The sequence below is a fragment of the Lycorma delicatula genome, chromosome 12, assembly GCF_047948215.1.
Source record: "Lycorma delicatula isolate Av1 chromosome 12, ASM4794821v1, whole genome shotgun sequence".
Lineage (NCBI taxonomy): Eukaryota > Metazoa > Arthropoda > Insecta > Hemiptera > Fulgoridae > Lycorma > Lycorma delicatula.
Window position 1 is genome coordinate 28,425,630 of NC_134466.1, and position 72,089 is coordinate 28,497,718.

Sequence of the window (72,089 nt, forward strand, 5' to 3'; positions counted from 1 at the left end):
GGAGTTATTTAAATGTATAATACTCAGTTTAATGATAAATGTGATACCTTTGTATCAACTGTACTTAGGATACGAATTAAATATCCGAGCAAAAATTGTAAAAAATCAAGTTGAAGAATTCTGTTCAAGAACGAATAACAGGTGTCCGATTATTATCAGAACAAAATGTCTAGAAAAGTACCGAATAGCATACGTTCAATTGACTAAAGCTGCAGATCTAATATGTAATTGTGTAGGCACACACACATTATTTTTCGTACAACTGTTTCTGCAAGAAATATTGTATATTATGCACAAGAACTTTGCTTATATATCGCTCACTTTTATCCTGAATACGTTCAATAAACTAATCTTCATGATTATTATGTTTTTAAATTTACAAGATATCAACTGCGCTGTGAGTATTGTTTTATGATTTAGTTATATATAGATACACACACGCAATCCACACGCCATACACATATATACACACACACGAACATTCAGTCATTGATTACTGTTATGTTACATTAAGCTAGAGAAAAAACCTCTTCTTAATGGAATGAGAGGTTTAAATATTTAATTAATTTTCTTACTATATATGTATGACATTGAAAAATAGACAATAGGTTATCCATATATTTCGATCAATTAAACAAGTTTCTTATTACATCTGTTAAAAATGATTAAGAAGGGAATATTTTAATAGTAGCTAAAGAAATTTATTTCTAAATTCCATGATAAAAATGACTTTTTCTTACTGCTTCATTAAGAAGAACGTAGAATTTTATTTTCCTCTTCACTAATATAACCATTCTAATAAGTTATACATAATTAATAATGTCAGTTAAGTTCTTTGACCGTACTAATGTGTCTGAAGTTATTCCTCTTTACCAAAAAGGTGATAAAAAAAAACATAATTTTGTACATTTAAAGTTACATTAATTTTATATATTTTTGTGTTAAAAAATTTTATCATATATGTTTTTAATATAAAAAATTGTAAGAATTGTCATTAAAAAAATTTCATTAATAAAATTATTTTTTTCGGTGAAGAAAAAAAGTTTTCTCTTATGGAATAATATTAAAATATTGTTTTGGTTTTTCAATTAAATTTAAGCTAAAATTATGGACTTACAATTTATAAACGTAGGTCTTAAAAAACTAATCAATGATAGTAAGAAAAAACCCTGATGTTGCTATCCTATAAGGATGTAATGTATTTAATGGATTATAATCTACCAATCTGATTAAAAGATTTATTTTGCACATTGTTTGGGTTCATAAACTTCGTCAACATTTTAGCCGCTCAGTGCCCTATTAAACTGTGGCAATTATTCCAGGTTTTCTTTGACGTAGGTATGCACGTTGCCGTACATATTCGTTAATGTTTTATAATATAGGTGCAGGTATTAAAATTCTAAAATATTATTGTTTTACAGTTACGTTTGGAACATTGAATATTTAATTTCGGCGGTATCGATTATAATATTATACTTTCAATCTAATTCACTGAAATTAAAATTGTATTAATAAAATTATTTTGGTAAACGCAAAACGAATTTAATTAATTGGATAATATAATTTACATAAAGAAACAAAAGAACAAATTTAGGGACTCGCTCACATAAATACACACACGCGGGCGTGCGCGCACACACACTGCACACACGAACTGCTCATCTTGATAAATGTTAAGATATTGTGATACTTCCAAGAAAAGTCGCTATCTTTATTAAAAATGTATTTCTTCCGACATAGTCACCGTATTCGCTTGGAATATATTAACATAATACGAGGGAAACTACAGTACAGGGAATACAGGGAAAGTACAGAAGTACTGAATCAGAAATGTTGATATTTCACGCTATGTGCCACTTGAATTATAATAAATCTACTTCCCTGTTGCCTATACATAATTCCGTTAACCCTTTTTAGAGATGACTTCATATTCTTTATCTTATTTCATTTTATAATTGTAATAGATTTTTTAATATACATTTTACGTTATGATGTGTTATCTCAATGGGTTAAGTGTTTTTAATATTCATAGCTATGTTTCGTTACGTGCTCATCGTTTAACACTTCCGTAATCCGTAAACGCCCCGTTACATGCACGTCGTACTTTTTACTACAAGATGAGACCTTTGGTGCTTGATACCTTGTAGTTGGACCGAAAAGATAGATATCAAAGTATTCAATATATCACGTAACGAATTAAAAGATATACCTTCAACAGGATTATTACTGATGTAAAAAATTAGTTATTTAAAATCCAAAATATTGACAAATTATTTTTAAGATTAGACTACAAACTATACAGATGGTTATCACATAAAAGAGAATCAGATGATTGTTCAAGTTTGAATTACATGATGAAGATACAAGCATCAACAATAGTCATATTGACTGTTTCTTCTAAACAAATCCATAGAAAAAGCTAGCTTAGATTCAGCTACAATTTTAATAAACGTATTTGTCTGAATATTAATTTTAAATAAAAATTATATTAATTTTTAAACAATAATATGCATAGCTAGCTAATTATTCTATTTCCTATCAGCAAACTAGCATGTATTTTATAGAATAAATGATTAATACATATGAAAACAATAAACTGTGAAAAGCTGACCGATTAGTAATAAATTTTATTTAGAATTATTCTCAATCAAATTAAACATTACATCGTAAATGAGAAAATATTGTTTTTTATTAATATATAGTACAGGCACGCGCACCGATTTAGAGTATATCACCGATTTCCTATATATCTTTATGGAATGAGTGGTTTAAAAATATTTAATTAATTTTCTAACTATAAATGTAAAATGAAAATATTTTTTCGATTAAGTTGGGCTTTTATAAATAAAATAAATGATTTCAGTTTTTTACAACTACAAGGGGCGTTTGGAAAGTTCTGAGCCTAATAAGAAAACACAGTTATTTAGAAATTTTTAGCTTTCAACGTAATCACCTTAAAATTAAAAACGTTCAGACAAACGACTCAATGTAATGCGGTTTGTATAGCTATTGTTTATCATAGGATTTCTCTCTACTTTAACCTCATCATTTGAAGCGAATCTTCATCTAACGAGTTATGGTTTTAGGATTGGAAGGAAGTAATCGCTGAGAATCAAATCCAGCAAATATGGCGCATATGGAAGCGTTTTGAAGCCTCGACCGTGGACCTGTTGCAACACAAAACAAGAGATACGTATGCAGACATTATTCAAGTGAAAGAGGACTTTATTTTTGGCTAGATATGTACGGTTAGTCCAATTAGTACAGTCAGTCGGTCTAGTAGTTTAGCCTAATAAACCGGGTAATAGTCCTGCATTTTGCTGGTCAGTTTAAGAACACAACACCACGAAGATCCATGAAAAACTGTAGCCATAACTTTTCATGCAGAAGGAAAAAATACTGAAACATTTTCGGTTTCTTTGGTGCACTTTCTACTCCTACTCACAGTTTTGTCTGTGAAATATAATGGTGAATCCCAGTTTCATCTGCTCTCATCAAACGTCGAAGAAACTCAGAGGAATCGCTTTTAAATAAGCTTGTGAAGAATTTAGTCGAATTTGGTCGACTGTTAATAAACGCAACATCAATCGAGCGAAAACCTGACTCATATCCGAAATATCGTAAAAAAAATGCTAAGCAAGATGTTGAATTTTGAACCCGTTGTGTGGTGGGGGGGGGGGAGACCTCTGGGGTCGTTGTAGACCCTGCCATGCTAATTATGTTACCATTTTCTGAAGTTGCTATTATTGCTTCAGACAGAATCTCACCGTTCAATCGCTGAATCAAAATTCAACCAAACCAACTTTTTTATTCGAAAATTTGGTAAAAATGGTGAAACATTTGAAAAATCTTCGCAAAAATTTCTTTAAATACAATTAAAAGATTTTTTTTACGGAAACAATTTTAATCTTCGAATGAGGTTTTTAATAACTTTAATTAAAAAGAAAAAAATTACATATCTGCATTCCGTTCAACATGTGGCATAAATATACGCTCAAAATATTTTTCAATGGCGCCTTCTGAACAGCGAGTAATGTTTTACATTTAATACACTGGATGATAAAATGTAAGTATGGAAGCACTTTTTTATTGCATAACTGAAATGCATTTGGAAGCAGAAATAAATTGCAGTCTACATGGTTAAAAATAAACCTGCTTTATGGTGGGTTTTTAATTTCTTTCCGCCATCTTGAACGCGTCATTTTGAATCAATCCTAAATTTTTTTAAATAAATACGTTGATATATGACGCATGATTTCGATTTAAAGTTTTACAAGAAAAAATTAAACCCGTTTTTCTGTTCATGTTTTCGTTATCGAATTATAACCAATCGATGTTGCAACGACACAAAATTCGTGTTAACAATAAAATAAAGTAAAACGCACTAAATCAAGAATTGTATAGAATTTTACATTCATAACGCGTACAAAGACGGAATTTAGTCATTGCTATAATATTGATAATAATAAACCATAATTTCGAACAAAATTAAGACAGATTTTCAATCTTGAATAAATTCTAAGAAAAAAATTTAACTCAAATTTTAAGTAAATGAATTTAAAGTAATTTAGAACTTCCCGAAATGAACCGGTCTCTAGTCGAATTTTATTCGAGAAATCATCTTATCGAGATAGCAGAAAAACTGCAAAACGTATAAAAAACTGTCATTGAAAACAAATAATTTGGTTATCCATAAATTTCGATCAAATAAACAAGTTTCTTTTACATCTGTTTAAAAAGGATTAAGAAAAGAATACTTTAATAGAAGCTACAGAAATTTACTTCTAAATTCCATGAAAAAAATGGCATTTTCTTACAGCTTCATTGAGAGCAAAATAGTTTTTTTTCTTCTTCACTACTTTAACCATTCTAATAAGTTATACATTTTATTATTATAATTGTAGGTGTCTGAAGTTATTCCTATTTACAAAAAAGCGTGACAAAACCATGGCTTTATACATTTCAAATTACATTCTTTTTAAAATTAAATTTTTGTGATAAAAAAAAGAACAAAATTTTATAATATATGTTTAAATATAAAAGTCTGTACGAAGCATCGTTAAAAAAATCATATTTTATTTATTATTTCTTTCGGCGAGGAAAGAATTCTTTCTTTTTTAAATAATATTAAAATACTGTTCTGGTTTTTGTAATTAATTTTTAAGTTATAATTATGAACCTATAATTTACAAACGTATGGCCTAAAAAAACTAATCGATTACAGTAAAAAACCCCGGTTTTGTTATCCTATACAAAAGTAATGTATACTTCTATAAAGAAGTAATGTAATGCATAATGGGCTGTAAACTTAGCCAAAATTTTAGCCGTTCAGTGCCCTATTAAACTGCAGCTAATGCAGATTTTTATTTGAAGGAGGTGGAAAAGTGCTCGTTGCCGTACATATTCATTAAAGTTTTACAATATAGGTGCAGGTAATAAAATTCTTAAACGTTATTGTTTTACAGTTACTTTTTGTACATTGAATATTTATTTTCGGCGGTATCGATTTTAATATTATACTCTCAATCTAATTCACTGAAATTAAATTGTATTCATTAAATTATTTTGGTTAAATCGCAAAACGAATTTAATTAATTGGAATATATAATTTACATAAAGAAACAAAAGAACAAATATAGGGATACGCTCACATAAATTCACAAATACATAAATGCGATAAAATGATAAGAAAAGAAGTAGAAAATTACCAAGTTATTTTGAATAAAATCGAAGAGGATGGCCTTTATAATAATTTCCATAATAATTTATGAAAAAACAAGACAAATAAATTTAAAAAAATGATGTAACTTTACTAGAAATTACAAGAAGTAAAAATTACATTTAGTAGAGAGAATGCTTCTGGTGAAGGCATACGATGTTATATTTTATGTAATTTATTCATATTAATCCCAGGCGTTAAATCAGTGAAATGGATACAATTAAGAAGACTTTAACAAAATTAGACCGACTGATATACACTGAACATAAAAACTCGTTCTACGATGACGTTAAAACAAACATGCTGTTTAAATTATTAGCGGTATCACCAAACGAAAAAAAAATTACAAAATCAAAACAGATTTTATATAAAACGAGCAGCACTTCAAAAGTCATATTGATAATTTCATTGTTCGCAATCGTGTGGAATTTTTTAAAGGAACAGAACGGTATCAGCAATCTAAAACAGATTGTTGGCATTTCTTTGTCATTATTTTACAATTTATCGACTGCTATCAACGTCATTACTGCAGTAAAAAATACAGAAAAACGTTGCCGATCGATAATTGGAACGATTGAATCAACTGATAACTTGATAGATAACTTTCCTGCAGTGATTAAAAAGAATCTGAAACCGATCAAGAAATTACGAAACGAAGTATGGCAATTGATCACGTTGATCTTCTGCCCGTGCCAATTCTGGGTGATGATATTCGAGTTTCTAACCGGTGAACACAGCCTTTTGAAATACTGTTCTGGTATTCTGCAGTTATTTAAATGTATAATACTCATTTTAATGATATATGTGCTACCTTTGTATCAATTGTACTTAGGATACGAATTGAATATCCGAGCAAAAATTGTAAAAAATCAAGTTGAAGAATTCTGTTCAAGAACGAATAACAGGTGTCCAATTATTATCAGAACAAAATGTCTAGAAAAATACAGAATAGCATACGTTCAATTGACTAAAGCTGCAGATTTAATATGTAACTGTGTAGGCATACACACATTATTTTTCGTACAACTGTTACTGATAAATATAATGCATATCATGTACATCGACAATTACATATTGGCCACTTTTAACCTAAGCATGTTCAATAAACTAATCTTCATGATTATTATGTTTTCAAATCTACAAGATATCAACTGCGCTGTGAGTATTGTTTTATGATTTATTTATATATTAATTTACGTTTTATTAATTAATCCTCCAAAATAATAGGTGTTTAAAATACTTGCTCGTTGATTTATCGGCCGAAGGTACACAAAAGCTATTCAGAAATTAAGGAAATAAAATACAATTTCTGTTCTAAAGCACCGGTGGAACTACAGTACCGATCGACGGTCGAGATAGGTATTACCATAGTTTCGTAACCAGAGAGAAATTATTGCTATTTTCAAATCCAAATTGTTAAACTTTATATAAAATATCTAAGTAAATATGTCAATAAATCATTTTATTTCGATCGAAGTGTGATAGTAGAAGTATCTTCTAAATGTTTATTTCCAAAAAAGTGAAACGCATATAACCGATTAGATAGAGAATAAAATTTTGAAAACTTATTGTTATGAGAGTCCCCCTCACGCTTACATGAAAAATAATTTGCCATTTAAGGTTTGAAAAACTAATTGTAATTATAAACATAAAGCAAACCTAGTCGAACTGATTCGCCTTATTTAAAAATAGAAAGAATGAAACTCCAATTGCAAAAAGTCGATGAACAGAATATTAGGTATATAAAATACCAAATAATGATAATTTAGGAGTAAACTCCGCGGAGTATCCAGGAGCTCCATTAAAGGTAATACTTTACTAGGTAAAGGAAATGGTAACGGGTAAAAAGATTTGAAGGAAAATGACAACTCGATGATATTAACTACTGAATCTAATAATTATCTTCAGTAATTGCATTTATTTTTTTTATAACATTATTTTCTAATGATATTGAAAAAAAAAAAATTAATTCGGAATGCGAAATTTGCTTTTCAAAGTAAGTTAATTAAATTCCATGTTCCGGACTGCTCGTCGTGATAAATGTTCAGATAATGTGATAGTTCCAAGAAACATCGCTATCTTTATTAAAAATGTATTTCTTCCGACATAGTCAACGTATTCCCTTGGAATATATAAATATAAGACGAGGGAAACTTGAAAATAAAACCGTTAAATTTGTTGCAAGTAAAAAATAATCTGTAGAATTAATGATGATTATAATTTTGTATATGATAATTCAATCTAACTGAATGCAGAAGAAGTAAAATTTAAAGAAATCTATTTTACTGTACACAAAACCGGATTAAATAATTTTTCGAATGTAGAACAAATTGTTCCAATGAGTTAGTTTTTTCTGATATTTCATACGACTTTTTGTCAGTCGAAATCATTTATTAGTATTATCAAAAAAAACAAAATGAAAAAAATGTATTTTTATAGTACATAATCCACGTTAGTGGTGCAATTTCATTATTTTATATGTTTCGTTTTTTAAATCGGGGTTTGTTGATATTTTCTTTTACATTTTACTTGGTCTTCTAAGCCATTTTTCTGAATGATCCCTGATGTAAATAGTGGTAACTTTAAGGTTTGTATATGAAAATTATTTTTACTGTGCAAAGCTTTCTTCGAATGCAAAAAATGAACAAGCATCTATTTAAATTTCAAATGTGAAATTTTACCGTCAATCTTACTTCGAAGATTAAAAAGTTTAGCTGTCTGATCAACTACTGATATTTCAATATCGTTGTCGTCATGTAGTACTGAATCAGGAATATTGATTTCACGCTATGTGCTACTTGAATTATAATAAATCTACTTCCCTGTTGCCTATACATAATTCCGTTAACCCTTTTTAGCGATGACTTCATATTCTTTATCTTATTTCATCTTATAATTGTAATAGATTTTTTAATATACATTTTACGTTATGATGTGTTATCTCAATGGGTTAAGTGTTTTTAATATTCATAGCTATGTTGCGTTACGTGCTCATCGTTTAACACTTCCGTAATCCGTAAACGCCCCGTTACATGCACGTCGTACTTTTTACTACAAGATGAGACCTTTGGTGCTTGATACCTTGTAGTTGGACCGAAAAGATAGATATCAAAGTATTCAATATATCACGTAACGAATTAAAAGATATACCTTCAAAAGGATTACTACTGATATCAATAATTAATTATTTAAAATCGAAAATATTGACAAATTATTTTTAAGATTAGACTACAAACTATACAGATGGTTATCACATAAAACAGAATCAGATGATTATTCAAATTTGAATTACATGATGAAGATACAAGCATCAACAATACTCATAGTGACTGACTCTTCTAAAGAAATCCATAGAAAAAGCTAGCTTAGATTCATCTACAATTGTAATAAACGTATTTGTTTGAATAATCATTTTAAATAAAAATTAATTTAAGTTTTAAACAATAATATGCATAGCCAGCTATTTATCTTATTTTCTATGAGCAAACTAGCACGTATTTTATAGAATAAATGATTAACACATATGAAAATAATAAACTGTGAAAAGCTGACCAATTAGTAATAAATTTTATTTAGAATTATTCTCAATCAAATTAAACATTACATCGTAAATATAAGTATTTAAAAATATTGAGAAAATATTGTTTTTTATTAATATATAATACCTGCACACGTGCGCGCGCACAAAAATACATATAAAACTCACCATCCATACACACACGCGCTCGCAGATACACGCACATGCACACGTACATTCAATCATTGATTACCGTTATGTTACATCAAGCTAAGAAATCTTCTTAATGGAATGAGGGGTTTAAATATTTAATTAATTTTCTTTCTAACTATCATATTATTCAATCTTCAATAAATTCTAAAAAATTTAACTCAAATTTTAAGTAAATGAATTTAAAGTAATTTAGAACTTCCCGAAATAAACCGATCTCTAGTCGAATTTTATTCCAGAAATCATCTTATCTAGATAGCGTGCAAAACGTGTAAAAACTGTGACATTGAACAACAGACAATAGGTTATCCATAAATTTCGATCAAATAAACTAGTTTCTTATTACATCTTTATAAATGATTAAGAAGGGAATATTTTAATAGAAGCTAAAGAAATTTATTTCTAAATTCCACGATAAAAATGACTTTTTCTTACTGCTTCATTAAGAAGAACGTAGAATTTTATTTTCCTCTTCACTACTATAACCATTCTAATAAGTTATACATATTTATTAATGTCAGTTAAGTTCTTTGACCGTACTAATGTGTCTGAAGTTATTCCTCTTTACCAAAAAGGTGATAAAAAAAAAAACAATTACATGATAAAGATACAAGCATCACAAAATACTCATAGTGACTGACTCTTCTAAAGAAATCCATAGAAAAAGCTAGCTTAGATTCAGCTACAATTTTAATAAACGTATTTGTTTGAATAATAATTTTAAATAAAAATTAATTTAATTTTTAAACAATAATATTCATAGCCAGGTAGAAAATAACCTATTTTCAATGAGCAAACTAGCATGTCTTTTATAGAATGGATGATTAATACATATGAAAATAATATACTGTGAAATACTGATCGATAATAGTAATAACTTTTATTTAGCGTTATTCTTAATCAAATTAAACATTACATCGTAAATGAGAAAATTTTGTTTACATTAATATATAGTACAGGCACGCGCGCGTGCGCACAAACACACACACACACACACATATATATATATATATATATATATATATATATATATATACACATAAATACATACACCATGCACGCACGCACTCTACATGCACATGCGCACGCACGTACACATATATACATATACACGTACATATATATATATATATGTGTACGTGCGTGCGCATGTGCATGTAGAGTGCGTGCGTGTATGGTGTATGTATTTATGTGAATATATATATATATATATATACAAACACACACACACACACACACAAACACACACGAACATTCAGTCATTGATTACAGTTGTGTTATCAAGCTAGAAAAATACATCGTCTTAATGGAATGAGAGGTTGAAATATTTAATTAATTTTCTTACTATATATGTATGACATTGAAAAATAGACAATAGGTTATCCATATATTTCGATCAAACAAACAAGTTTCTTATTACATCTGTTTAAAAATGATTAAGAAGGGAATATTTTAATAGAAGCTAAAGAAATTTATTTCTAAATTCCATGATAAAAATGACTTTTTCTTACCGCTTCATTATGAAAAACGTAATTTTTTTCCCCCTCTACACTACTTTAACCATTCCAATAAGTTATAAATAATTATTATTGTCAGTTAAGTTCTTTGACCGTACTAATGTGTCTGAAGTTATTCCTCTTTACAAAAAAGGTGATAAAAAAACATAATTTTGTACATTTAAAGTTACATTAATTTTAAATATTTTTGTAATAAAAATTTTTATAATAAATGTATTTAATATAAAACTTTGTAAGAATTGTCATTAAAAAAATTTCATATTTAAATTTTTTTTTTTTTCAGTGAAGAAAGAAAGTTTTTTTTTATGGAATAATATTAAAATATTGTTTTGGTTTTTCAATTAATTTTTAAGCTAAAATTATGTACTTAAAATTTATAAACGTAGGGCTTAAAAACTAATCAATGATAGTAAGAAAAAACCCTGATGTTGCTATCCTATAAGGATATAATGTATTTAATGGATTATAATGTACCAATCTGATTAAAAGATTTATTTTGCACATTGTTTGGGTCCATAAACTTCGTCAACATTTTAGCCGTTCAGTGCCCTATTAAACTGTGGCAATTATTCCAGGTTTTCTTTGAAGTAGGTATGCACGTTGCCGTACATATTCGTTAAAGATTTATAATATAGGTGCAGGTAATAAAATTCTTAAACGTTATTGTTTGACAGTTACTTTTTGTACATTGAATATTTATTTTCGGCAGTATCGATTTTAATATTTTATGGCAATCTAATTCAGTGAAATTAAATTGTGTTTATTAAATTAGTTAAATTGCAAAAGGTCTTTAATTAATTGGATAATATAATTTACATAAAGAAACAAAAAACAAATATAGGGACGCGCTCACATAAATACACACACGCGCGCGTGCGCACACACACACAAGAGCGGTAAATGAATATGGAAAGAAGTAGAAAATTATAAAGTTATTCTGAATAAAATCGATAGAATGGCCTTTTTACTCATTATCTTAATAAATTATTAAATTACGAGACAAATAAATTAGAAAAATGATGTAACTTCACTAGAAATTACAAGAAATCATTTAGTACAGAGAATGATTCTGGTGAAGGCACACGATGTTATATTTTATGTAATTTATTCATATTGATCCCAGTCGTTCAATAAGTGAAATGGATACAATTAAGAAGACTTTAACAAAATTACACCGACTGATATACACTGAACATAAAAACATGTTCTACGATGATGTGAAAACAAACATGCTGTTTAAATTACTAGCGGTAATACCAAACGAAAAAAAAATTACAAAATCAAAAAAGATTATATATAAAACGAGCAGCACTTCAAAAGTCATATTGATAATTTCATTGTTCACAATCGTGTGGAATTTTTTAAAGGAACAGAACGCTATCTTCAATCTAAAACAGATTGTTAAGTTGTTTTTGTCACTGATGTACAACTTAACAGCTGCTATCAATATAATTATTATAGTAAAAAATACGGAAAAACGTTGCCGATCGATAACAGAATCGGTAGAATCAATCGATATTTTAATAGATAACTTTCCTCAAGTAATTACAAAGAATGTAAAACCGATCAAGAAATTAAGAAACGAAGTGTGGCAGTTGATAACATTGGTTTTCTGTCCGTATCACATCTGGGTGATGATAGTCGGGGTTCTAAGCGGTGGATACAGTCCTTTGAAATACTGTTCAGGTATTCTGGGATTATTTAAATGTATAATTTTCCATTCGCTGACATATGTGCTACCTTTGTATCAAGTGTACTTAGGATACGAACTGAACGTCAGGGCAAAGATTGTGAGAAATCAACTTGAAGAATTCTGCTCAAAAGCGAATAGTAAATGTCCGACTATTATCAGAACAAAATGTCTAGAAAAGTACCGAAAAGCATACGTTCAATTGACAAAAACTACCGATCTAATTTGTAACTGTTTAGGTTCACACACAATATTTTTCGTAGAGGTGTATATTATATACTTATTTCATATCAAGTACTACGTCGAGATTAATATATCGCCAATTTTTATTCTGAATACGTTCCATAAACTAATGTTCTTGATTATTATGTTTTTAAATCTCCAGGGAATCCTTTGCGCTGTAAGTATTTCATAAGGGTTTATTTATATATTCATTTATTTTACAAAAAGAGACAATTGCAAAGTTATAATGCAAATGGTTATGAGAATTTCATATTATTTTTTTTAATAAACCATAATTTATTAAAAAGAGCCGAAGTGTGATAGTAGAAATAGTTCCACAAACTTTTGTTCCCAAAAAAATGTGAAACGAATGTAACTGAACGGATAGAGAATGAAATCGTGAAAAACTTATGATTAAGAGAGAGTCTCCCTCATAAATTAAATCATAAATTAATTCCCACTTTAGCTTTGAATAACTAATTGTAATTAAAAAACATCCTGCATCCCTGATCGAACTGATTCGTCTTATTTAAAAATAGAAAAAATTAAACGATAATTGCAAAAACTCGATGAACAGTATATTTAAGGATATAAATTCTCAATTAGTGATTATTTAGGAGTAAACAACGCGGAATAAGCTCCTGTATATTAATTATTCTTTTGAGAGACTTTTTAAATCTCTCAAAAGAATATACATCATACATATCTTTAATAATCGTAAATCTCTTTAATATTTTCTTAAAAAATTCTTATAATTTGATTTCTTATATTACAACATAACTCAATAACTATAACTATAAATCTTTTGGAAACATTCCAATCCTTAACTATATTAACCTTTCTGTCCTTTATTCCTCGTAATTACTCTTATTCCATGTTTTCCTTTCTCTCTACCAGAATAGAGTATGGTTACTTCCCACTCTTCGTTTCACCGTGTCTTTCCCACTATACTCAGTCGTAATATATCCAATTTATTTATCAGTTCCCTCTTGTCATTCTCTAATTTTCCACTCTGTAATGAACACTGACATTCTAAGTTACTATATGCAATCGATATTTTAACTTCTTTTGTGACTTCTCTCGGAGATTCGAATGAGAATCATCTATATTTAACAGAAGAAGCCAGCATCATAGCTTAATGCAAAAAATTACCAATAGAATCACTAATTACAATAGTTTTCCGTTGCGTACTGAATTCTATTACCGTTGAACTCCGTAAGAAGTCCCTCAGTTTTTAAAGGAAGTTTCCCATCCGCAGGGTAAAAGAGTGCTCTGTACCCTACACTGCTCATCTATCCTCTGAGAAGGCCGTTGGACCTTATAATGGGGAGAACTCCTTATACCACGAATATTTCCGTATCGTTAGTCGCTTTTATATACTTGAAGTTTTTTATTGTTTACAATCATTACCCCTCTCGATCGTTGGGAGGTGAATATCAGAATTTTCCTTCCACCTAATCTGAGACTTTAAAGGCACTTCCTAGATTCTCTAACACTTTTAGACAGAGCTATTTTAATAACCGTACGTAAACGATTTTATAACATTTTAACAATAATTTTATGGAATTTTTATGGTTTTAAATATAATTTATTTTTATTACTGATTTTCTTAATGAAGAAAACACTTAATTAGCTTGATGAATTCATTTATTTACTGTTATTATAAAATTGTATTTCCTGACAATAAGACGTAAGCTTAATTACAGTAGAGCAGTTGGTTATTTCCAAAAGCTGCATGAACAAAGAGTACGTCTTTTTAATCTTAAATATCATATACTGGATTGTACCCAATAAATATACTCTATACATTCATAAAATTATTATACAGTTACTTTTGTTTCAGAATAAATCGATACTGGAAACACTGTTCGAATATTCAAGAAATGATTTGGATACTGACTTACAATATCAGGTAAATGAAATAATTTTTATGATTTTCTTTTTCAAATTACGATACTTCAAGGAAGTAAACATCTTATCAGTTCCATATTCAATAATTGTCGAGTATAGATAGACCCTGTAGTAAATATAAATAGGAGATAGTAAAATTACAAATTCTGAAAAGCTGGACCATTTTTTAAACTTTAGTATGATTTCCAAATAATTGTTCATTACTGGCATCTGTAAATCTGAGAAGTACTCTGTTTACACGTATTATTACTCCAACAGTACTCGACTGTCTTATTAGTCGGTCGATTAGGGCGGAGTTTATCAAGTTTTATCAGCAAACTTTAGTAAGATTTCTAGAATATTTACAGCGACAATTTTTTTAATTTCTATTTAGTCCATTTCTGTTTTTAGTTCCACTATTCTTTTGTTTTTCGCATGTAGAGGAAGTTTAAACCATGATGCTGTTCTATGTATTTGAATGATAGAACAAGTTTAAACATTTCTCATATCTATAAATACTCAGCCTGATACATGTAGAACCGTCAAATACTTCAATTTGTATAGAATTTTCAGCGTCCAACTTTGTTGTAATTGTTTAAGATATACATAGGCTATTTATTCTAGTTAACTTCCGGTCGGGTATTACAATCGAACCGGTTTCCATAGCAACATACCGCATACGCAGTAAACATCAGATAAGCTAAAATATTGTCATACATAATGTCGATTTTCGTTTTGTAACACTCGAGTAGTATGAGGAGAAATATGGAAGCGATTTTTGCTTTTCTCGCCGATTGAGAGGTATGTCATTTTTTGCAAGCAGAAAGAACATCTGCAGTCGAAATTCTCCATCGACTGTTCGTAGGTAATAATGTAACCAATAACGCTTTTGTAAGACAATAGTTCACGCTCACGCTAAATTTCAAGGTCCACGCTCTTTACCGAATCGTTGCAGATATATTTTGTTTTCGTAAGCACTGTGCACAAAGGGTGTCGAAGTAACTTACAGATGCTCACAAAACGAAAATAATGGAGAGGCATTGCCTTTTCGTCAGCAATACCAGAATAAAGAAAGTGAGTTACTTGAAAATCTTGTTACCGAAGACGAGATATGAATTCGGTTCATCAATAATGAGAAAATCATTGGATGGACATGCTGGCTAACAAACCCAAAAAATTGAAATAAATCAATTCGAATAAACAAAAATTATGGCTATCGAATTGAGACCTTAAAGTATTTTTTTTTTTTTTTTTGGAAGAATTTATGAAGCCGGGTACGAAAATAATTTTACACATTTATTGTGAAAACTGTTAGTTTAGGAAAGCGATATAGAATAAACGGCAAAGGATGCAAACGAAGGGAACCAATTTTTTTTTTTTTTTTTGCATGACAATGAATCGCCTTACACCGCCACTGTAACTAAGAGCGTACCAAACAAGATTAAGTGGCAGATTTCTTACCCTATTTTAGCAGCCCTATTTTACACAGTCAGATTTTCATCGATTCACAAGATTGAATAATTGACTGGTTACTAAACTGGTTAACCATTATTTTGAATAATAATGATGAACTAACGGACGGAATTAACATACGGATGGAGGCTACTTTGGGGGCCCGTTCTTTGAAGACGGAATAGTGAAGAAATATAAGTATCGTTAATTTAATTGCTTATTTTTATTATTCGACCGGTGGTTAATTTATAAATAACCCTATTAATCAGTCTTAGTACTGCCGTATAATGTTTCCCAACATCTAAGAAGTACATCATCGACACAATAACTTGAACAATTAAATTACAGCGCGTTTATTTTTTTATTTTTTTAATATTTCTTAATCTAAGTTAACCTAAATAATCGTATTACCTAAGTAATAAAATAATTAAATTATTACATGTGCATTGTTCAATTTTTAAGAATTTTGTAATTCTTTAAGTATAAATGCGCTATTTCTAAGGATGGCAGGAATATTTCTTTCATTTTACCATGATATTGTCATTCACTACAGGTTTAGTTAAATATCAAAATACAATAGTTTAGTTTATTAGCTATTATGACTATATGCGGATAAAAATTTCAGCTGAAATTTACATAAGTAGATTTTGCTTCACATTCGATGGATACATACAAAATGTGCTTTCGAAAACTGTAAGGTAACCTTATTATACTTTTCTCTTTAGTAATACGAATGTAAATGGAATAATAAGTAATTATAGCATAATTTTATCTTGTCAAACAAAACAGTCAGATATTAGACAGATTTCATAAGAAAGCTACCTATTGTAATGGGTACTGGGATTTGACTTCCGGAAAATCTTCACATTTTCGCGTTTCACATTCCCCAGATCCCAAAATCACCGTCAGTTCAAAGGTTTATATATATGTTTTACTTTCTTGTTGGCAAGATAACTGCCGTAATTTTACGCCAATCACTTTCAAATTGATACGTAAAATTTAACGACCCAAAATATCGGTCGAGTTTGTTAATGGGTACAATCGGATCATGGGGGTGTAAATGGGGGTGGGCTTTTTCGAAAAAAACGTAATATCAGTATAACTTTCTTATTAAATAAAATATCGAATTCTTTTAAAGTTCCTACTATTCTTTGGATAAGAGCCTAAAACTTATCTAAGTAAAGTTTTTTGAAATCACCAACCGTTGGCCCAGGAAGTTGGAAAAAAAATGGATTTCGAAGACAAAAAAAATCATACCTCCCTAATAGGCGCAGTATCGAATCGGTTTAAAGTGGTCGTTAGTCTTCTAAACATTACCTAAAACGTTTTTCTAAAAAAATGTTTGATATGGCCAATCCTTACGACAAGGGATGACCAAAATATTGCTGAATTGTAGGAAGATGGGGCTTCTCGTACGCTAAACATGTGAAAAGTTTTTTACATGCAACCATTGTCGTATTGAGTAAATTTGAAGTTTTTTATAACTTTAAGTTGGAAATCTTTTTTATCCTCTTCTTAGCACCGGTGAAATCTACTTCCGGCTTGCCGAAAGGGATCTTTTGTAATCTAATTTTAATAAAAAGTTTTAAAAAACCATGCGTCATTTTTACAGGAAATTTTAATCTACGGAAATCAACAAAAATAGCGTAAATAATCTACAGTAAAGTTTCTTATCCTAAGTTACTTACTCATTTGTTAATATTTGCCATTAAAGTATTTTTCAATGAATTCTCATGCTTAAAAATACCATGTAATAAGCAATTTTCAGCTGTAATAAAAAAGGTAACAAAAATAAATAACTATTTATAAGTATTATTGTTAAAAAATAATTTCTTTAAAAAATAGTAAATTAATTGTCTTGATAAAGATTTATACAATAATTTCAAATTGTTAACGCGTAAAATTATTATTCTTCCGTTAATTAATAGCATTTATTATTTGTTTTAATTTTATATTTTATTTTTGTACAGGTACATCATTTTATCCATCAGATAACTGTTAATCCGGCAGTATTTCACGCAGATGGATATTTTACGATCGGAAAAGCTATGATACCAGCTGTAAGTGAAAAGTTTTTTTTATATAGCAAAATTGTGATATTTTTTGTATGTTCTTTCATGAGTGTAGTTGTTTTTTAATTATATGAACTACTAAAAATGTATGACGTAAATAATACGATTTAAAGAAAGCGTGTAGAAGTGCGATTACGTAATGACTAGTTTTTCTAATGAATATTAAATTCCATTTTTTTTTTTTTTATAGTGAAATATAATTATATATATAAGCGCAGTATTATTATTTATAGTTATATGCGTGAAGCCGTACTTCAATTCACGGATATTTTTTAGATGACATACATATTGCTGAATGTTCACACGCGAGTTGTCTGAACGGAACGTTCGAAATTATTCGTACATGTGGATGCCGTGTATACCAACAATTAACCGTATTCGCGATTCATGAATACTGTCTTGTTTATCTTTCAAATAAAATATATCAATTTTAAATAATGTTAATACTTTATATTCACGCAACGAACAGGAAAATGATTAACCTGAATCAATGGGGGTTCAATTGTTTTGGGACAGTCTTAAATAAAAGTAGTACAGATCAAAATAACTCGTAGGTTTCGAGGTTAAGATTTAATCTACTTTTTCCTTTATGTATTAAAATTTCTTTTATTTAACATAGTATAATCCAGTGGTTCCCAAACTTTTCCGAGTCGCGGCGCACTTTTTCAATTAAAATTCTTCCATGGCGCCCTACCCTAAGTAAAAGTACGACTACTCGTAAGTAAGAAATAAAAACAACAAAACTCGAATATCTTCATTATTTTTTTTTACTTTATCAACATTAAATTAATAATTATAAATGTCTTGGTTCAATTAATTATGAAGCTTTTAAAATATTTCGCGGCGTCTCTGTGAAGAGACCGCGGCTCCCCGGGACGCCGCGGCGCACAGTTTGGGAATCACTGGTATAATCTATTAAAATTGTTCAAAAATAGCCAGAATTGATAAAATACTAAAAAATACCTGTATTAGTAAACCTTAATGATTTTATCTTACCGCAGTGCCTATATTAAGAAAATTATCTTCATTTTTGTGAATTCTATTTATTTGGTAATCAGTTTAGTGAGATATCCATCTTAACATTTTTAAAAAGCTACGTTCTGGTTCAAACGCTTTACTTATTTGAAGTAAGTACGTAAATAGTTATCGCTATAAATTAATACTAACAAGATAATAAACAAAAAAGTAAGACTGCGGATAAAACCTACCTTTCTTTTTTTTCCTGTTTAGCCTCCGGTAACTACCGTTTAGATAATTCTTCAGAGGATGAATGATGATGATATGTATGAGTGTAAATGAAGTGTGTCTTGGACATTCTCAGTTCGACCATTCCTGAGATGTGTGGTTAATTGAAACCCAACCACCAAAGAACACCGGTATCCACGCTCTAGGATAAAACCTACCTGTCCATGTTTAAGAATACGTCACTATAACCACGTCAAAACTAAGTTATATCTCTAGTCACAGTTAAATAAAGCGAGCATTGCGACGATATTATCAAGAAATTCCCTCACAGTCTGACAATCCGGCTGGTACGACAAAGTTTCAAAATTATCGGTGAGAATTCAGTTTCCCATCAAATCTCGCAGTTCCGGATAATACGGTTTCTAGCTTTTCCGAGAACAAGAGAGCTCGTTAGACAACTCCTTTTCTGATACAAAGTTTATCTTGTGCGAGAATAAATTTCTTTAATATTTCGTTAAATTTCCACCGTCGGACAAAACTTGAACGACCGATACTCTTTCATAAACTTTAATGGATCATTATCCCCACAATCCGGTATGAATTCATACGCAGAACGCCCCTTACATGAAGAGTTCCGCTTGTACAAGATGCTTCCAATGGGAGAGATTAAATCTTTTTCAGTGATATTTAAAACGGCACAGGTATCAACTATACTTTCTCTGCCAGGTTAGAAGGTTGAGTTATTCAGTAAGCGATTCTCTGTTAGTGAAATACCTGGCAGAGAATCGCTTACTGAATAACTCAACCTTCTAAACTACCCATCGTCATCGAAGCGAAAATATAATTACTTAAAGAAATTTATTTCCGAATAGTACGTAAAAATATTTATAAACTCAAGACTGTACTGATCGTAGTCCCTTTAAATTTATCGTTGGAGTCCGAGCAAAACCTAATTTTCTCCCTTTCAGAAACCTACGCTTCGTCTTAAGAATGGACATATTAAAATTGTCCTGGTATCCAGCCCTTTGTGATGACCAAACACATCTTTGTGTTCTCCATTTTGTGATATTAGTCGCCGTGCACAGAGAGTAAGTAATCATTCGCGACGGTTTAGAAGGTAGTCCCTTCTGGGAGCGAAAGCCCTTATGAAGTCACGATACATCAGGTTCCAGAATAAAGCGTTCAGAATTGAACCCTTTACTTCCCCTAGTGGCAGTCTTTTTGACAATTAGGCGTGTTTTTAATATAACCGTTCCGTTCCGTTAGTCAGATAATCACCGATTAAAGTTTGGAGAATGCAAAATTTAGGCATGGAAAGCGTGTGGTCAGAAAGATTCAAGAAAATCGAGTTCAAACTCAAGGAGAAACCGCTGCCTTGATGTCGATAAAAATTTTAGAACATATCGATAGTCGATGCTTTCAATCTCCGAGAGTAGCAATAATTTTGTACAACGTGCCAATTCAGTTACTGTGGCATCATCGAATTTAACTTTGAATATCCATGTTAATATACTCCTTGAAACTTTCATCAAGTCGTTCAAGCAAACTGTCGAATTTTTGTATCGAGTATAATTATCTATGTTTCTTAGCTTTGTCATAATTAAATCAAATGTTGACGGTTTTCGATGTACTCCATTTCCAAAACTCACGTACTGGCACTTCTTCCACTTTGTAAGGCTTTATACAGAGTTAGATCACGCCTCTTACCCCACTCAAATCATCTACATTATGTGTCTAGTCTTTTTTCCTGTTCTTATATCTACCGGTTAAAGTTTGTCTATTTATTTTATAATTATCTGTTTCCTGTTTTGAGAAAAAAGATTCCTAAATAAAAGATCCGGTCGATTATTTCTGTTTATTTACGATCGTTTATCCACTATTTTTTTAATCTAAATTTTTTTAAATTTTCTAAAATATTCAATCTTTGTCCTTTTATACAATCGTGAAACAGTTTCGTTCGAGTCCTGCATTTTCAACGGGATATGTCCTTCTTTTATTAAATGTGTTGTTTAGTTAAAATCTTGTTTTCCGTACTTAAAAGAAATCATACGTTCGTTAAATCTTAATTTTAGATTTCTTCCCGTTTTACCAATATAGCTCGAGTCCCATTTATGTTTTATTTTGTATGTACCATTACTGTTATAAATATCCTTTTCTTGTATGTTGTTATTAAATTATTCTTAACGTTATTATTCGTATGTATAGTCATTTTTATATAATACTAATTGAAAAATTCTTTCTTCGGGTATACTTCTTTTCCTATAAATGTTAATCTAGCCCACTCAGAGGTTTCTTAATTGTTTATTATTTTTAATTCCGTTTCTTTATTTTTGATCATTCTTTCTAATTCTTTGATCAATCCTTGTTCATGGCCAATCATGTATCTGAAAGCCGCTAATTTACGTTCCATCGGATTTAAGTTTATATGATTTGTACACGAGAGTAATTATATGAGATGTACATATGTAAGTATATGATTTGAGTGCGGTAAGAGGCGTGACCTAACGCTATATAAAGCCGTAAAAAGTGGACGAAATGCCAGTACAGTGAGTTTTGAAAATGGAGTATATCCGAAACGCGTCAACGTCTGATTTAATTACGACGAAGCTAACAAAAACAGATAATTAATTGTTCTCGGTACAAATATTATGGTGATCTCACCAGAAAGTATATATATATTAATTTTAATTTTAAATTGTCGAAAACTGTAAGAGTATGATCGACCGATTATTGCTAATCATACTCGCTCGGGATTACTTTCGTTTATTTGAGGTACCTTAACTAGAGCAGTCTTCTGACAATCCAAAAATAATCAATAATTCCTAAAATAGTCCTAAAAGCGGTTCCTTGATACATAGTAATGGTGATAGCGACGAAACTATGTAATCAAGGAACTGACTATCTCTAGGTTATTGGTCGACTTAGGTACGGAGTAAGTAGCCCGATCCTCAATGCCATCTTAAAACCATTACTCGGTAAAATTAATCGGGAATGTTGGTCTCTTCATCCGATAATGAAGTAAAGCCTAATGATAAAGCAGAACTCATTTCCTTTCCTTAAATAAAATATTTAGTAACATTTGATATTTTTCTGCCAACATTTTCATCTACCCTAGAACTTTGCATTGGATTCGAGTAAAACCGATTAAACAAACTCAAATAAAATTAAAATTATTATATATAAAAGTATTCTTATTTTTAAGAATCGCTGAAAAACGAATCGTTCAGTGTTTAAATCATAGTAAAGATAAACACTTTTTCCATTTCAACATATATCTGTGTGCGTATGCTAGTTGTTAAAACGAAAAAGATATTTTGGCAAACGACATACATTGCAAAGTCCATATTCAAGTTAACGACCATCTTATGGCAGATCTCATGCTTTTCATTACTGAGCCCAAACACAGGTGTTGTAGTTCAAAACACCAATCCCACCAAAACTGTAAAAAAAAAAAAAAAAAAAAAAAAAAACAATTCTATATAAATAAAAGTATGTTTGATGAAAACGGATTAATAATAGATAGATATGCAACAATAATTTTAGTATTTATTTTACAGATTTTACTGTGTTTTAGATTTTTAATCGTTCGTTATTATATTTAACGTTTTGTTACAGTGCCTGGATAATGCAGTCACGTACATTCTACTAGCGATTCAGTTAGAGGATACATTCATCTAAAGACTACGCTACCACCGATTCCAGTCTCATGAGAAGCTAATTTTAACTTAAAAATTTTGTAGTATAAATATTAAGCACGATCATGATTATTAAGCACGAACTGAAAATACAGTTCTATATTTTCTTCATAGGCCTTTTTCTTTTTCAATGTAGTCAGTCGTAATTTTATGAAATAATTGATAAGAAGTCTACGTGTTCATAAAAAAAGGTTTACAGTTCAATCGTATAGTAGTAACATGTAAATATTAAAATTATAAAAAAATCAGAATCATTTATAAACTACAGAATAAATATAAAATATTTATATATAATAAAAAGACATATACACAACGTTCCACTTAGAATTCTCAAAGCTTCCTCAGGTGACAATACACATTCATAAACACGTTATAAAAAATTCTCTTATATACTGTATGAACATATTGAATAAAAGTGCTACTAGACCTCTATATCATTTACATTTTAACAAAAACGGGATAAAACACGAAAACGTTTTGTCGGAAAATATACTTTTTAAAGTATGGAATAAAATAACTTTGTTGATCTACCAATAAACATATAGAAATTTCTAGTTAATTCGGTTGATAATTTAATTCTGAAAAATTAATGTAAATAACATCTGTTAAAATTAAAGAAAAGTTTGAGAAGTTCAACTTTAATTGGAAACAAAACGCACAAACCGGGTCGGAAAAGCGATAAGATTTTAAACAAAACAATTTACATGCAACTACTAAAAATTATAAAAATAAATTGGAAAAACATCCTTCTAAAACATATGAACAATTTTTATTTTTTCACCGGTTGGCAATAACAGCTGATCAACAATTTAGTTTAGTTTCTAGTAGTTAGATATTCATTTGAGCGATAGTTTGTGGTGTTATTGTCCGGTCAATAATTCACGACGGGCGATACCACATATTTGTTTTCAATTGAAGAGTTGACGGACATGTTGTTAATTTATGGTAAAATAAATAAAAATAGAATGGCTGCTGTGCGTGAATACCGGGAAAATTATCCAGATCGAAGAATACCGGATCGTAAAAGATTTGAGGCTTTGAAGAGGCGAGTTCGAAAAAAAGGTATGCGTAAACCACGATTCGATGTTGGTCGTGAAGGTTTTGTGAGAAATGCCAACGCCGAAGAAGCAACCTTGAATGCGGTACAATTATCTCCCACTTCAAGCACCAGAAGGTTGTCACATCGCTTTCATGTTTCGCAATCAAGCGTGAAGCGAACGTTACGAGATCAACAATTATACCCGCTTCATACAACACGAGTACAAGGGTTATTATCACCTGATTTTGATAAACATATGACATTCGGTCGATGGTTAATTACAAAATATGATCATCATCCCGAGTTCCTAAGTAATATTCTAATTACCGATGAATCCAGTTTAACAAGAAACGGCACTGTAAATTATCGAAATACTCACACTTGAGCAGAAGAAAATCCCCATGAGAACGCCACAAGTCATTTCCAATAGAAATTTCTATTTCTTTATTGGCAGATCAATAAAGTTATTTTATTCCAAACCTGAAAAAATGTATTTTCCGATCAAACGTTTTCGTGTTTTACCCCGTTTTTCTTAAAATCCATGGGATAGAGGTGTGGTAGCACTTTTATTTAAAAAACTGTACAATGTTTACTGAAATTTAAATTATTCGAAGCCAAAAGATACCAAATGAGTGATACGATAAGCTTTTATTATATCATTATCATAAAAGTAATAACAGTAATGATTGAAGAACATAAGAAAGAAGCCGTAATAAGAAAGCGAGTCCGACAAAGATGTTCCCTATTCCCGTTACTTTTTAATCATTACATACAACTAGCAGTTAATGATGTTAAAGAACAATTTAGATCCGGAGTAACAGTACAAAGTGAACACTAAAGATGATACGATTTGCTGATGATATAGTAATTCTAGCCGAGGGTAAAAAGGATTTAGAAGAAACAATGAACGGCATAGATGAAGTCCTACGCAAGAACTATCGCATAAAAATAAACAAGAACAAAACAAAAGTAATGAAATGTAGTAGAAATAACAAAGATGGACTACTCAATGTGAAAATAGGAGAAAAAAACATTATGCAGGTAGAAGAACTTTGTTATTTGGGAAATAGAATTACTAAAGATGGACGAAGCAGGAGCGATATAAAATGCCGAATAGCACAGGCGAAACGAGTCTTCAGTCAGAAATATAATTTTTTACATCAAAAATTAATTTAAACGTCAGGAAAAGATTTTTGAAAGTATATGTTTAGAGCGTCGCTTTATACGAAAGTGAAACTTGGACGATCGGAGTCCCTGAGAAGAAAAGATTAGAGGCTTTTAAATGCGGTGCTACAGGAGAATGTTAAAAATCAGACGGGTGGATCAAGTGACAAATGAAGAGGTGTTGCGGCAAATCGATGAAGAAAGAAGCATTTGGAAAAATATAGTTAAAAGAAGAGACAGACTTATAGGCCACATACTAAGGCATCCTGGAATAGTCGCATTAATATTGGAGGGACAGGTAGCAGGAAAAAATTGTGCAGGCAGGCAACGTTTGGAATATGTAAAACAAATTGTTAGGAATGTAGGATGTAGGAGTTATACCTAAATGAAACGAGTAACACTAGATAGGGAATCTTGAAGAGCTGCATCAAACCAGTCATGTGACTGAAGACAAGGAAAAAAAATAATATTAAAAATCGTATATTATTCGTAAATAGTAATAGTAATGAAATAGGTACTGCAGATTAACTTTTAGACAGGCCATTTTCAAAAAGAGATTACGAAATTATATATATGGAAGGAATAAGATTAGAAACACTAATACAGAAACTGGTCTACATTTTCTTAAAATCAACCCTAAACTTACGATCGACTATCAACAAAAAATTAACGTTATCTATAAAATGTATGAGTTCATGTATAATATAATTTAGAAACTCCACTTTAAATATTAAGAAGGTTGTGACAGCAATAGAGCAAAATAATATAGCTATTTCAAAAAGATCCATCAGATTTTAGAAGGCCATTTTTTTAAACAAATGAATCTGTATTTTATAATTAACCTTGCAGTGAATTATACAATATATTTTGAATATGAAATTGTAAAGTTTTCACAAATTCTCAATTTGGTGTGCTCCAGATGTACGTCATACATCTGAATAGTTATAAATGAAAGGGGAGAGTTTAACTGTGTGACGGTTAGTCGTTCTTCCCTTTTCTCGAGAATCTGGTGTAGCTATAGTTGTTATGCGGTTTCGCATTTCCTTCAAAGTTTGTGGAAAACAGGACATATAAACGGTGACTTTCATAAAAAGACCCCACAAGAAAAAAATCACACAGAATAAGATCGGCGACTTTGGTGGCCAGTGGTGAAATTTTAAATCGGCAAGCCCCTTACCATCCATCGTTGTGATAGCTAATCGTTAAGAAATTCTTGAACTTGCAGATGCCAGTAAGAGGAAATAATTTTTTGATTTCATCAGAATTTTCTTGTAATGGTGGAAAAAACCAATTCTGCAACAATTTAAGACATGAAATTCCCATAACATGGTTTTTCATTAAAAAAAAATATGGACCGTAAACCTTTTCTCTGAAAACACCGTAGACGTTTAATTTTGGAGTCTTTAAATGCTCGAATATTGCATATGGCGGCTCTGATCCCCATACTTACTAAATATATTGATAGATATATTATTAGATTGTATTATTAAATTATAATTATATAATAATGTATAATATTATTATAATATTCTATTATTATTATTACGTTATTACAACGTATTGATATATTATTATTGTTATTTATTATTATCCATTATTTTATTTGTGTTTTGTTTATTCAGTAGTCAGTAGTACTTAAATATATATTATATATATATATATATGATTGATAATACTGTTGTAGTTCTTTCTATTTATTAAAGGAAAAGTAGAAAGAATTGAAAATAGATATCAACGTTCAGCATATCAAAAATATTCAATCAATTTTGTGCACATAAACATATACAACTCGGTAGACTTATAAGGAAATTATTTTTAAATGAAGAAATATTACTATTTTGATCGAAGCAGTTGTTTAATCTTGCACCATTAAAATACATAATATATCCGTCTATTTAAGAATTATTTAAAATTATTATCAACTGTAGTAAAAAAAATATTACTATTAAAGAAAACGAGTTTTCTGTGTGTTAAATTATATTGTATTGTTTCCCATGCCACGTTCCGTCTCAATGAACGAGTTTAATTTTGTACTATACGATGACATCTTTATCATTTCCTACACTTTGGCTGTACGATTTTGGCAACTCAATTTTAGACAGACACCCGGCTCGAGGCTACGGACAGTTTGCTTTAAGGCGTTCGTTAGAGGTTATCAATAGTAGCGCGCGCGCATTTTACTCCGTAAGCGGGTTCTTACTGTCAACATCAGTGCGTGTACAGTCGGCAAAAAAAGTGAGACGCGAATTACCGTGTACTTGTGTTTATATTAAGTACTTACGAGGTGCGACAATAAACTAATGAGACTGATGTAAAAAAAATGTTGCTTACCGTTTTAGTCATGTTTAGTGTTGTCTCCTTCAAAGTAGTTCCCCTCTGATTGCACACACTTATTCCAGCGCTTCTGCCATTGATGGTAACATTTCTGGAACTCATCTTCTGTAATATCCTCCAAGACCCTCGTCACAGCTTTTTGGACATCTTGTGTTGTTTGAAAATGGTGTTCCTTGACCGACATTTTGACTCTTGGAAATAGAAAAAAATCCCACGGTGCGATATCTGGTGAATAAGGTGGCTGTGGTAGTACTGAAATTTGTTTTCAGGTTAAAAATTGGTGTACTGACAGAGCAGTATGGGATGGCGTATTATCGTGATGCAGAATCCAATTATCAGCAATGTTGGCACAGACACGAAGAACTCGTTTACGAAGTCTTTCTAAAATTTCTTTGTAGAAATATTGGTTAACTGTTTGTCCAGTAGGCACCCACTCTTTATGAACAATTCCCTTGGAATCGAAGAAGGACACAAGCATGCATTTCACTTTCGACTTTGACATGCGAGTTTTTTTTTTGGTCTGGGTATCCCTTTGAGCACCGTTGCGAACTTTGGCGTTTTGTCTCTGGATCGTATTTGAAAAACCAAACTTCATCACCAGTGATAACACGGCTCAACAAATCTGGATTGATTTCCGTTTGCTCTAACAAATCGGCTGCCACATTTTTCCATGTTTCTCGCTGTTGTGTGAGATTTTTGGGGACCATTTTTCCACAAATCTTTCTCATACCAAGATCTTCAGTTAATACGAGCTATTAGACGAACCGTTTCTCGACTGATGTTGAGTTCTTCTGCAATCATTTTCACGGATAATCTTCCATCAGATCGTACGATTTCACGCACCCTGGTCAAGCTGACATCTGTCCGTGAGGTTGATGGTCATCCACTGCGGTCTTCATCTTCAACATTCGTTCTGCCTTCACTAAAAATTTTATGCCACCGAAAAACTTCAGCTCTTGACATAACCTCTTCTCCAAAAGCCTTCTGAAGCTTACCATAAGTTGTCGTCGCGTTTTCAACCGATTTAACGCAAAAAGAAATGGCATACCGTTGCGCAATATTTTGCGGTTTCATTTCTGTGACGAGAGACACAAACACGTGTTCACTTATTACAGCACAACTCACGACTGAGCAATTGCATCAATGTGCCGCTTGGACTAGAAGTAGCTTATAGACCAACGTCAAAGATGGTGTTACTACGCAAGCTGCAGGGTTGCCACATCTTGCAAAGAAAAATCAGTCACATTATTTTATTGTCGTACCTCGTACATTTCTTCCCATATCAGCTGATTTGGAAGTCGAGAGTTCCAACATTCAAGCCCTAGTAAAGGCAGTTACTTTTATACGGATTTGAATACTAGATCGTGGATACCGGTGTTCTTTGGCGGTTGAGTTTGAATTAACCGCACATATCAGGAATGGTCGAACTAAGACCGTACAAGACAACACTTCATTTTCACTTATACATATCATCCTTTGAAGTAATACCTGAACGGTAATTCCCGGAGGCTAAACAGGAAAAACAAGATAAGTATTTATATTGTGTATTTTAAAACGTAAATGTATTTTATTTACAACAAATTGTGCCCTCTAAAAAATTACGCAACTGGAGAAGCTCTTTTCAATAATTGTGACTATGACTGTACCCTTTGTAGCCTACATAGTTTTTGTCCTTGGTGAAAACGCATGCGTACTCCTCATTTTGGAGGGGGTAATTTTGCGATTTACACAGCTTTGTCCAGTTGCCAGTAATAAACGGCCGAAATATACCAGGAAATTTGACTGAGGTTTTATTTCATCTTCGAAATATTTAACCAAAGGAACGAATGTACATTAATTTTATAAAACGATAGTAATTCATTTGAAGAGGCAGATTTATCTAATTTCACTGTTTTTATCTCCATAGTACTGAATACCTAAATTATGTAATCTTAAATCTGTTGTCGGATATGTAACTGTTTTTTTCCTGAGCACACAGTAAAGTGTTGTTATCAGCACAATTACATATTAAAAATGAAACAATAATATAAAATCACAATACAAAGACATTGGATAACATCATCTAACTGTTCAATAAGATATTTTGGATGTTAGTCCCATAACTTCAAATGCAATGCCTCAAAACAGGGTGTACAAGCATGGTGGTACCGTGGTGTACGTACACCAAGGTATTGTTAGTTGACAGTCGCAGCAAACACAAACAGGTGCATCAATCTGATTAGTGAGGTGTCTAAGTACAATTTGTATCCCCTATTTGCAAATGTGAAATAACCTCCTCTCGATAGTTATTCCTGCATGATGAACTCCACGGTGACACAGTGTTCTAAACTGGAAGAAGTTTATGTTGATGGTAGCATTCCATTCACTTTGCCACTCATCACTGACCACCCTCTTCAGAATACAGAAAAGGTCATCAGAAAAAATGCGATTAGTGAAAGGAGGCTGCAAATAAGCCTCTTTTGCCGCACTATCATTGCCTGAAATTCCAATACGGTTCCAGTAGAAGCTCACATTTGCGTTACGCTGAATCATTTCATAAATAATAGACTGTAAATCACAAACAACAGGATGTCTGTCATTAATTGAATACAAGGCACTCACCCACAGAATCTGAACAGATAAGCACATGTCAATATATCGGGCTAATTATATTTAAGGCCTTATTAATAGCATACAACGCGGCACTGAAAACTCTGATGATGCTGGGAAGGCCAAAGTTTTATGTTCTATTGCCAATCAATAGAATTATCCTGTTTAAACAATAGCACCAAGATTCATGCTGTTTATATTACAAAATCTTTATTGCAGGATTACCAGATTCATATAATTTTCAAGATATCTACAAAGATTAAAGCAATAATTTACAAGAGTAGGCTGCCAAGGAGGGTAATAATATTGAGTAACAGTAAATATTGGAGGTTTTGTTTGAATTTTCGTACTTTAGTTGCTAAATAATGGATAATTAAATTTATTTTAAATAAATTAAATTGTGAAACATTTATATTATAAAAGGGCATCCTTTTTTCCCATTACCTATTGACATGAAACGATAAATTTTCTTTTTTTTTGTTATCTTTAATTTTTTCCGGCGTTCAAAGAAGACCTTTTTCTTTTCTTCTATTCATTTATTCCGTTGAGATATTCTTTGGGGTATTTCTTCCTGAAGACCTTTAAATTCTTTAATTTTCTTTCTTAGGTTGTTTCTCTCAAATATCAAGTCTTGTTTTATTCCTATTTCTTCTAAATTTTTAATACAAAGTGTCCCAAAATTCTCGCACCATAGGGATTTTACTAATTTTGATCTGTTTTCTAGTAGCAGGACTGAAAGATGTTAACCACTGAAGAGCGGGTAGAGTTTATCCTCCTTTGTGAAAAAAGTATTCTCTCATAGATGAATTTAATGTGAGGCATGCTCAACGAGAGCCAGTGTCGCACACAACAGTTGACAGACTGCTAGCAAAGTTCAAGACTAAAGGTCATGTTGCCGATGCTAAAAGACCTGGACGTTTGAGCGCTTCAGAAAAGGTAATGGAAGGGGTTTTGGCGAAGGTATCTGCAGGTCCAAAAAAATCAATTTGCCAAACAAGCTTGGAAGTGGGAGTTTCTCGGTCACAGTATGGAGGATCATGTCAGAAGATGATCCTGATCGCCAAATGGAAATGTACAATTGGTTTCTGACCCGGTTGGAGAAGGACCCAGTTTTTGTCTAAAGTTATGTTCTCTGATGAAGCCAACTTTTACGCAAATGATGAGGTGAACCGACATTACTTACGGTATTTGTCCAACAGTAACCCTCACTCGTTTATCAACAGTAAGAAGCAAGGAGCTGATCACATCGTGGTTTGGTATGGTTTGTGAAGGATAAAGTGTTAAACATTGGCCTCACACCCTACTAGAGCTAACGAAGCAGATTATTGAAGAAGTTAACACCATACTCCGTGATATGTGTGAACCAGCAATACAAAGTTTCAGAGATCATCTCCAACAATGTACTGCTGCTAACAGCTGCCATCTTAAAGCCGTTATTTTCAAAACTTAATGATTATTAAATGGTATGTATTGCTGTTAATTTAGAAAATAAAAACATTTTTTCTCTATATAATTCCTCTTTTATAACTCAATTTTTTTTATAACCTTATAACTTCAAATCGGTTCTGCCACAACCGGTATGAAATTATGAATGAAAAAAATCTTAAGGTTTTTATAAATACAATTTCATTATTTCCAGAACTTTTGTCTGATCTCTTAATTAAAAAGTTTCATTAAGATTCTACAAAAAAATTTAAGAATGAAATCATCAGCCTGTAAAATTCACGAAAATATTTTCCTAAAACTTTATGTTTAATTTGAGTTACAGTTATCTTCTCAAGAATGGATCTTTTAGAACTAAACAGAGCTAAAATTTGAAAGTTATAAAATGCTTAACATATTTTGTATATTTTTTTTAATGGAGAGGGATCTATTGTAGGAGGAAAATTTCCATTTTTTTATATTTTTTTTATCATTTTAGTATACAATGACATATTCTGATCTGATGCAATATGGATACTTAATATAACAGTGATATTAATTAATAATTCTATCAACAACCGTATGTCCAGCCCACTTTATTCATAGATAGTAAATTTATCATCATAAGTTTTTATAAAACCTTCTTGTTTACTTTCTACTTTCAATCCTGTTCAAGAACTCTTTTCCATTAATTAGCTCCTGGCCATTGTAACTGTTAAACCCAATTCAAAGTAACTAAATTAAAAATAATAATTTTTTTTTTTAATTTGTAAATATAATTTGATTTTTTTATAGATATTATATTATCTCCAAACACTGGGGTTAGACAATTACATTAATTAGAACAAACAATAATTCATATCTAACATTATTTTAATTTACACTCATAAATGTACAAAATAATCAATTAAAGAAGTTGCAGTAATGATATGGACAATTTTTCAGGACAAATATTTTGGATGTAATGTCCTTCTATTCCTGCAAGACTGAAATAATATTGAAATCACATTCAGGTTTCTACATAACAATCTTAACGTGTTTCAAAATGTATTACATTAAAGTAGTACAGCTGACTTCTTAGGGATCATAGAATACGCAACCTTCTCATACACACAATAAAACACATCAAGTCTCAACTGTAAAAAGTTGCTAGTTACAATCTACTTTCATATTATTTACAATAAATGATAAGCATGTAGAAAGATATGGAGTTCAACAATGGGAGACAGAATTCAACACTATCTTCTTGAAATGTTTATCAGAGTCGTTATCCAAATTAACTAATTGATCTACACCATCAGAGTTATGCTATACATAATATTAATGAATAAAAGCAACCACATAATATATAAGTAATGTGTAATGTATTGGCATAGGGATGTGGCAACTCCATGTAAATGCAAAATTCTTCTTCATTTACTTCAGTACCAGTAAACCCAAAATTTAAATATTCTTGAAAATATTTTCTTTATTTTATTTTCGGAACCGTGCTTGTCTGTGCACTTCCTGATGGTTCACTATCATCTAATGCTCGCTTACGCCCACTTAAAAATTTATAGATGATTCTGTATAAAATCACCCACAATATAGATGTAGCTTCACTCCCAATGCTTTTTTAATAGCAAACTTATTCTTTTATAAATAAAAGATATTTAATCAACAATATTATATTTCGATTTTCATTAGATCCTGATAAAACAGTAAATAAAAATTGTTATGAAAAATACTGAAGAATATACGATAAACAATGAATTGTTGCCCAAAACTTAAATAAAGGAAAACTGTTGAAAATAAAAATTAATTTAATTCAGTCAGGGGTGATGGAGTGGAAGTGAAATTTAGTGGCAACGAACTATATTGTTGTGCGGCTAGTTAAGTTGATTAAGAACAGTGACTCAGTGAGTTCAAAAATTCAAATGCTCATGTGCCTATTCATTATTATTTTCTATTTAAGTATATGTCATAACACATATTACTTATCAATAATAAATACATTCATTATATTAATATCAGGTGCAATAGTTATTTATTAAAATTGTGAATATCTATAGCCAGCCTGAACATTTGGTGCCGAAATCCGGGAATAAAATTCCATCTCTTCTATCTTCACCCAGGGTAAATCATTTATTTCAAATTCAATGGTTTTCATGTAGATTAAGCTGTCATTAATTTAATTATTTACAAATATTGTTTATAAAATTATAAATATTTACAATAATTGTTTGTTGTAATATTACATGCCAGTAATGCAGTACAGTACTCCTTTAATAATAATTTAATTATCATACAATAAGCATGGAAGAGTTAATCAAAAGGCGGGCTACTGCAAAGGCTAAAATTACTACGTTTAATACATTTTTGAATAAATATATATCCAAATATACAAAGGATACAACTCAATTGGAAATACAATTAGAGAAAGTAAAAGAGTGTTGGAGTGAATTCAATACAATGCAAGATCAAATAGAAGTTTTTAAAGAAAAGGAAGAAACTGAATCTAAAAACCTAAAACAACAGGCTGATTTTGAAGACTAGAATTTTGAAACAATAGGCAACGCGGAATCATTCATTAAAAGGCTTCAATCTGCCTCTAATTCAATATCTTCTGGTATCAAACAACAAATGGGTACGTTAGAATCACAAAATTCAATTCAAATAAGGCTTCCCCAAATAAACATTACTACATTTCAGGCAGATATGAGGAATAACTAGGATTTCAGGAACTGTTTGATGCTATTGTTGACAAAAACCCTTCACTTGACGATATTCATAAATTTTATTTTTTGAAGTAATCACTGAAAGATGGCAGTACAGTCAATTTAATAGATTCTATTGAATTAACCAGTCAAAAGTATAAAAATGCATGGCAATTACTGGTCGATAGATTTCAAAATCAACGCGCAATTATTGAAAGTCATTTGATTTTCCAAAGATAGAAAGATAATCATGGATAAACTTAAGATCATTGTTGATTCTATTAATATTCATCTTAGAGCATTAAAAACTCTTAAACAGCCACAGACTTGTGAGATACATTACTGGTTCATCTTTTGACAAGTAAATTAGATATTAATACAAACAAGGCTTGGCAATCTCAAGCACCAACACAAAGAATTGCAACATTGTCTGAATTTATAAATAAAAGATGTCAAAAAGTTTAGAGGCCATTTTGTCAGTAGATCAATTGAATCTTCCTATTACACGGAGTTCAAGGTATGACTCACAAAAACAACAATTTAATGTTAAAAATAAGTTAGTCCATCATGTTATAAACCAACCACCTACTCAAGATTTATTCAAATGTAGTATTTGTTCAAATGCTCATAAGGTATTCAATTGTCCAGAATTTCATAGGTTTACTCCAACTGATAGAATGAGCAAGGTTAAAAAATTAAATTTTTGTTATAATTGTTTAAGAGCTGGTCATGGCATCAAAGATTGCCAAATAACTAGTAGTTGTAAGATATGTGGTCAGAAACACAATGCATTATTACATAATGAAACCTATAATAGTAAACATGATTTCATAAGTAGGAATATTCAAGATCAAACAAATAATTCTAATTTGGAGGAAGACTACACTAATTCTACTGCCGTGAACCATATATCAACCATAAAAAAGAGTCATGTAACTCAAGTCGTGCTATCAACAGCATTGACAAAGTGTCTGACGCATCAGGTTCTTATATTACCCGTAGAGCATTGTTCTTCAATAAACATGATTTCTGAATCATTATGTCAAAAACTTAAGCTCCAACGTTGAAGTGTAAATATATCTATTAGTGTTGTGGGAAACAGTCGCACTACTTCAAATTATGCAGTCACAGCATCAATCAAATCTAGATATCTCAGTTATGAAAATCAATTAGAATTTGTTGTTTTACCAAAAATCACTAATATTTTACCTACTACTAAATTAAATATTTCTAATTGGGCTATTCCAAAGAGGTTTTTCATGGCAAATTCTTCATTTAACAAGCCAGCAAGTGTACAGTTGTTAATTAGAGCTGAGATATTTTATGAACTTCTATGTGTAGGTCAGATTAAATTAAAAGATGGACATCCAATCCTTCAGAAGACTGTGTTAGGGTGGATGAACACTTCCAACTAAATCCAATATTTTAGAATTAAGTTCGTCTAAAGAAATAGCTTTAAAAAGATTCAGTCAATTAGAAAAACAATTATCAAAAGATCCTAAAATGAAGAAACAATATTGAGAATTTATGCAGGAGTACGAGAGATTAAATCATATGGAAATGATTGATTTAAAGACTGTTAAAAAACCATATTATTTTATTCTACACCATTGTGTGATTAAAAATGATAGCATTACTACTAAGTTTCGAGTAGTATTTGATGCTTCTTGTAAAACTGAAAACAAGTTATCTTTAAATGATTTCTTAATGAATGGTCCAGTGGTTCAAAAGGAATTTTCTATTGTCGCTTATTTTCAGAAACATCTATATGCAATGACAGCTGATGTAGAAAAAATGTATTGTCAGATACTACTACATCTAGATAAACATGTTATCAACTTATTTTTTTGGAGAGAAGACTGAGGTCTTCTCACCAATGGTATGGAATGGGTATGGAGGTCACCATGGTATGGTGAAGTCATACCATGTCATACTTATGGTATGACTTCACCATACCTAGCTACCACATCACTGAAGCAATTAGCAATAGATAATCTAAATTCATTTCAGCATACAGCACCTGAGTCAGGTTACAGAACTTGTATTTACTTAAGGAGTGGGGACTCCTAAGTAAATATCAGTGTTGTTTGTTTATTCAAAAACACGAGAGCACCTATCAAAAGGGTTACTTTACCGTGATTAAACTATGTGGTGCAACAGTGTTTGCACAGTTATTAGAAAAAACATCATCAGCATTAAAACTTGACAAACATAAAGTCTACTATTGGACTGATTCAACAATAGTCTTGTCCAGGCTTGCATCAAAATCATCAAACTGGAGTACATTTATATCAAACCGTGTTGCAAAAATTCAGCAATTAACATATAGAAAATTGGAGACATGTGAGAAGTCAGGACAATCCAGCAGACTTAGTTTCGCATGGAGTTGGAGCTGACATTCTTGTAACGTCATCATTGTGGTGAAATGGTCCAGAGTGGCTGTCCCAAGAATCTACATGGGAATCGTATCACAACATTCATTTTTATCCAGATAATGAACTTCCAGAGCAAAAGCAAAACATCAATGTATTCTTAACAACAGGAAAACAAGAAGAGAGTCAATTACTACTGAGTAAATATTCAGTCAGATATTCTTAAACTTAAGAAAGTAGCCGCTTATATGTTAAGATTTTGTTATAATTCAAGAAAGGTAAATCATAATAATCGTATCATGAGTCCATTAACTAACTGATCGAGAACTGAACACCGCTGGAACTAAAATCTTGAAAATTGTACAACATGAACATTTCTCAGATGAATATCAATCATTAAAGAACAAGAAGAATGTGTCAAACTGTAGCAAATTCATTTTGTTGTCTCCATTTTTAGGTGAAAATCACATTATCAGGGTAGGTGGCAGACTTCACAATTCAGACATTATATTCAATCAAAAACATCCTATAATACTACAAGAAAAATCCAGAATCACAAAATTAATCATCAAGTCTGAACATTTAAGACAATTGCATGCTGGACCACTTGCACTGCTTGCAGCCATACGCTTAAGATATTGGCCAATAAATGGGAGGAAAGTGGTCAGATCAGTATATCACGAATGCATAACTTGTTTTAATATTAAACCAAAATTCTCAGAACAAATAATGGGCAACCTACCTCTTCAGCATTGTCAACCTACTTGTCGCTTTTTAAATGTAGATATTGATTATGGTGGCCTAATTTCCATTCTCACTTCTCACCGACATGGTGCAAAATCTTGTAAGGGGTACGTTGCTGTTTTCATTTGCCTTTGTACAAAGGCTATCCATTTAGAATTAGTACAAGAATTGACTACCAATGCATTTATGGCAGCCTTTCAACGATTCATTTCTCAAAAAGGAAAACCAAAGGAGGTTTGCAGCGACAATGTAAAAACTTTTGTTGGGGCTCGCAATGAATTGCAAGAGTTATATGATATACACTCATCGCCAACCAATCCAGAAACTATTTCATCTGTTTATAGTCTTGAGAATATAAAATGGAATTTCATTCCACCTAGATTTCCCCATTTTGTTGGTTTATTGAAGGCTGGGGTAAAATCATTTAAATATCATTTAGTTTGTATTGCAGGCTTCATTAACTTATGAGGATCTAAATACTATTATTTGTAAAATAGAAGGTTGCTTAAACTCCCATCCTATTACTCCAATGTCATCCGATCCTTCAGATTTTTCTCCTCTAACTGCAGGACATTTTCTAATTGATCAATCCTTAATGGCTATTTCTGAAGAAGTTGCAGATGTCAACCTAAACAGACTCAACCGATGGCAGAGAATCAAACAAATTACCACACATTTTTGGGATAGATGGAGAAAGGAGTACGTCTCAGAGCTTCAATCCAGAGTCAAGTGGAGACAGTCATCCAATAATGTCAAAGTTGGTACTTTGGTGCTCATTAATGAAGACAATCTACCACCCATGAGCTTGAAGTTTGGTCGTGTAGTTGAAACAATTTTGGGTGTCGATGGTAGAGTGAGAGTAGTCAATATTAAAACTCAATCACATATTCTTAAGAGATCAATAAATAAGTTTTGTCCACTCCCAGTCAGTGACAATAAAATGTAATATTTAATTTAATAATTTCAACCATTTCAATTATTAAACAAATTGTTTATGTTCTGAAAAGGTTACAGTTTAATTATATTTTATGATCATTAATTTCAAGTATCATTTAACTTATGTTAATTTGGTTGAAAACTTAAGTTTCCAAGGTGAGGGTAGGTTGAAAATAAAAATTCATTTAATTCAGTCAGGTGTGTGATGGAGTGGAAGTGAAATTTAGTGCCAACGAACTGTATTGTTGTGTGGCTGGTTAGTTGATGAAGAACAGTGACTCAGTGAGATTAAAAGGACAAGAAATTCAAATGTTCATGAGCCTATTCATTATTATTTTCTATTTAAGTATGTCGTAACACGTATTACTTATCAGTAACAAATACATTCATTATATTAATATCAAGTGCAATAGTTATTTGTTCGATCGAAGTGTGATAGTAGAAGTATCTTCTAAATGTTTATTTCCAAAAAAGTGAAACGCATATAACCGATTAGATAGAGAATAACATTTTCAAAACTTATTTTTATGAGAGTCCCCCTCACGCTTAAATGAGATATTATTTCCCATTTAAGGTTTGAAAAACTAATTGTAATTATAAACATAAAGCAAACCTAGTCGAACTGATTCGCCTTATTTAAAAATAGAAAGAATGAAACTCCAATTGCAAAAAGTCGATGAACAGAATATTAGGTATATAAAATACCAAATAATGATAATTTAGGAGTAAACTCCGCGGAGTATCCAGGAGCTCCATTAAAGGTAATACTTTACTACGTAAAGGAAATGACAACGGGTTAAAAGATTTGAAGGAAAATGACAACTCGATGATATTAACTACTGAATCTAATAATTTTCTTCAGTAATTGCATTTATTTTTTTTATAAAATTATTTTCTAATGATATTGAAAAAAAAAATTAATTCGGAATGCGAAATTTGCTTTTCAAAGTAAGTTAATTAAATTCCATGTTCCGGACTGCTCGTCGTGATAAATGTTCAGATAATGTGATAGTTCCAAGAAACATCGCTATCTTTATTAAAAATGTATTTCTTCCGACATAGTCACCGTATTCGCTTGGAATATATAAATATAAGACGAGGGAAACTTGAAAATAAAACCGTTAAATTTGTTGCAAGTAAAAAATAATCTGTAGAATTAATGATGATTATAATTTTTTATATGATAATTCAATCTAACTGAATGCAGAAGAAGTAAAATTTAAAGAAATCTATTTTACTGTAGACAAAAGCGAAATTAAATAACTTTTCGAATGTAGAACAAATTGTTCCAATGAGTTAGTTTTTTCTGATATTCCATACGACTTTTTGTCAGTCGAAATCATTTATTAGTATTATCAAAAAAACCAAAATGAAAAAAATGTATTTTTATAGTACATAACCCACGGTTGTGGTACAATTTCATTATTTTATATGTTTCGTTTTTTAAATCGGGGTTTGTTGATATTTTCTTTTACATTTTACTTGGTCTTCTAAGCCATTTTTCTAAATAATCCCTGATGTAAATAGTGGTAACTTCAAGGTTTATATATGAAAATTATTTTTACTGTGCAAAGCTTCCTTCGAATGCAAAAAATGAACAAGCATCTATTTAAATTTCAAATGTGAAATTTTACCGTCAATCTTACTTCGAAGATTAAAAAGTTTACCTGTCTGATCAACTACTGATATTTCAATATCGTTGTCGTCATGTAATACTGAATCAGGAATACTGATTTCACGCTATGTGCTACTTGAATTGTAATAAATCTACTTTCCTGTTGGCTATAGATAAATCCGTTAACCCGTTTTAGAGATGACTTCATATTATTTTTCTTCTTTCATCTTAATATTGTAATGGATTTTTAAATATACATTTTACGTTATGTTGTGTTATCTCAATGGGATAAGTGTTTTTAATTTTCATAGCTATGTTTCGTTACATGCTGATCGTTTAACACTTTCGTAAACGCTCCGTTACATGCACGTCGTACTTTTTACTACATGAGACCTTTGGTGCTTGATACCTTGTATTTGGACCGAAAAGATAGATATCAAAGTATTCAATATATCACGTAACGAATTAAAAGATATACCTTCAAAAGGATTACTACTGATATCAATAATTAATTATTTAAAATCGAAAATATTGACAAATTATTTTTAAGATTAGACTACAAACTATATTGATGGTTATCACATAAAATAGAATCAGATGATTATTCAAATTTGAATTACATGATGAAGATACAAGCATCAACAATACTCATAGTGACTGACTCTTCTAAAGAAATCCATAGAAAAAGCTAGCTTAGATTCATCTACAATTGTAATAAACGTATTTGTTTGAATAATCATTTTAAATAAAAATTAATTTAAGTTTTAAACAATAATATGCATAGCCAGCTATTTATCTTATTTTCTATGAGCAAACAAGCACGTATTTTATAGAATAAATGATTAACACATATGAAAATAATAAACTGTGAAAAGCTGACCAATTAGTAATAAATTTTATTTAGAATTATTCTCAATCAAATTAAACATTACATCGTAAATATAAGTATTTAAAAATATTGAGAAAATATTGTTTTTTATTAATATATAATACCTGCACACGTGCGCGCGCACAAAAATACATATAAAACTCACCATCCATACACACACGCGCTCGCAGATACACGCACATGCACACGTACATTCAATCAATGATTACCGTTATGTTACATCAAGCTAAGAAATCTTCTTAATGGAATGAGGGGTTTAAATATTTAATTAATTTTCTTTCTAACTATCATATTATTCAATCTTCAATAAATTCTAAAAAATTTAACTCAAATTTTAAGTAAATGAATTTAAAGTAATTTAGAACTTCCCGAAATAAACCGATCTCTAGTCGAATTTTATTCCAGAAATCATCTTATCTAGATAGCGTGCAAAACGTGTAAAAACTGTGACATTGAACAACAGACAATAGGTTATCCATAAATTTCGATCAAATAAACTAGTTTCTTATTACATCTTTATAAATGATTAAGAAGGGAATATTTTAATAGAAGCTAAAGAAATTTATTTCTAAATTCCACGATACAAATGACTTTTTCTTACTGCTTCATTAAGAAGAACGTAGAATTTTATTTTCCTCTTCACTACTATAACCATTCTAATAAGTTATACATATTTATTAATGTCAGTTAAGTTCTTTGACCGTACTAATGTGTCTGAAGTTATTCCTCTTTACCAAAAAGATGATAAAAAAAAACAATTACATGATAAAGATACAAGCATCACAAAATACTCATAGTGAGTGACTCTTCTAAAGAAATCCATAGAAAAAGCTAGCTTAGATTCAGCTACAATTTTAATAAACGTATTTGTTTGAATAATAATTTTAAATAAAAATTAATTTAATTTTTAAACAATAATATTCATAGCCAGCTAGAAAATAACCTATTTTGTATGAGCAAACTAGCACGTATTTTATAGAATGGATGATTAATACATATGAAAATAATAAACTGTGAAATACTGATTGATGATAGTAATAAATTTTATTTAGCGTTATTCTTAATCAAATTAAACATTACATCGTAAATGAGAAAATTTTGTTTACGTTAATATATAGTACAGGCACGCGCGCGTGCGCACAAACACAAACACACACACACACACACACACACACACACACACACACACACACATATATATATATATATATATATATATATATATACACATAAATACATACACCATACACGCACGCTAGAAAAATACATCATCTTAATGGAATGAGAGGTTTAAATATTTAATTAATTTTCTTACTATATATGTATGACATTGAAAAATAGACAATAGGTTATTCAAATATTTCGATCAAATAAACAAGTTTCTTATTACATCTGTTAAAAATGATTAAGAAGGGAATATTTTAATAGAAGCTAAAGAAATTTATTTCTAAATTCCACGATATTAATGACATTTTCTTACTGCTTCATTATGAAAAACGTAATTTTTTCCCCCTCTACACTACTTATAAATAAGTTATAAATAATTATAATTATAATTAAATATAATTATAATAATATAATTAATATAATATAATATAAATAATATAATATAACATAATATTATATAATATAATTATAAAAATAATTATAATTAAATAATTATAATTATAATTCTCCAATAAGTTATAAATAATTATTATTGTCAGTTAAGTTCTTTGACCGTACTAATGTGTCTGAAGTTATTCCTCTTTACAAAAAAGGTGATAAAAAACATAATTTTGTACATTTAAAGTTACATTAATTTTAAATATTTTTGTAATAAAAATTTTTATAATAAATGTATTTAATATAAAACTTTGTAAGAATTGTCATTAAAAAAATTTGATATTTAAATTTTTTTTTCAGTGAAGAAAGAAAGTTTGCTTTTATGGAATAATATTAAAATATTGTTTTGGTTTTTCAATTAATTTTTAAGCTAAAATTATATACTTAAAATTTATAAACGTAAGGCTTAAAAAACTAATCAATGATAGTAAGAAAAAACCCTGATGTTGCTATCCTATAAGGATATAATGTATTTAATGGATTATAATGTACCAATCTGATTAAAAGATTTATTTTGCACATTGTTTGGGTTTTTCAACTTCGTCTCATTTTAGCCGTTCAGTGCCCTATTAAACTGTGGCAATTATTCCAGGTTTTCTTTGAAGTAGGTATGCACGTTGCCGTACATATTCGTTAAAGATTTATAATATAGGTGCAGGTAATAAAATTCTTAAACGTTATTGTTTTACAGTTACTTTTTGTACATTGAATATTTATTTTCGGCGGTATCGATTTTAATATTTTATGGCAATCTAATTCAGTGAAATTAAATTGTGTTTATTAAATTAGTTAAATTGCAAAAGGTCTTTAATTAATTGGATAATATAATTTACATAAAGAAACAAAAAACAAATATAGGGACGCGCTCACATAAATACACACACGCGCGCGTGCGCACACACACACAAGAGCGGTAAATGAATATGGAAAGAAGTAGAAAATTATAAAGTTATTCTGAATAAAATCGATAGAATGGCCTTTTTACTCATTATCTTAATAAATTATTAAATTACGAGACAAATAAATTAGAAAAATGATGTAACTTCACTAGAAATTACAAGAAATCATTTAGTACAGAGAATGATTCTGGTGAAGGCACACGATGTTATATTTTATGTAATTTATTCATATTGATCCCAGTCGTTCAATAAGTGAAATGGATACAATTAAGAAGACTTTAACAAAATTACACCGACTGATATACACTGAACATAAAAACATGTTCTACGATGATGTGAAAACAAACATGCTGTTTAAATTACTAGCGGTATCACCAAACGAAAAAAAAATTACAAAATCAAAAAAGATTATATATAAAACGAGCAGCACTTCAAAAGTCATATTGATAATTTCATTGTTCACAATCGTGTGGAATTTTTTAAAGGAACAGAACGCTATCTTCAATCTAAAACAGATTGTTAAGTTGTTTTTGTCACTGATGTACAACTTAACAGCTGCTATCAATATAATTATTATAGTAAAAAATACGGAAAAACGTTGCCGATCGATAACAGAATCGGTAGAATCAATCGATATTTTAATAGATAACTTTCCTCAAGTAATTACAAAGAATGTAAAACCGATCAAGAAATTAAGAAACGAAGTGTGGCAGTTGATAACATTGGTTTTCTGTCCGTATCACATCTGGGTGATTATAGTCGGGGTTCTAAGCGGTGGATACAGTCCTTTGAAATACTGTTCAGGTATTCTGGGATTATTTAAATGTATAATTTTCCATTCGCTGACATATGTGCTACCTTTGTATCAAGTGTACTTAGGATACGAACTGAACGTCAGGGCAAAGATTGTGAGAAATCAACTTGAAGAATTCTGCTCAAAAGCGAATAGTAAATGTCCGACTATTATCAGAACAAAATGTCTAGAAAAATACCGAAAAGCATACGTTCAATTGACAAAAACTACCGATCTAATTTGTAACTGTTTAGGTTCACACACAATATTTTTCGTAGAGGTGTATATTATATACTTATTTCATATCAAGTACTACGTCGAGATTAATATATCGCCAATTTTTATTCTGAATACGTTCCATAAACTAATGTTCTTGATTATTATGTTTTTAAATCTCCAGGGAATCCTTTGCGCTGTAAGTATTTCATAAGGGTTTATTTATATATTCATTTATTTTACAAAAAGAGACAATTGCAAAGTTATAATGCAAATGGTTATGAGAATTTCATATTATTTTTTTTAATAAACCATTTGAGCCGAAGTGTGATGGTAGAAATAGTTCCACAAACTTTTGTTCCCAAAAAAATGTGAAACGAATGTAACTGAACGGATAGAGAATGAAATCGTGAAAAACTTATGATTAAGAGAGAGTCTCCCTCATAAATTAATTCCCACTTTAGCTTTGAATAACTAATTGTAATTAAAAAACATCCTGCATCCCTGATCGAACTGATTCGTCTTATTTAAAAATAGAAAAAATTAAACGATAATTGCAAAAACTCGATGAACAGGATATTTAAGGATATAAATTCTCAATTGGTGATTATTTAGGAGTAAACAACGCGGAATAAGCTCCTGTTTATTAATTATTCTTTTGAGAGACTTTTTAAATCTCTCAAAAGAATATACATCATACATATCTTTAATAATCGTAAATCTCTTTAATATTTTCTTAAAAAATTCTTATAATTTGATTTCTTATATTACAACATAACTCAATAACTATAACTATAAATCTTTTGGAAACATTCCAATCCTTAACTATATTAACCTTTCTGTCCTTTATTCCTCGTAATTACTCTTATTCCATGTTTTCCTTTCTCTCTACCAAAATAGAGTATGGTTACTTCCCACTCTTCGTTTCACAGTTTCACCGTGTCTTTCCCACTATACTCAGTCGTAATATATCCAATTTATTTATCAGTTCCCTCTTGTCATTCTCTAATTTTCCACTCTGTAATGAACACTGACATTCTAAGTTCCTATATGCAATCGATATTTTAACTTCTTTTGTGACTTCTCTCGGAGATTCGAATGAGAATCATCTATATTTAACAGGATATTTAACAGAAGAAGCCAGCATCATAGCTTAATGCAAAAAATTACCAATAGAATCACTAATTACAATAGTTTTCCGTTGCGTACTGAATTCTATTACCGTTGAACTCCGTAAGAAGTCCCTCAGTTTTTAAAGGAAGTTTCCCATCCGCAGGGTAAAAGAGTGCTCTGTACCCTACACTGCTCATCTATCCTCTGAGAAGGCCGTTGGACCTTATAATGGGGAGAACTCCTTATACCACGAATATTTCCGTATCGTTAGTCGCTTTTATATACTTGAAGTTTTTTATTGTTTACAATCATTACCCCTCTCGATCGTTGGGAGGTGAATATCAGAATTTTCCTTCCACCTAATCTGAGACTTTAAAGGCACTTCCTAGATTCTCTAACACTTTTAGACAGAGCTATTTTAATAACCGTACGTAAACGATTTTATAACATTTTAACAATAATTTTATGGAATTTTTATGGTTTTAAATATAATTTATTTTTATTACTGATTTTCTTAATGAAGAAAACACTTAATTAGCTTGATGAATTCATTTATTTACTGTTATTATAAAATTGTATTTCCTGACAATAAGACGTAAGCTTAATTACAGTAGAGCAGTTGGTTATTTCCAAAAGCTGCATGAACAAAGAGTACGTCTTTTTAATCTTAAATATCATATACTGGATTGTACCCAATAAATATACTCTATACATTCATAAAATTATTATACAGTTACTTTTGTTTCAGAATAAATCGATACTGGAAACACTGTTCGAATATTCAAGAAATGATTTGGATACTGACTTACAATATCAGGTAAATGAAATAATTTTTATGATTTTCTTTTTCAAATTACGATACTTCAAGGAAGTAAACATCTTATCAGTTCCATATTCAATAATTGTCGAGTATAGATAGACCCTGTAGTAAATATAAATAGGAGATAGTAAAATTACAAATTCTGAAAAGCTGGACCATTTTTTAAACTTTAGTATGATTTCCAAATAATTGTTCATTACTGGCATCTGTAAATCTGAGAAGTACTCTGTTTACACGTATTATTACTCCAACAGTACTCGACTGTCTTATTAGTCGGTCGATTAGGGCGGAGTTTATCAAGTTTTATCAGCAAACTTTAGTAAGATTTCTAGAATATTTACAGCGACAATTTTTTTAATTTCTATTTAGTCCATTTCTGTTTTTAGTTCCACTATTCTTTTGTTTTTCGCATGTAGAGGAAGTTTAAACCATGATGCTGTTCTATGTATTTGAATGATAGAACAAGTTTAAACATTTCTCATATCTATAAATACTCAGCCTGATACATGTAGAACCGTCAAATACTTCAATTTGTATAGAATTTTCAGCGTCCAACTTTGTTGTAATTGTTTAAGATATACATAGGCTATTTATTCTAGTTAACTTCCGGTCGGGTATTACAATCGAACCGGTTTCCATAGCAACATACCGCATACGCAGTAAACATCAGATAAGCTAAAATATTGTCATACATAATGTCGATTTTCGTTTTGTAACACTCGAGTAGTATGAGGAGAAATATGGAAGCGATTTTTGCTTTTCTCGCCGATTGAGAGGTATGTAATTTTTTGCAAGCAGAAAGAACATCTGCAGTCGAAATTCTCCATCGACTGTTCGTAGGTAATAATGTAACCAATAACGCTTTTGTAAGACAATAGTTCACGCTCACGCTAAATTTCAAGGTCCACGCTCTTTACCGAATCGTTGCAGATATATTTTGTTTTCGTAAGCACTGTGCACAAAGGGTGTCGAAGTAACTTACAGATGCTCACAAAACGAAAATAATGGAGAGGCATTGCCTTTTCGTCAGCAATACCAGAATAAAGAAAGTGAGTTACTTGAAAATCTTGTTACCGAAGACGAGATATGAATTCGGTTCATCAATAATGAGAAAATCATTGGATGGACATGCTGGCTAACAAACCCAAAAAATTGAAATAAATCAATTCGAATAAACAAAAATTATGGCTATCGAATTGAGACCTTAAAGTATTTTTTTTTTTTTTTTTGGAAGAATTTATGAAGCCGGGTACGAAAATAATTTTACACATTTATTGTGAAAACTGTTAGTTTAGGAAAGCGATATAGAATAAACGGCAAAGGATGCAAACGAAGGGAACCAATTTTTTTTTTTTTTTTTGCATGACAATGAATCGCCTTACACCGCCACTGTAACTAAGAGCGTACCAAACAAGATTAAGTGGCAGATTTCTTACCCTATTTTAGCAGCCCTATTTTACACAGTCAGATTTTCATCGATTCACAAGATTGAATAATTGACTGGTTACTAAACTGGTTAACCATTATTTTGAATAATAATGATGAACTAACGGACGGAATTAACATACGGATGGAGGCTACTTTGGGGGCCCGTTCTTTGAAGACGGAATAGTGAAGAAATATAAGTATCGTTAATTTAATTGCTTATTTTTATTATTCGACCGGTGGTTAATTTATAAATAACCCTATTAATCAGTCTTAGTACTGCCGTATAATGTTTCCCAACATCTAAGAAGTACATCATCGACACAATAACTTGAACAATTAAATTACAGCGCGTTTATTTTTTTATTTTTTTAATATTTCTTAATCTAAGTTAACCTAAATAATCGTATTACCTAAGTAATAAAATAATTAAATTATTACATGTGCATTGTTCAATTTTTAAGAATTTTGTAATTCTTTAAGTATAAATGCGCTATTTCTAAGGATGGCAGGAATATTTCTTTCATTTTACCATGATATTGTCATTCACTACAGGTTTAGTTAAATATCAAAATACAATAGTTTAGTTTATTAGCTATTATGACTATATGCGGATAAAAATTTCAGCTGAAATTTACATAAGTAGATTTTGCTTCACATTCGATGGATACATACAAAATGTGCTTTCGAAAACTGTAAGGTAACCTTATTATACTTTTCTCTTTAGTAATACGAATGTAAATGGAATAATAAGTAATTATAGCATAATTTTATCTTGTCAAACAAAACAGTCAGATATTAGACAGATATTAGACATAAGAAAGCTACCTATTGTAATGGGTACTGGGATTTGACTTCCGGAAAATCTTCACATTTTCGCGTTTCACATTCCCCAGATCCCAAAATCACCGTCAGTTCAAAGGTTTATATATATGTTTTACTTTCTTGTTGGCAAGATAACTGCCGTAATTTTACGCCAATCACTTTCAAATTGATACGTAAAATTTAACGACCCAAAATATCGGTCGAGTTTGTTAATGGGTACAATCGGATCATGGGGGTGTAAATGGGGGTGGGCTTTTTCGAAAAAAACGTAATATCAGTATAACTTTCTTATTAAATAAAATATCGAATTCTTTTAAAGTTCCTACTATTCTTTGGATAAGAGCCTAAAACTTATCTAAGTAAAGTTTTTTGAAATCACCAACCGTTGGCCCAGGAAGTTGGAAAAAAAATGGATTTCGAAGACAAAAAAAATCATACCTCCCTAATAGGCGCAGTATCGAATCGGTTTAAAGTGGTCGTTAGTCTTCTAAACATTACCTAAAACGTTTTTCTAAAAAAATGTTTGATATGGCCAATCCTTACGACAAGGGATGACCAAAATATTGCTGAATTGTAGGAAGATGGGGCTTCTCGTACGCTAAACATGTGAAAAGTTTTTTACATGCAACCATTGTCGTATTGAGTAAATTTGAAGTTTTTTATAACTTTAAGTTGGAAATCTTTTTTATCCTCTTCTTAGCACCGGTGAAATCTGCTTCCGGCTTGCCGAAAGGGATCTTTTGTAATCTAATTTTAATAAAAAGTTTTAAAAAACCATGCGTCATTTTTACAGGAAATTTTAATCTACGGAAATCAACAAAAATAGCGTAAATAATCTACAGTAAAGTTTCTTATCCTAAGTTACTTACTCATTTGTTAATATTTGCCATTAAAGTATTTTTCAATGAATTCTCATGCTTAAAAATACCATGTAATAAGCAATTTTCAGTTGTAATAAAAAAGGTAATAAAAATAAATAACTATTTATAAGTATTATTGTTAAAAAATAATTTCTTTAAAAAATAGTAAATTAATTGTCTTGATAAAGATTTATACAATAATTTCAAATTGTTAACGCGTAAAATTATTATTCTTCCGTTAATTAATAGCATTTATTATTTGTTTTAATTTTATATTTTATTTTTGTACAGGTACATCATTTTATCCATCAGATAACTGTTAATCCGGCAGTATTTCACGCAGATGGATATTTTACGATCGGAAAAGCTATGATACCAGCTGTAAGTGAAAAGTTTTTTTTATATAGCAAAATTGTGATATTTTTTGTATGTTCTTTCATGAGTGTAGTTGTTTTTTAATTATATGAACTACTAAAAATGTATTACGTAAATAATACGATTTAAAGAAAGCGTGTAGAAGTGCGATTACGTAATGACTAGTTTTTCTAATGAATATTAAATTCCATTTTTTTTTTTTATAGTGAAATATAATTATATATATAAGCGCAGTATTATTATTTATAGTTATATGCGTGAAGCCGTACTTCAATTCACGGATATTTTTTAGATGACATACATATTGCTGAATGTTCACACGCGAGTTGTCTGAACGGAACGTTCGAAATTATTCGTACATGTGGATGCCGTGTAATACCAATAATTAACCGTATTCGCGATTCATGAATACAGTCTTGTTTATCTTTCAAATAAAATATATCAATTTTAAATAACGTTAATACTTTATATTCACGCAACGAACAGGAAAATGATTAACCTGAATCAATGGGGGTTCAATTGTTTTGGGGCAGTCTTAAATAAAAGTAGTACAGATCAAAATAACTCGTAGGTTTCGAGGTTAAGATTTAATCTACTTTTCCTTTATGTATTAAAAATTCTTTTATTTAACATAGTATAACCCAGTGGTTCCCAAACTTTTCCGAGTCGCGGCGCACTTTTTCAATTAAAATTCTTCCATGGCGCCCTACCCTAAGTAAAAGTACGACTACTCGTAAGTAAGAAATAAAAACAACAAAACTCGAGTATCTTCATTATTTTTTTTTACTTTATCAACATTAAATTAATAATTATAAATGTCTTGGTTCAATTAATTATGAAGCTTTTAAAATATTTCGCGGCGTCTCTGTGAAGAGACCGCGGCTCCCCGGGACGCCGCGGCGCACAGTTTGGGAATCACTGGTATAATCTATTAAAATTGTTCAAAAATAGCCAGAATTGATAAAATACTAAAAAATACCTGTATTAGTAAACCTTAATGATTTTATCTTACCGCAGTGCCTATATTAAGAAAATTATCTTCATTTTTGTGAATTCTATTTATTTGGTAATCAGTTTAGTGAGATATCCATCTTAACATTTTTAAAAAGCTACGTTCTGGTTCAAACGCTTTACTTATTTGAAGTAAGTACGTAAATAGTTATCGCTATAAATTAATACTAACAAGATAATAAACAAAAAAGTAAGACTGCGGATAAAACCTACCTTTCTTTTTTTTCCTGTTTAGCCTCCGGTAACTACCGTTTAGATAATTCTTCAGAGGATGAATGATGATGATATGTATGAGTGTAAATGAAGTGTAGTCTTGTACATTCTCAGTTCGACCATTCCTGAGATGTGTGGTTAATTGAAACCCAACCACCAAAGAACACCGGTATCCACGCTCTAGGATAAAACCTACCTGTCCATGTTTAAGAATACGTCACTATAACCACGTCAAAACTAAGTGATATCTCTAGTCACAGTTAAATAAAGCGAGCATTGCGACGATGTTATCAAGAAATTCCCTCACAGTCTGACAATCCGGCTGGTACGACAAAGTTTCAAAATTATCGGTGAGAATTCAGTTTCCCATCAAATCTCGCAGTTCCGGATAATACGGTTTCTAGCTTTCCCGAGAACAAGAGAGCTCGTTAGACAACTCCTTTTCTGATACAAAGTTTATCTTGTGCGAGACTAAATTTCTTTAATATTTCGTTAAATTTCCACCGTCGGACAAAACTTGAACGACCGATACTCTTTCATAAACTTTAATGGATCATTATCCCCACAATCCGGTATGAATTCATACGCAGAACGCCCCTTACATGAAGAGTTCCGCTTGTACAAGATGCTTCCAATGGGAGAGATTAAATCTTTTTCAGTGATATTTAAAACGGCACAGGTATCAACTATACTTTCTCTGCCAGGTTAGAAGGTTGAGTTATTCAGTAAGCGATTCTCTGTTAGTGAAATACCTGGCAGAGAATCGCTTACTGAATAACTCAACCTTCTAAACTACCCATCGTCATCGAAGCGAAAATATAATTACTTAAAGAAATTTATTTCCGAATAGTACGTAAAAATATTTATAAACTCAAGACTGTACTGATCGTAGTCCCTTTAAATTTATCGTTGGAGTCCGAGCAAAACCTAATTTTCTCCCTTTCAGAAACCTACGCTTCGTCTTAAGAATGGACATATTAAAATTGTCCTGGTATCCAGCCCTTTGTGATGACCAAACACATCTTCTTTGTGTTCTCCATTTTGTGATATTAGTCGCCGTGCACAGAGAGTAAGTAATCATTCGCGACGGTTTAGAAGGTAGTCCCTTCTGGGAGCGAAAGCCCTTATGAAGTCACGATACATCAGGTTCCAGAATAAAGCGTTCAGAATTGAACCCTTTACTTCCCCTAGTGGCAGTCTTTTTGACAATTAGGCGTGTTTTTAATATAACCGTTCCGTTCCGTTAGTCAGATAATCACCGATTAAAGTTTGGAGAATGCAAAATTTAGGCATGGAAAGCGTGTGGTCAGAAAGATTCAAGAAAATCGAGTTCAAACTCAAGGAGAAACCGCTGCCTTGATGTCGATAAAAATTTTAGAACATATCGATAGTCGATGCTTTCAATCTCCGAGAGTAGCAATAATTTTGTACAACGTGCCAATTCAGTTACTGTGGCATCATCGAATTTAACTTTGAATATCCATGTTAATATACTCCTTGAAACTTTCATCAAGTCGTTCAAGCAAACTGTCGAATTTTTGTATCGAGTATAATTATCTATGTTTCTTAGCTTTGTCATAATTAAATCAAATGTTGACGGTTTTCGATGTACTCCATTTCCAAAACTCACGTACTGGCACTTCTTCCACTTTGTAAGGCTTTATACAGAGTTAGATCACGCCTCTTACCCCACTCAAATCATCTACATTATGCGTCTAGTCTTTTTTCCTGTTCTTATATCTACGGTTAAAGTTTGTCTATTTATTTTATAATTATCTGTTTCCTGTTTTGAGAAAAAAGATTCCTAAATAAAAGATCCGGTCGATTATTTCTGTTTATTTACGATCGTTTATCCGCTATTTTTTTAATTTAAATTTTTTTAAATTTTCTAAAATATTCAATCTTTGTCCTTTTATACAATCGTGAAACAGTTTCGTTCGAGTCCTGCATTTTCAACGGGATATGTCCTTCTTTTATTAAATGTGTTGTTTAGTTAAAATCTTGTTTTCCGTACTTAAAAGATATCATACGTTCGTTAAATCTTAATTTCAGATTTCTTCCCGTTTTACCAATATAGCTCGAGTCCCATTTATGTTTTATTTTGTATGTACCATTACTGTTATAAATATCCTTTTCTTGTATGTTGTTATTAAATTATTCTTAACGTTATTATTCGTATGTATAGTCATTTTATATAATACTAATTGAAAAATTCTTTCTTCGGGTATACTTCTTTTCCTATAAATGTTAATCTAGCCCACTCAGAGGTTTCTTAATTGTTTATTATTTTTAATTCCGTTTCTTTATTTTTGATCATTCTTTCTAATTCTTTGATCAATCCTTGTTCATGGCCAATCATGTATCTGAAAGCCGCTAATTTACGTTCCATCGGATTTAAGTTTATATGATTTGTACACGAGAGTAATTATATGAGATGTACATATGTAAGTATATGATTTGAGTGCGGTAAGAGGCGTGACCTAACGCTATATAAAGCCGTAAAAAGTGGACGAAATGCCAGTACAGTGAGTTTTGAAAATGGAGTATATCCGAAACGCGTCAACGTCTGATTTAATTACGACGAAGCTAACAAAAACAGATAATTAATTGTTCTCGGTACAAATATTATGGCGATCTTACCAGAAAGTATATATATATATTAATTTTAATTTTAAATTGACGAAAACTGTAAGAGTATGATCGACCGATTATTGCTAATCATACTCGGGATTACTTTCGTTTATTAGAGGTACCTTAACTAGAGCAGTCTTCTGACAATCCAAAAATAATCAATAATTCCTAAAATAGTCCTAAAAGCGGTTCCTTGATACATAGTAATGGTGATAGCGACGAAACTATGTAATCAAGGAACTGACTATCTCTAGGTTATTGGTCGACTTAGGTTCGGAGTAAGTAGCCCGATCCTCAATGCCATCTTAAAACCATTACTCGGTAAAATTAATCGGGAATGTTGGTCTCTTCATCCGATAATGAAGTAAACCCTAATGATAAAGCAGAACTCATTTCCTTTCCTTAAATAAAATATTTAGTAACATTTGATATTTTTCTGCCAACGTTTTCATCTACCCTAGAACTTTGCATTGGATTCGAGTAAAACCGATTAAACAAACTCAAATAAAATTAAAATTATTATATATAAAAGTATTCTTATTTTTAAGAATCGCTGAAAAACGAATCGTTCAGTGTTTAAATCATAGTAAAGATAAACACTTTTTCCATTTCAACATATATCTGTGTGCGTATGCTAGTTGTTAAAACGAAAAAGATATTTTGGCAAACGACATACATTCCAAAGTCCATATTCAAGTTAACGACCATCTTATGGCAGATCTCATGCTTTTCATTACTGAGCCCAAACACAGGTGTTGTAGTTCAAAACACCAATCCCACCAAAACTGTAAAAAAAAAACAAAACAATTCTATATAAATAAAAGTATGTTTGATGAAAACTGATTAATAATAGATAGATATGCAACAATAATTTTAGTATTTATTTTACAGATTTTACTGTGTTTTAGATTTTTAATCGTTCGTTATTATATTAAACGTTTTGTTACAGTGCCTGGATAATGCAGTCACGTACATTCTACTAGCGATTCAGTTAGAGGATACATTCATCTAAAGACTACGCTACCACCGATTCCAGTCTCATGAGAAGCTAATTTTAACTTAAAAATTTTGTAGTATAAATATTAAGCACGATCATGATTATTAAGCACGAACTGAAAATACAGTTCTATATTTTCTTCATAGGCCTTTTTCTTTTTCAATTTGTAGTCAGTCGTAATTTTATGAAATAATTGATAAGAAGTCTACGTGTTCATAAAAAAAGGTTTACAGTTCAATCGTATAGTAGTAACATGTAAATATTAAAATTATAAAAAAATCAGAATCATTTATAAACAACAGAATAAATATAAAATATTTATATATAATAAAAAGACATATACACAACGTTCCACTTAGAATTCTCAAAGCTTCCTCAGGTGACAATACACATTCATAAACACGTTATAACAAATTCTCTTATATACTGTATGAACATATTGAATAAAAGTGCTACTAGACCTCTATATCATTTACATTTTAACAAAAACGGGATAAAACACGAAAACGTTTTGTCGGAAAATATACTTTTTAAAGTATGGAATAAAATAACTTTGTTGATCTACCAATAAACATATAGAAATTTCTAGTTAATTCGGTTGATAATTTAATTCTGAAAAATTAATGTAAATAACATCTGTTAAAATTAAAGAAAAGTTTGAGAAGTTCAACTTTAATTGGAAACAAAACGCACAAACCGGGTCGGAAAAGCGATAAGATTTTAAACAAAACAATTTACATGCAACTACTAAAAATTATAAAAATAAATTGGAAAAACATCCTTCTAAAACATATGAACAATTTTTATTTTTTCACCGGTTGGCAATAACAGCTGATCAACAATTTAGTTTAGTTTCTAGTAGTTAGATATTCATTTGAGCGATAGTTTGTGGTGTTATTGTCCGGTCAATAATTCACGACGGGCGATACCACATATTTGTTTTCAATTGAAGAGTTGACGGACATGTTGTTAATTTATGGTAAAATAAATAAAAATAGAATGGCTGCTGTGCGTGAATACCGGGAAAATTATCCAGATCGAAGAATACCGGATCGTAAAAGATTTGAGGCTTTGAAGAGGCGAGTTCGAAAAAAAGGTATGCGTAAACCACGATTCGATGTTGGTCGTGAAGGTTTTGTGAGAAATGCCAACGCCGAAGAAGCAACCTTGAATGCGGTGCAATTATCTCCCACTTCAAGCACCAGAAGGTTGTCACATCGCTTTCATGTTTCGCAATCAAGCGTGAAGCGAACGTTACGAGATCAACAATTATACCCGCTTCATACAACACGAGTACAAGGGTTATTATCACCTGATTTTGATAAACATATGACATTCGGTCGATGGTTAATTACAAAATATGATCATCATCCCGAGTTCCTAAGTAATATTCTAATTACCGATGAATCCAGTTTAACAAGAAACGGCACTGTAAATTATCGAAATACTCACACTTGAGCAGAAGAAAATCCCCATGAGAACGCCACAAGTCATTTCCAATAGAAATTTCTATTTCTTTATTGGCAGATCAATAAAGTTATTTTATTCCAAACCTGAAAAAATGTATTTTCCGATCAAACGTTTTCGTGTTTTACCCCGTTTTTCTTAAAATCCATGGGATAGAGGTGTGGTAGCACTTTTATTTAAAAAACTGTACAATGTTTACTGAAATTTAAATTATTCGAAGCCAAAAGATACCAAATGAGTGATACGATAAGCTTTTATTATATCATTATCATAAAAGTAATAACAGTAATAATTGAAGAACATAAGAAAGAAGCCGTAATAAGAAAGCGAGTCCGACAAAGATGTTCCCTATTCCCGTTACTTTTTAATCATTACATACAACTAGCAGTTAATGATGTTAAAGAACAATTTAGATCCGGAGTAACAGTACAAAGTGAACACTAAAGATGATACGATTTGCTGATGATATAGTAATTCTAGCCGAGGGTAAAAAGGATTTAGAAGGAACAATGAACGGCATGTAGGCACTTCATCAGTCCTACACAAGAACTACCGCGTGAAAATACACAAGAACAAAACGAAAGTAATGAAATGTAGAAGAAATAACGAAGATGGACCACTGAATGTGAAAATAGGAGAAAAAAACATTATGCAGGTAGAAGAACTTTGTTATTTGGGAAATAGAATTACTAAAGATGGACGAAGCAGGAGCGATATAAAATGCCGAATAGCACAGGCGAAACGAGTCTTCAGTCAGAAATATAATTTTTTAAATCAAAAATTAATTTAAACGTCAGGAAAAGATTTTTGAAAGTATATGTTTAGAGCGTCGCTTTATACGAAAGTGAAACTTGGACGATCGGAGTCCCTGAGAAGAAAAGATTAGAGGCTTTTAAATGCGGTGCTACAGGAGAATGTTAAAAATCAGACGGGTGGATCAAGTGACAAATGAAGAGGTGTTGCGGCAAATCGATGAAGAAAGAAGCATTTGGAAAAATATAGTTAAAAGAAGAGACAGACTTATAGGCCACATACTAAGGCATCCTGGAATAGTCGCATTAATATTGGAGGGACAGGTAGCAGGAAAAAATTGTGCAGGCAGGCAACGTTTGGAATATGTAAAACAAATTGTTAGGAATGTAGGATGTAGGAGGTATACCTAAATGAAACGAGTAACACTAGATAGGGAATCTTGAAGAGCTCCATCAAACCAGTCATGTAACTGAAGACAAGGAAAAAAAATAATATTAAAAATCGTATATTATTCGTAAATAGTAATAGTAATGAAATAGGTACTACAGATTAACTTTTAGACAGGCCATTTTCAAAAAGAGATTACGAAATTATATATATGGAAGGAATAAGATTAGAAACACTAATACAGAAACTGGTCTACATTTTCTTAAAATCAACCCTAAACTTACGATCGAATATCAACAAAAAATTAACGTTATCTATAAAATGTATGAGTTCATGTATAATATAATTTAGAAACTCCACTTTAAATATTAAGAAGGTTGTGACAGCAATAGAGCAAAATAATATAGCTATTTCAAAAAGATCCATCCGATTTTAGAAGGCCATTTTTTTAAACAAATGAATCTGTATTTTATAATTAACCTTGCAGTGAATTATACAATATATTTTGAATATGAAATTGTAAAGTTTTCACAAATTCTCAATTTGGTGTGCTCCAGATGCACGTCATACATCTGAATAGTTATAAATAAAAGGGGAGAGTTTAACTGTGTGACGGTTAGTCGTTCTTCCCTTTTCTCGAGAATCTGGTGTAGCTATAGTTGTTATGCGGTTTCGCATTTCCTTCAAAGTTTGTGGAAAACAGGACATATAAACGGTGACTTTCATAAAAAGACCCCACAAGAAAAAAATCACACAGAATAAGATCGGCGACTTTGGTGGCCAGTGGTGAAATTTTAAATCGGCAAGCCCCTTACCATCCATCGTTGTGATAGCTAATCGTTAAGAAATTCTTGAACTTGCAGATGCCAGTAAGAGGAAATAATTTTTTGATTTCATCAGAATTTTCTTGTAATGGTGGAAAAAACCAATTCTGCAACAATTTAACACATGAAATTCCCATAACATGGTTTTTCATTAAAAAAAAATATGGACCGTAAACCTTTTCTCTGAAAACACCGTAGACGTTTAATTTTGGAGTCTTTAAATGCTCGAATATTGCATATGGCGGCTCTGATCCCCATACTTACTAAATATATTGATAGATATATTATTAGATTGTATTATTAAATTATAATTATATAATAATGTATAATATTATTATAATATTCTATTATTATTATTACGTTATTACAACGTATTGATATATTATTATTGTTATTTATTATTATCCATTAATTTTATTTATGTTTTATTTATTCAGTAGTCAGTAGTACTTAAATATATATTATATATATGATTGATAATACTGTTGTAGTTCTTTCTATTTATTAAAGGAAAAGTAGAAAGAATTGAAAATAGATATCAATGTTCAGCATATCAAAAATATTCAATCAATTTTGTGCACATAAACATATACAACTCGGTAGACTTATAAGGAAATTATTTTTAAATGAAGAAATATTACTATTTTGATCGAAGTAGTTGTTTAATCTTGCACCATTAAAATACATAATATATCCGTCTATTTAAGAATTATTTAAAATTATTATCAACTGTAGTAAAAAAAATATTACTATTAAAGAAAACGAGTTTTCTGTGTGTTAAATTATATTGTATTGTTTCCCATGCCACGTTCCGTCTCAATGAACGAGTTTAATTTTGTACTATACGATGACATCTTTATCATTTCCTACACTTTGGCTGTACGATTTTGGCAACTCAATTTTAGACAGACACCCGGCTCGAGGCTACGGACAGTTTGCTTTAAGGCGTTCGTTAGAGGTTATCAATAGTAGCGCGCGCGCATTTTACTCCGTAAGCGGGTTCTTACTGTCAACATCAGTGCGTGTACAGTCGGCAAAAAAAGTGAGACGCGAATTACCGTGTACTTGTGTTTATATTAAGTACTTACGAGGTGCGACAATAAACTAATGAGACTGATGTAAAAAAAATGTTGCTTACCGTTTTAGTCATGTTTAGTGTTGTCTCCTTCAAAGTAGTTCCCCTCTGATTGCACACACTTATTCCAGCGCTTCTGCCATTGATGGTAACATTTCTGGAACTCATCTTCTGTAATATCCTCCAAGACCCTCGTCACAGCTTTTTGGACATCTTGTGTTGTTTGAAAATGGTGTTCCTTGACCGACATTTTGACTCTTGGAAATAGAAAAAAATCCCACGGTGCGATATCTGGTGAATAAGGTGGCTGTGGTAGTACTGAAATTTGTTTTCAGGTTAAAAATTGGTGTACTGACAGAGCAGTATGGGATGGCGTATTATCGTGATGCAGAATCCAATTATCAGCAATGTTGGCACAGACACGAAGAACTCGTTTACGAAGTCTTTCTAAAATTTCTTTGTAGAAATATTGGTTAACTGTTTGTCCAGTAGGCACCCACTCTTTATGAACAATTCCCTTGGAATCGAAGAAGGACACAAGCATGCATTTCACTTTCGACTTTGACATGCGAGTTTTTTTTTTGGTCTGGGTATCCCTTTGAGCACCGTTGCGAACTTTGGCGTTTTGTCTCTGGATCGTATTTGAAAAACCAAACTTCATCACCAGTGATAACACGGCTCAACAAATCTGGATTGATTTCCGTTTGCTCTAACAAATCGGCTGCCACATTTTTCCATGTTTCTCGCTGTTGTGTGAGATTTTTGGGGACCATTTTTCCACAAATCTTTCTCATACCAAGATCTTCAGTTAATACGAGCTATTAGACGAACCGTTTCTCGACTGATGTTGAGTTCTTCTGCAATCATTTTCACGGATAATCTTCCATCAGATCGTACGATTTCACGCACCCTGGTCAAGCTGACATCTGCCCGTGAGGTTGATGGTCATCCACTGCGGTCTTCATCTTCAACATTCGTTCTGCCTTCACTAAAAATTTTATGCCACCGAAAAACTTCAGCTCTTGACATAACCTCTTCTCCAAAAGCCTTCTGAAGCTTACCATAAGTTGTCGTCGCGTTTTCAACCGATTTAACGCAAAAAGAAATGGCATACCGTTGCGCAATATTTTGCGGTTTCATTTCTGTGACGAGAGACACAAACACGTGTTCACTTATTACAGCACAACTCACGACTGAGCAATTGCATCAATGTGCCGCTTGGACTAGAAGTAGCTTATAGACCAACGTCAAAGATGGTGTTACTACGCAAGCTGCAGGGTTGCCACATCTTGCAAAGAAAAATCAGTCACATTATTTTATTGTCGTACCTCGTACATTTCTTCCCATATCAGCTGATTTGGAAGTCGAGAGTTCCAACATTCAAATCCTAGTAAAGGCAGTTACTTTTATACGGATTTGAATACTAGATCGTGGATACCGGTGTTCTTTGGCGGTTGAGTTTGAATTAACCGCACATATCAGGAATGGTCGAACTAAGACCGTACAAGACAACACTTCATTTTCACTTATACATATCATCCTTTGAAGTAATACCTGAACGGTAATTCCCGGAGGCTAAACAGGAAAAACAAGATAAGTATTTATATTGTGTACTTTAAAACGTAAATGTATTTTATTTACAACAAATTGTGCCCTCTAAAAAATTACGCAACTGGAGAAGCTCTTTTCAATAATTGTGACTATGACTGTACCCTTTGTAGCCTACATAGTTTTTGTCCTTGGTGAAAACGCATGCGTACTCCTCATTTTGGAGGGGGTAATTTTGCGATTTACACAGCTTTGTCCAGTTGCCAGTAATAAACGGCCGAAATATACCAGGAAATTTGACTGAGGTTTTATTTCATCTTCGAAATATTTAACCAAAGGAACGAATGTACATTAATTTTATAAAACGATAGTAATTCATTTGAAGAGGCAGATTTATCTAATTTCACTGTTTTTATCTCCATAGTACTGAATACCTAAATTATGTAATCTTAAATCTGTTGTCGGATATGTAACTGTTTTTTTCCTGAGCACACAGTAAAGTGTTGTTATCAGCACAATTACATATTAAAAATGAAACAATAATATAAAATCACAATACAAAGACATTGGATAACATCATCTAACTGTTCAATAAGATATTTTGGATGTTAGTCCCTAGTTTAAACTTCAAATGCAATGCCTCAAAACAGGGTGTACAAGCATGGTGGTACCGTGGTGTACGTACACCAAGGTATTGTTAGTTGACAGTCGCAGCAAACACAAACAGGTGCATCAATCTGATTAGTGAGGTGTCTAAGTACAATTTGTATCCCCTATTTGCAAATGTGAAATAACCTCCTCTCGATAGTTATTCCTGCATGATGAACTCCACGGTGACACAGTGTTCTAAACTGGAAGAAGTTTATGTTGATGGTAGCATTCCATTCACTTTGCCACTCATCACTGACCACCCTCTTCAGAATACAGAAAAGGTCATCAGAAAAAATGCGATTAGTGAAAGGAGGCTGCAAATAAGCCTCTTTTGCCGCACTATCATTGCCTGAAATTCCAATACGGTTCCAGTAGAAGCTCACATTTGCGTTACGCTGAATCATTTCATAAATAATAGACTGTAAATCACAAACAACAGGATGTCTGTCATTAATTGAATACAAGGCACTCACCCACAGAATCTGAACAGATAAGCACATGTCAATATATCGGGCTAATTATATTTAAGGCCTTATTAATAGCATACAACGTGACTGAAAACTCTGATGATGCTGGGAAGGCCAAAGTTTTATGTTCTATTGCCAATCAATAGAATTATCCTGTTTAAACAATAGCACCAAGATTCATGCTGTTTATATTACAAAATCTTTATTGCAGGATTACCAGATTCATATAATTTTCAAGATATCTACAAAGATTAAAGCAATAATTTACAAGAGTAGGCTGCCAAGGAGGGTAATAATATTGAGTAACAGTAAATATTGGAGGTTTTGTTTGAATTTTCATACTTTAGTTGCTAAATAATGGATAATTAAATTTATTTTAAATAAATTAAATTGTGAAACATTTATATTATAAAAGGGCATCCTTTTTTCCCATTACCTATTGACATGAAACGATAAATTTTCTTTTTTTTTGTTATCTTTAATTTTTTCCGGCGTTCAAAGAAGACCTTTTTCTTTTCTTCTATTCATTTATTCCGTTGAGATATTCTTTGGGGTGTTTCTTCCTGGAGACCTTTAAATTCTTTAATTTTCTTTCTGAGGTTGTTTCTCTCAAATATCAAGTCTTGTTTTATTCCTATTTCTTCTAAATTTTTAATACAAAGTGTCCCAAAATTCTCGCACCATAGGGATTTTACTAATTTTGATCTGTTTTCTAGTAGCAGGACTGAAAGATGTTAACCACTGAAGAGCGGGTAGAGTTTATCCTCCTTTGTGAAAAAAGTATTCTCTCATAGATGAATTTAATGTGAGGCATGCTCAACGAGAGCCAGTGTCGCACACAACAGTTGACAGACTGCTAGCAAAGTTCAAGACTAAAGGTCATGTTGCCGATGCTAAAAGACCTGGACGTTTGAGCGCTTCAGAAAAGGTAATGGAAGGGGTTTTGGCGAAGGTATCTGCAGGTCCAAAAAAATCAATTTGCCAAACAAGCTTGGAAGTGGGAGTTTCTCGGTCACAGTATGGAGGATCATGTCAGAAGATGATCCTGATCGCCAAATGGAAATGTACAATTGGTTTCTGACCCGGTTGGAGAAGGACCCAGTTTTTGTCTAAAGTTATGTTCTCTGATGAAGCCAACTTTTACGCAAATGATGAGGTGAACCGACATTACTTACGGTATTTGTCCAACAGTAACCCTCACTCGTTTATCAACAGTAAGAAGCAAGGACTGATCACATCGTGGTTTGGTATGGTTTGTGAAGGATAAAGTGTTAAACATTGGCCTCACACCCTACTAGAGCTAACGAAGCAGATTATTGAAGAAGTTAACACCATACTCCGTGATATGTGTGAACCAGCAATACAAAGTTTCAGAGATCATCTCCAACAATGTACTGCTGCTAACAGCTGCCATCTTAAAGCCGTTATTTTCAAAACTTAATGATTATTAAATGGTATGTATTGCTGTTAATTTAGAAAATAAAAACATTTTTTCTCTATATAATTCCTCTTTTATAACTCAATTTTTTTTATAACCTTATAACTTCAAATCGGTTCTGCCACAACCGGTATGAAATTATGAATGAATAAAATCTTAAGGTTTTTATAAATACAATTTCATTATTTCCAGAACTTTTGTCTGATCTCTTAATTAAAAAGTTTCATTAAGATTCTACAAAAAAATTTAAGAATGAAATCATCAGCCTGTAAAATTCACGAAAATATTTTCCTAAAACTTTATGTTTAATTTGAGTTACAGTTATCTTCTCAAGAATGGATCTTTTAGAACTAAACAGAGCTAAAATTTGAAAGTTATAAAATGCTTAACATATTTTGTATATTTTTTTTAATGGAGAGGGATCTATTGTAGGAGGAAAATTTCCATTTTTTTATATTTTTTTTATCATTTTAGTATACAATGACATATTCTGATCTGATGCAATATGGATACTTAATATAACAGTGATATTAATTAATAATTCTATCAACAACCGTATGTCCAGCCCACTTTATTCATAGATAGTAAATTTATCATCATAAGTTTTTATAAAACCTTCTTGTTTACTTTCTACTTTCAATCCTGTTCAAGAACTCTTTTCCATTAATTAGCTCCTGGCCATTGTAACTGTTAAACCCAATTCAAAGTAACTAAATTAAAAATAATAATTTTTTTTTTTAATTTGTAAATATAATTTGATTTTTTTATAGATATTATATTATCTCCAAACACTGGGGTTAGACAATTACATTAATTAGAACAAACAATAATTCATATCTAACATTATTTTAATTTACACTCATAAATGTACAAAATAATCAATTAAAGAAGTTGCAGTAATGATATGGACAATTTTTCAGGACAAATATTTTGGATGTAATGTCCTTCTATTCCTGCAAGACTGAAATAATATTGAAATCACATTCAGGTTTCTACATAACAATCTTAACGTGTTTCAAAATGTATTACATTAAAGTAGTACAGCTGACTTCTTAGGGATCATAGAATACGCAACCTTCTCATACACACAATAAAACACATCAAGTCTCAACTGTAAAAAGTTGCTAGTTACAATCTACTTTCATATTATTTACAATAAATGATAAGCATGTAGAAAGATATGGAGTTCAACAATGGGAGACAGAATTCAACACTATCTTCTTGAAATGTTTATCAGAGTCGTTATCCAAATTAACTAATTGATCTACACCATCAGAGTTATGCTATACATAATATTAATGAATAAAAGCAACCACATAATATATAAGTAATGTGTAATGTATTGGCATAGGGATGTGGCAACTCCATGTAAATGCAAAATTCTTCTTCATTTACTTCAGTACCAGTAAACCCTAAATTTAAATATTCTTGAAAATATTTTCTTGATTTTATTTTCGGAACCGTGTTTGTCTGTGCACTTCCTGATGGTTCACTATCATCTAATGCTCGCTTACGCCCACTTAAAAATTTATAGATGATTCTGTATAAAATCACCCACAATATAGATGTAGCTTCACTCCCAATGCTTTTTTAATAGCAAACTTATTCTTTTATAAATAAAAGATATTTAATCAACAATATTATATTTCGATTTTCATTAGATCCTGATAAAACAGTAAATAAAAATTGTTATGAAAAATACTGAAGAATATACGATAAACAATGAATTGTTGCCCAAAACTTAAATAAAGGAAAACTGTTGAAAATAAAAATTAATTTAATTCAGTCAGGGGTGATGGAGTGGAAGTGAAATTTAGTGGCAACGAACTATATTGTTGTGCGGCTAGTTAAGTTGATTAAGAACAGTGACTCAGTGAGTTCAAAAATTCAAATGCTCATGTGCCTATTCATTATTATTTTCTATTTAAGTATATGTCATAACACATATTACTTATCAATAATAAATACATTCATTATATTAATATCAGGTGCAATAGTTATTTATTAAAATTGTGAATATCTATAGCCAGCCTGAACATTTGGTGCCGAAATCCGGGAATAAAATTCCATCTCTTCTATCTTCACCCAGGGTAAATCATTTATTTCAAATTCAATGGTTTTCATGTAGATTAAGCTGTCATTAATTTAATTATTTACAAATATTGTTTATAAAATTATAAATATTTACAATAATTGTTTGTTGTAATATTACATGCCAGTAATGCAGTACAGTACTCCTTTAATAATAATTTAATTATCATACAATAAGCATGGAAGAGTTAATCAAAAGGCGGGCTACTGCAAAGGCTAAAATTACTACGTTTAATACATTTTTGAATAAATATATATCCAAATATACAAAGGATACAACTCAATTGGAAATACAATTAGAGAAAGTAAAAGAGTGTTGGAGTGAATTCAATACAATGCAAGATCAAATAGAAGTTTTTAAAGAAAAGGAAGAAACTGAATCTAAAAACCTAAAACAACAGGCTGATTTTGAAGACTAGAATTTTGAAACAATAGGCAACGCGGAATCATTGATTAAAAGGCTTCAATCTGCCTCTAATTCAATATCTTCTGGTATCAAACAACAAATGGGTACGTTAGAATCACAAAATTCAATTCAAATAAGGCTTCCCCAAATAAACATTACTACATTTCAGGCAGATATGAGGAATAACTAGGATTTCAGGAACTGTTTGATGCTATTGTTGACAAAAACCCTTCACTTGACGATATTCATAAATTTTATTTTTTGAAGTAATCACTGAAAGATGGCAGTACAGTCAATTTAATAGATTCTATTGAATTAACCAGTCAAAAGTATAAAAATGCATGGCAATTACTGGTCGATAGATTTCAAAATCAACGCGCAATTATTGAAAGTCATTTGATTTTCCAAAAATAGAAAGATAATCATGGATAAACTTCAGATCATTGTTGATTCTATTAATATTCATCTTAGAGCATTAAAAACTCTTAAACAGCCACAGACTTGTGAGATACATTACTGGTTCATCTTTTGACAAGTAAATTAGATATTAATACAAACAAGGCTTGGCAATCTCAAGCACCAACACAAAGAATTGCAACATTGTCTGAATTTATAAATAAAAGATGTCAAAAAGTTTAGAGGCCATTTTGTCAGTAGATCAATTGAATCTTCCTATTACACGGAGTTCAAGGTATGACCCACAAAAACAACAATTTAATGTTAAAAATAAGTTAGTCCATCATGTTATAAACCAACCACCTACTCAAGATTTATTCAAATGTAGTATTTGTTCAAATGCTCATAAGGTATTCAATTGTCCAGAATTTCATAGGTTTACTCCAACTGATAGAATGAGCAAGGTTAAAAAATTAAATTTTTGTTATAATTGTTTAAGAGCTGGTCATGGCATCAAAGATTGCCAAATAACTAGTAGTTGTAAGATATGTGGTCAGAAACACAATGCATTATTACATAATGAAACCTATAATAGTAAACATGATTTCATAAGTAGGAATATTCAAGATCAAACAAATAATTCTAATTTGGAGGAAGACTACACTAATTCTACTGCCGTGAACCATATATCAACCATAAAAAAGAGTCATGTAACTCAAGTCGTGCTATCAACAGCATTGACAAAGTGTCTGACGCATCAGGTTCTTATATTACCCGTAGAGCATTGTTCTTCAATAAACATGATTTCTGAATCATTATGTCAAAAACTTAAGCTCCAACGTTGAAGTGTAAATATATCTATTAGTGTTGTGGGAAACAGTCGCACTACTTCAAATTATGCAGTCACAGCATCAATCAAATCTAGATATCTCAGTTATGAAAATCAATTAGAATTTGTTGTTTTACCAAAAATCACTAATATTTTACCTACTACTAAATTAAATATTTCTAATTGGGCTATTCCAAAGAGGTTTTTCATGGCAAATTCTTCATTTAACAAGCCAGCAAGTGTACAGTTGTTAATTAGAGCTGAGATATTTTATGAACTTCTATGTGTAGGTCAGATTAAATTAAAAGATGGACATCCAATCCTTCAGAAGACTGTGTTAGGGTGGATGAACACTTCCAACTAAATCCAATATTTTAGAATTAAGTTCGTCTAAAGAAATAGCTTTAAAAAGATTCAGTCAATTAGAAAAACAATTATCAAAAGATCCTAAAATGAAGAAACAATATTGAGAATTTATGCAGGAGTACGAGAGATTAAATCATATGGAAATGATTGATTTAAAGACTGTTAAAAAACCATATTATTTTATTCTACACCATTGTGTGATTAAAAATGATAGCATTACTACTAAGTTTCGAGTAGTATTTGATGCTTCTTGTAAAACTGAAAACAAGTTATCTTTAAATGATTTCTTAATGAATGGTCCAGTGGTTCAAAAGGAATTTTCTATTGTCGCTTATTTTCAGAAACATCTATATGCAATGACAGCTGATGTAGAAAAAATGTATTGTCAGATACTACTACATCTAGATAAACATGTTATCAACTTATTTTTTGGAGAGAAGACTGAGGTCTTCTCACCAATGGTATGGAATGGGTATGGAGGTCACCATGGTATGGTGAAGTCATACCATGTCATACTTATGGTATGACTTCACCATACCTAGCTACCACATCACTGAAGCAATTAGCAATAGATAATCTAAATTCATTTCAGCATACAGCACCTGAGTCAGGTTACAGAACTTGTATTTACTTAAGGAGTGGGGACTCCTAAGTAAATATCAGTGTTGTTTGTTTATTCAAAAACACGAGAGCACCTATCAAAAGGGTTACTTTACCGTGATTAAACTATGTGGTGCAACAGTGTTTGCACAGTTATTAGAAAAAACATCATCAGCATTAAAACTTGACAAACATAAAGTCTACTATTGGACTGATTCAACAATAGTCTTGTCCAGGCTTGCATCAAAATCATCAAACTGGAGTACATTTATATCAAACCGTGTTGCAAAAATTCAGCAATTAACATATAGAAAATTGGAGACATGTGAGAAGTCAGGACAATCCAGCAGACTTAGTTTCGCATGGAGTTGGAGCTGACATTCTTGTAACGTCATCATTGTGGTGAAATGGTCCAGAGTGGCTGTCCCAAGAATCTACATGGGAATCGTATCACAACATTCATTTTTATCCAGATAATGAACTTCCAGAGCAAAAGCAAAACATCAATGTATTCTTAACAACAGGAAAACAAGAAGAGAGTCAATTACTACTGAGTAAATATTCAGTCAGATATTCTTAAACTTAAGAAAGTAGCCGCTTATATGTTAAGATTTTGTTATAATTCAAGAAAGGTAAATCATAATAATCGTATCATGAGTCCATTAACTAACTGATCGAGAACTGAACACCGCTGGAACTAAAATCTTGAAAATTGTACAACATGAACATTTCTCAGATGAATATCAATCATTAAAGAACAAGAAGAATGTGTCAAACTGTAGCAAATTCATTTTGTTGTCTCCATTTTTAGGTGAAAATCACATTATCAGGATAGGTGGCAGACTTCACAATTCAGACATTATATTCAATCAAAAACATCCTATAATACTACAAGAAAAATCCAGAATCACAAAATTAATCATCAAGTCTGAACATTTAAGACAATTGCATGCTGGACCACTTGCACTGCTTGCAGCCATACGCTTAAGATATTGGCCAATAAATGGGAGGAAAGTGGTCAGATCAGTATATCACGAATGCATAACTTGTTTTAATATTAAACCAAAATTCTCAGAACAAATAATGGGCAACCTACCTCTTCAGCATTGTCAACCTACTTGTCGCTTTTTAAATGTAGATATTGATTATGGTGGCCTAATTTCCATTCTCACTTCTCACCGACATGGTGCAAAATCTTGTAAGGGGTACGTTGCTGTTTTCATTTGCCTTTGTACAAAGGCTATCCATTTAGAATTAGTACAAGAATTGACTACCAATGCATTTATGGCAGCCTTTCAACGATTCATTTCTCAAAAAGGAAAACCAAAGGAGGTTTGCAGCGACAATGTAAAAACTTTTGTTGGGGCTCGCAATGAATTGCAAGAGTTATATGATATACACTCATCGCCAACCAATCCAGAAACTATTTCATCTGTTTATAGTCTTGAGAATATAAAATGGAATTTCATTCCACCTAGATTTCCCCATTTTGTTGGTTTATTGAAGGCTGGGGTAAAATCATTTAAATATCATTTAGTTTGTATTGCAGGCTTCATTAACTTATGAGGATCTAAATACTATTATTTGTAAAATAGAAGGTTGCTTAAACTCCCATCCTATTACTCCAATGTCATCCGATCCTTCAGATTTTTCTCCTCTAACTGCAGGACATTTTCTAATTGATCAATCCTTAATGGCTATTTCTGAAGAAGTTGCAGATGTCAACCTAAACAGACTCAACCGATGGCAGAGAATCAAACAAATTACCACACATTTTTGGGATAGATGGAGAAAGGAGTACGTCTCAGAGCTTCAATCCAGAGTCAAGTGGAGACAGTCATCCAATAATGTCAAAGTTGGTACTTTGGTGCTCATTAATGAAGACAATCTACCACCCATGAGCTTGAAGTTTGGTCGTGTAGTTGAAACAATTTTGGGTGTCGATGGTAGAGTGAGAGTAGTCAATATTAAAACTCAATCACATATTCTTAAGAGATCAATAAATAAGATTTGTCCACTCCCAGTCAGTGACAATAAAATGTAATATTTAATTTAATAATTTCAACCATTTCAATTATTAAACAAATTGTTTATGTTCTGAAAAGGTTACAGTTTAATTATATTTTATGATCATTAATTTCAAGTATCATTTAACTTATGTTAATTTGGTTGAAAACTTAAGTTTCCAAGGTGAGGGTAGGTTGAAAATAAAAATTCATTTAATTCAGTCAGGTGTGTGATGGAGTGGAAGTGAAATTTAGTGCCAACGAACTGTATTGTTGTGTGGCTGGTTAGTTGATGAAGAACAGTGACTCAGTGAGATTAAAAGGACAAGAAATTCAAATGTTCATGAGCCTATTCATTATTATTTTCTATTTAAGTATGTCGTAACACGTATTACTTATCAGTAACAAATACATTCATTATATTAATATCAAGTGCAATAGTTATTTGTTAACATTGTGAGTATCTATACCCAGCCTGAACAAAAACAAAAAAAGGAAGATAAGAAAATTGAACAATATTTGTTAGACCAATTTATTTTATGAATGAATTAAAATATAAAAGTCCAATAAAGATAAACGAAAAATGTATTACAATCCCAAATCTAGCATCCTCATCACGGCTTCGCCCGTGCTATGTGGTAACTTGCGCTTCCCGTCACAATCAGAGGGTCATGGTTCGCTTCGCTCTACCTTCCTGTTTTCTCCCGTTCCCTTTCCTTCCCCAGTTTTTCTTTCCCTTACTTTCCTTTTACCTTTCTCATACCCCACAATTCCCTTTTCTTTTCCCTTTCCATTTTTACCTTTTTCAATTTTCCCTTTCTCGCTTCTTCCCCGCGCGTAAATCGGCCCACTACTTTTTTAGTCTATAGCGGACACACATATCGGAAACAATGCAATGGAATCGTAAAATATTTAGTATAGCGTATGTTGCTTTTACGTCCAACAGATAGCGCTGTTATTAAAAACAAAAAAAAAACACGAAATTTAGTTTTTTTACCGATTTTAACCACTTAAAATCAAAATTTCGCAAAACCCTTTCTTAGTGCACGCCTACTTAATGATACGAAGGTACCCTTGAAAATGTCCAGTCTCTACCTATAATAGTTTTGGTTGTACGTTGATTATGAGTCAGTGAATCAGTCAAGACATTCTCTTTTATATAAGAGATATCGAAAAATTGACCAAGTTAACTATACGTAATTCGCATTATAAAAACGCAGCGTTAAATATATTGCATAATATTGGTTATGAATTGGTATATCAAAAAATATTTAGAAAAAAAGAAACCGTTTTAAAAAAAGTTTGTTTATTTTTAATATAAATCAGAATTGTTATAAGTATGAAATGTTAGTTTAATTATATAAAAATTTAAAACCGATAATAAACTTTTTTACAATTATATTCATATCTCCATATCTGTATAAAGAAATTTTACATTTCTAACCAGATACCTATCACAGAAGATTTATATAAAGAATGACTAAATAACAAAACAATAAGTGTATCTATGAGACAGTTACGAATTATGGCATCTTCATATTTAAACGTTTTATTATATCTCGAAACTGTAATGTTACATATTAAACACGAAATGAAAAACGGTGCGGAGCCTGTTGTAATAAACCATTTATTGACTGGAATTTGTAAGTAAATTTCTAAAATTGCTTTTTCTAAAATACATCGAGAAAATATATATTTATTTCTAATTAATCTGTTAAAAGATAAAGATTACGAACCGCTACTAGACAAAATTTTACATATACATTGTAATATAAAATATAAAAAACATACAAGCAGTATATTGAATGATAATACAAACCCCAATGATATTTCATTATTTGCAAAGACAGCAATCAATATAGATACAATTGATGTTTATTCGTCAAAACATCAATTATTTTTTCATATAAAACAAAATACTAATTTTAAATTGGTCGTATATAAAAATCAAAATCACAGTATTATTGTTTTCGAATTATTAGCGTTAAATAAAATTCTTTACATGAATATTCTCGGAATGAAAGACTTCAGTT

At 31.1% G+C, this 72,089-nt stretch overlaps 2 protein-coding genes across 2 annotated transcripts; both read left to right on the forward strand.

Annotated features, from left to right (window-relative positions):
- Nucleotides 1–36,294: 36,294 nt before the first annotated feature.
- On the forward strand, nucleotides 36,295–37,997 carry LOC142333378 (uncharacterized). Its single transcript, XM_075380400.1, has 2 exons — nucleotides 36,295–36,442; nucleotides 37,243–37,997. The coding sequence occupies exons 1-2, from the start codon at nucleotides 36,295–36,297 to the stop codon at nucleotides 37,995–37,997; spliced, it is 903 nt and encodes a 300-aa protein (XP_075236515.1).
- A 29,916-nt stretch (nucleotides 37,998–67,913) lies between these two features.
- Nucleotides 67,914–69,616, forward strand: LOC142333379 (uncharacterized). The gene is made up of 2 exons (XM_075380401.1): nucleotides 67,914–68,061; nucleotides 68,862–69,616. The coding sequence occupies exons 1-2, from the start codon at nucleotides 67,914–67,916 to the stop codon at nucleotides 69,614–69,616; spliced, it is 903 nt and encodes a 300-aa protein (XP_075236516.1).
- Nucleotides 69,617–72,089: the final 2,473 nt, after the last annotated feature.

What these genes read in the sequence shown, in the direction of transcription:
- LOC142333378 (XM_075380400.1), top strand. Translation starts at nt 36,295, where the DNA reads ATGGAATGGGTATGGAGGTCACCATGGTATGGTGAAGTCATACCATGT. An exon ending in GCATACAGCACCTGAGTCAG is followed by an intron (nt 36,443 to 37,242) that starts GTTACAGAACTT and finishes CTCCATTTTTAG; the next exon opens with GTGAAAATCACATTATCAGG.
- LOC142333379 (XM_075380401.1), top strand. Translation starts at nt 67,914, where the DNA reads ATGGAATGGGTATGGAGGTCACCATGGTATGGTGAAGTCATACCATGT. An exon ending in GCATACAGCACCTGAGTCAG is followed by an intron (nt 68,062 to 68,861) that starts GTTACAGAACTT and finishes CTCCATTTTTAG; the next exon opens with GTGAAAATCACATTATCAGG.